Source organism: Mesoplodon bidens, assembly GCF_964165515.1.
Source record: "Mesoplodon bidens genome assembly, chromosome: 20".
Taxonomy (NCBI): domain Eukaryota; kingdom Metazoa; phylum Chordata; class Mammalia; order Artiodactyla; family Ziphiidae; genus Mesoplodon; species Mesoplodon bidens.
Window position 1 is genome coordinate 6,109,886 of NC_138181.1, and position 69,408 is coordinate 6,179,293.

Genomic DNA, 69,408 nt, shown 5'->3' on the forward strand with positions numbered 1-69,408 from the left:
GTAACATTAGAGTTCAGGTGAGCGTATGGAAACGAGTTAGGTCAGGGTTGGTTTTAGCGTACAGGTTAGTGTTAGTTTAAGGATTAGGATTAGGTTACATGTTAGGGTTAGGTGTAGAGTTGTGGTTGGCTTATGGTTAGGTTTAGACCTAGGGTTAGGGTTAGTGAATGATAAGTTTTAGGGTTTAGGTGTGGGTATGGAAAAGTGTTACGGTGAGGGTAAGTGTTAAGGCATGGATAAGTGTTAGTGTATGGGTTAGGATTAGGGTACGGGGTAGGCCAATGGGTAGGGTTGGCATTATGTGTAGTGTTAGGGTTAGGTTTAGGGTTAGCGAATGAGTAAGGTTTAGGTTACAGGTGAGTGTATGGAAATATTTTAGTGTCAAAGTAAGTGTGGGGGAATGGGTTAGTGTTAGTGTACGCATTAAGAATAGTGTACATGTTAGAGTAAGGTGTAGGGTTGTAGTTAGATTTAGCTTCAGGGCTAGGGTTAGGGTTAGTGAATGGTAATATTTAGCGTACAGGAGAGAGTATGGTAGAGAGTTAGGAGTAGGGTACGTGTCAGGGAATGGATTAGTGTTTGTGTATGTGTTAGGATTAGGGTACGGGTTAGGGAAATGGGTAGGGTTGGTGTTATGTTTAGGGTTAGGGCTAAGGTTAGAGTTAGCAAACAGGTATGGTTTACGGTACACGGCAGGGTACGGAAACGTGTTAGTGTCAAAGTACATGTGAGGGCATGGGTTAATTTTTTTGTACGGGTTAAGTTTAGTGTAGTGGTTAGGGAATGCTGTAGGGTTGGTGTTAACGTTATGTTCAGGGCTAGGGTTAGGGTTAGCGAACGGTAAGATTTAGGGTACAGGAGAGGATACGGGAAAGTGTTAGGGTCAGGGTACATGTTAGGGCATGCGTTACTGTTAGTGTATGGGTTCGGATTAGGGTACGGGTAAGGGTAAGGGGTAGGGTTGGGGTTAGGGTTAGCTTTATGGCTAGGATTAGGGTTAGCGAAATGTCAGGTTTAGGGTACAGGTGATGATACAGAAAAGTGTTAGTGTTAGTGTATGTGCTAGGACACGTGTCAGTCTTCGTGTATGTCTTAGGATTAGCATACTGGTTAGGGTAAGGTGTACGGTTGGGGTTTGGTCTAGGTTTAGGGCTAGGGTTAGGGTTAGCAAACGGTAAGGTTTAGGGTACATGTGAGGTTACGGAAAAGTGTTAGGGTCAGGTTCGTGTTAGGGCAGAGCTTAGTGTGGGTTTACAGGTTAGGATTAGGGTACGGGTTAGGGTAATTGGTAGGGTTGGCGTTATGTTTAGTGTTAGGGGTAGGGTTAAGTTTAGTGAACGGGTAAGGTTTAGGTTACAGCTGAGCGTACGGAAATGTTTTACTGTCAAAGTACGTGTGCGGTATTGGGTTAGTGTTACTGTACGGGTTAAGATTAGTGTACGTGTTATGGTAAGTAGTAGGGTTGTAATTAGATTTAGGTTTGCGGCTAGGGTTATGGTTAACAAAAGGTAAAGTTTAGTGATAGTGTTAGTGTTAGGGTTCGGGTTAGACGGAGGGTTAGGGTAGGTGATAGGGAACGAGTTAGTGTTAGTGTTTGGGTTATGATTAGGGTATGGGTTAGGGTAAGGTGTAGGTTTGGGGTTAGGTTTAGGTTTAGGGCTAGTGTTAGGGTAAGCGAATAGGTAACATTAGAGTTCAGGTGAGCGTATGGAAACGAGTTAGGTCAGGGTTGGTTTTAGAGCACAGGTTATTGTTAGTTTAAGGATTAGGATTAGGGTACATGTTAGGGTTAGGTGTAGGGTTGGGGTTGGGTTTAGGGTTAGGTTTAGACCTAGGGTTAGGGTTAGTGAATGATAAGTTTTAGGGTTTAGGTGTGGGTATGGAAAAGTGTTACGGTGAGGGTAAGTGTTAAGGCATGGATTAGTGTTAGTGTATGGGTTAGGATTAGGGTACGGGGTCGGCCAATGGGTATGGTTGGCATTATATGTAGTGTTAGGGTTAGGTTTAGGGTTAGCGAATGAGTAAGGTTTAGGTTACAGGTGAGTGTATGGAAATATTTTAGTGTCAAAGTAAGTGTGGGGGAATGGGTTAGTGTTAGTGTACACATTAAGTATAGTGTACATGTTAGAGTAAGGTGTAGGGTTGTAGTTAGATTTAGCTTCAGGGCTAGGGTTAGGGTTAGCGAATGGTAACATTTAGCGTACAGGAGAGAGTATGGTAGAGAGTTAGGAGTAGGGTACGTGTCACGGCATGGATTAGTGTTTGTGTATGTGTTAGGATTAGGGTACGGGTTAGGGAAATGTGTAGGGTTGGTGTTATGGTTAGGGTTAGGGCTAAGGTTAGAGTTAGAAAACAGGTATGGTTTACGGTACACGGCAGGGTACGGAAACGTGTTAGTGTCAAAGTACATGTGAGGGCATCGGTTAATTTTTTTGTAAGGGTTAAGTTTATTGTAGGGGTTAGGGTATGCTGTAGGGTTGGTGTTAGCGTTATGTTCAGGGCTAGGGTTAGGGTTAGCGAACGGTAAGATTTAGGGTACAGGAGAGGATTCGGAAAAGTGTTAGGGTCAGGGTACGTGTTAGGGCATGGGTTAGTGTTAGTGTATGGGTTGGGATTAGGGTACGGCTTAGGGTAAGGTGTAGGGTTGGGGTTAGGGTTAGCTTTATGGCTAGGGTTAGGTTTAGAGAAATGTCAGGTTTAGGGTACAGAGGATGATTAAGAAAAGTGTTAGTGTTAGTGTATGTGCTAGGACACGTGTCAGTGTTAGTGTATGGCTTAGGATTAGCATAGTGTTTAGAGTAAGGTGTACGGTTGGGGTTAGGTCTAGGTTTAGGTCTAGGGTTAGGGTTAGCGAACGGTAAGATTTAGGGTACAGGAGAGGATACGGGAAAGTGTTAGGGTCAGGGTACATGTTAGGGCATGCGTTAGTGTTAGTGTATGGGTTGGGATTAGGGTACGGGTTAGGGTAAGGTGTAGGGTTGGGGTTAGAGTTAGCTTTATGGCTAGGGTTAGGGTTAGCGAAATGTCAGGTTTAGGGTACAGGTGATGATACAGAAAATTGTTAGTGTTAGTGTATGTGCTAGGACACGTGTCAGTCTTCGTGTATGTCTTAGGATTAGCATACTGGTTAGGGTAAGGTGTACGGTTGGGGTTTGTTCTAGGTTTAGGGCTAGGGTTAGGGTTAGCAAACGGTAAGGTTTAGGGTACATGTGAGGTTACGGAAAAGTGTTTGGGTCAGGGTCGTGTTAGGGCAGGGCTTAGTGTGGGTTTACAGGTTAGGATTAGGGTACGGGTTAGGGTAAGTGGTAGGGTTGGCATTATGTTTAGTGTTAGGGGTAGGGTTAAGTTTAGTGAACGGGTAATGTATAGGTTACAGCTGAGCGTACGGAAATGTTTTATTGTCAAAGTACGTGTGCGGTATTGGGTTAGTGTTACTGTACGGGTTAAGATTAGTGTACGTGTTATGGTAAGGAGTAGGGTTGTAATTAGGTTTAGGTTTGGGGCTAGGGTTATGTTTAACAAAAGGTAAAGTTTAGTGATAGTGTTAGTGTTAGGGTTCGAGTTAGAAGGAGGGTTAGGGTAGGTGTTAGGGCAAAAGTTAGTGTTAGTATTTGGGTTATGATTAGTGTATGGGTTAGGGTAAGGTGTAGGTTTGGGGTTTGGTTTAGGTTTAGGGCTAGTGTTAGGGTAAGCGAATAGGTAACATTAGAGTTCAGGTGAGCGTATGGAAACGAGTTAGGTCAGGGTGGGTTTTAGGGCACAGGTTAGTGTTAGTTTAAGGAATAGGTTTAGGGTACATGTTAGGGTTAGGTGTAGGGTTGGGGTTGGGTTTAGGGTTAGGTTTAGACCTAGGGTTAGGGTTAGTGAATGATAAGTTTTAGAGTTTAGGTGTGGGTATGGAAAAGTGTTACGGTGAGGGTAAGTGTTAAGGCATGGATTAGTGTTAGTGTATGGGTTAGGATTAGGGTACGGGGTAGGCCAATGGGTAGGGTTGGCATTATGTGTAGTGTTAGGGTTAGGTTTAGGGTTAGCGAATGAGTAAGGTTTAGGTTACAGGTGAGTGTATGGAAATATTTTAGTGTCAAAGTAAGTGTGGGGGAATGCGTTAGTGTTAGTGTACACATTAAGAATAGTGTACATTTTAGAGTAAGGTGTAGGGTTGTAGTTAGATTTAGCTTCAGGGCTAGGGTTAGGGTTAGCGAATGGTAACATTTAGCGTACAGGAGAGAGTATGGTAGAGAGTTAGGAGTAGGGTACATGTCACGGTATTGATTAGTGTTTGTGTATGTGTTAGGATTAGGGTACGGTTTAGGGAAATGTGTAGGGTTGGTCTTATGGTTAGGGTTAGGACTAAGGTTAGAGTTAGCAAACAGGTTTGGTTTACGGTACACGGCAGGGTACGGAAACGTGTTAGTGTCAAAGTACATGTGAGGGCATGGGTTAATTTTTTTGTAAGGGTTAAGTTTAGTGTAGGGTTTAGGGTATGCTGTAGGGTTGGTGTTAGCGTTATGTTCAGGGCTAGGTTTAGGGTTAGCGAACGGTAAGATTTAGGGTACAGGAGAGGATTCGGAAAAGTGTTAGTGTCAGGGTACGTGTTAGGGCATGGGTTAGTGTTAGTGTGTGGGTTGGGATTATGGTACGTGTTAGGGTAAGGGGTAGGGTTGTGGTTAGGGTTAGCTTTATGGCTAGGGTTAGGGTTAGCGAAATGTCAGGTTTAGGGTACAGGTGATGATTTAGAAAAGTGTTAGTGTTAGTGTATGTGCTAGGACACGTGTCAGTGTTAGTGTATGGCTTAGGATTAGCATAGTGTTTAGAGTAAGGTGTACGGTTGGGGTTAGGTCTAGGTGTAGGGCTAGGGTTAGTGTTAGCGAACGGTAAAGTTTAGGGTACATGTGAGGTTACAGAAAAGTGTTATGGTCAGGGTAGGTGTTAGGGCACGAGTTAGTGTTAGTGTTTGGGTTATGATTAGGGTATAGGTTAGGGTAAGGTGTAGGTTTGGGGTTAGGTTTAGGTTTATGTCTAGCGTTAAGGTAAGTAACTAGGTAACATTAGAGTACAGGTGAGCGTATGGAAACGAGTTAGGGTCAGGGTTCCTGTTAGGGCGTAAGTTAGTGTTAGTTTAAGGATTAGGATTAAGGTACATGTTAGGGTTAGGTGTAGGGTTGGGGTTGGGTTTAGGTTTAGGTTTAGACCTATGGTTAGGGTTAGTGAATGGTAAGGTTTAGGGTTCATTTGTGGGTATAGAAAAGTGTTAGGGTCAGAGTTAGTGTTAAGGCATGGATTAGTGTGAGTGTATGGGTTAGGATTAGGGTACAGGGTAGGCCAATGGGTAGGGTTGGCATTATGTGTAGTGTAAGGGTTAGGTTAAGGGTTAGCGAATGAGTAAGGTTTAGGTTACAGGTGAGTGTATGGAAATATTTTAGTGTGAAAGTAAGTGTGGGGGAATGGGATAGTGTTAGTGTACGCATTAAGAATAGTGTACATGTTAGAGTAAGGTGTAGGGTTGTAGTTAGATTTAGCTTCAGGGCTAGGGTTAGGGTTAGTGAATGGTAATATTTAGCGTACAGGAGAGAGTATGGTAGAGAGTTAGGAGTAGGGTACGTGTCAGGGCATGGATTAGTGTTTGTGTATGTGTTAGGATTAGGGTACGGGTTAGGGAAATGGGTAGGGTTGGTGTTATGGTTAGGGTTAGGGTTAGGGTTAGAGTTACCGAACGGGTATGGTTTACGGTACACGGCAGGGTACGGAAACGTGTTAGTGTCAAAGTACATGTGAGTGCATGGGTTAATTTTTTTTTAAGGGTTAAGTTTAGTGTAGGGGTTAGGGTATGCTGTAGGGTGGGTGTTAGCGTTATGTTCAGGGCTAGGGTTAGGGTTAGCGAACGGTAAGATTTAGGGTACAGGAGAGGATTCGGAAAAGTGTTAGGGTCAGGGTACGTGTTAGGGCATGGGTTAGTGTTAGTGTATGGGTTGGGATTAGCATAGTGTTTAGCGTAAGGTGTACGGTTGGGGTTAGGTCTAGGTTTAGGTCTAGGGTTAGGGTTAGCGAACGGTAAGATTTAGGGTACAGGAGAGGATACGGGAAAGTGTTAGGGTCAGGTTACGTGTTAGGGCATGGGTTAGTGTTAGTGTATGGGTTGGGATTATGGTATGGGTTAGGGTAAGGGGTAGGGTTGTGGTTAGGGTTAGCTTTATGGCTACGGTTAGGGTTAGCGAAATGTCAGGTTTACGGTACAGGTGATGAGTAAGAAAAGTGTTAGTGTTAGTGTATGTGCTAGGACACGTGTCAGTCATCGTGTATGTCTTAGGATTAGCCTACTGGTTAGGGTAAGGTGTACAATAGGCGTTTGGTCTAGGTTTAGGGCTAGGGTTAGGGTTAGCGAACGGTAAGGTTTAGGGTACATGTGAGGTTACGGAAAAGTGTTAGGGTCAGGGTCGTGTTAGGGCAGGGCTTAGTGTGGGTTTACAGGGTAGGATTAGGGTACGGGTTAGGGTAATTGGTAGGGTTGGCGTTATGTTTAGTGTTAGGGGTAGGGTTAAGTTTAGTGAACGGGTAAGGTTTAGGTTACAGCTGAGCGTACGAAAATGTTTTATTGTCAAAGTACGTGTGCGGTATTCAGTTAGTGTTACTCTACGGGTTAAGATTAGTGTACGTGTTAGGGTAAGGAGTAGGGTTGTAATTAGCTTTAGGTTTGGGGCTAGGGTTATGGTTAACAAAAGGTAAAGTTTAGTGATAGTGTTAGTGTTAGGGTTCGGGTTAGACGGAGGGTTAGGGTAGGTGTTAGGGCACGAGTTAGTGTTAGTGTTTGGGTTATGATTAGGGTATGGGTTAGGGTAAGGTGTAGGTTTGGGGTTAGGTTTAGGTTTAGGGCTAGTGTTAGGGTAAGCGAATAGGTAACATTAGAGTTCAGGTGAGCGTATGGAAACGAGTTAGGTCAGGGTTGGTTTTAGGGCACAAGTTAGTGTTAGTTTAAGGATTAGGATTAGGGTACATGTTAGGGTTAGGTGTAGGGATGGGGTTGGGTTTAGGGTTAGGTTTAGACCTAGGGTTAGGGTTAGTGAATGATAAGTTTTAGGGTTTAGGTGTGGGTATGGAAAAGTGTTACGGTGAGGGTAAGTGTTAAGGCATGGATTAGTGTTAGTGTATGGGTTAGGATTAGGGTACGGGGTAGGCCAATGGGTAGGGTTGGCATTATGTGTAGTGTTAGGGTTAGGTTTAGGGTTAGCGAATGAGTAAGGTTTAGGTTACAGGTGAGTGTATGGAAATATTTTAGTGTCAAAGTAAGTGTGGGGGAATGGGTTAGTGTTAGTGTACGCATTAAGAATAGTGTACATGTTAGAGTAAGGTGTAGGGTTGTACTTAGATTTAGCTTCAGGGCTAGGGTTAGGCTTAGCGAATGGTAACATTTAGCGTACAGGAGAGAGTATGGTAGAGAGTTAGGAGTAGGGTACGTGTCAGGGCATGGATTAGTGTTTGTGTATGTGTTAGGATTAGGGTACGGGTTAGGGAAATGGGTAGGGTTGGTGTTATGGTTAGGGTTAGGGCTAAGGTTAGAGTTAGCAAACAGGTATGGTTTATGGTACACGGCAGGGTACGGAAACGTGTTAGTGTCAAAGTACATGTGAGGGCATGGGTTAATTTTTTTGTAAGGGTTAAGTTTAGTGTAGGGGTTAGGGTATGCTGTAGGGTTGATATTAGCGTTATGTTCAGGGCTAGGGTTAGGGTTAGCGAACGGTAAGATTTAGGGTACAGGAGAGGATTCGGAAAGGTGTTAGGGTCAGGGTACGTGTTAGGGCATGGGTTAGTGTTAGTGTATGGGTTGGGATTAGGGTACGGGTTAGGGTAAGGGGTAGGGTTGGGGTTAGGGTTAGCTTTATGGCTAGGGTTAGAGTTAGCGAAATGTCAGGTTTAGGGTACAGGTGATGATACAGAAAAGTGTTAGTGTTAGTGTATGTGCTAGGACACGTGTCAGTCTTCGTGTATGTCTTAGGATTAGCATAGTGTTTAGCGTAAGGTGTACGGTTGGGGTTAGGTCTAGGTTTAGGGCTAGGGTTAGGGTTAGCGAATGGTAAAGTTTAGGGTACATGTGAGGTTACGGAAAAGTGTTAGGGTCAGGGTACGTGTTAGGGCAGGGGTTAGTGTGGGTTTACAGGTTAGGATTAGGGTACGGGTTAGGGTAATTGGTAGGGTTGGCGTTATGATTAGTGTTTGGGGTAGGGTAGGGTTTAGTGAATGGGTAAGGTTTAGGTTACAGCTGAGCGTGCGGAAATGTTTTATTGTCAGAGTATGTGTGTGGTATTGGGTTAGTGTTAGTGTACAGGTTAAGATTAGGTTACGTGTTAGGGTAAGGAGTAGAGATGTAGTTAGGTTTAGGTTCGGTGTTAGGGTTATGGTTAACAAATTGTAAAGTTTAGGGTTAGTGTAAGTGTTAGGGTTAGGGTTAGGGGTAGGATTAGGATAGGTGTTACGGCACGAGTTTGTGTTAGTGTATGGGTTATGATTAGGTTATGTGTTAGGGTAAGGTGTAGGGTTGGGGTTAGGTTTAGGTTTACGGCTAGTGTTAGGGTAAGCGAATAGGTAACATTAGAGTACAGGTGAGCGTATGGAAACGAGTTAGGGTCAGGGTCCGTGTTAGGGCACAGGTTAGTGTTAGTTTAAGGATTAGGATTAAGGTAAATGTTAGGGTTAGGTGTAGGGTTGGGGTTGGGTTTAGGGTTAGGTTTAGACCTAGGGTTAGGGTTAGTGAATGATAAGGTTTAGGGTTTAGGTGTGGGTATGGAAAAGCGTTAGGGTCAGGGTAAGTGTTAACACACGGATTAGTGTTAGTGTACGGGTTAGGATTAGGGTACGACGTAGCCCAATGTGTAGGGTTGGAATTATGTGCAGTGTTATGGCTAGGTTTAGGGTTAGCGAATGAATAAGGTTTAGGTTACAGGTCAGTGTACGGAAATGTTTTAGTGTCAAAGTAAGTGTGCGGGAATGGGTTAGTGTTAGTGTAGGCATTAAGATTAGTTTACATGTTAGGGTAAGGTGTAGGGTTGTAGTTAGATTTAGCTTTAAGGGTAGTGTTAGGGTTAGCGAAAGGTAAGATTTTGGGTACAGGACAGAGTAGGGTAAAGAGTTAGGGACAGGGTACATGTCATGGCATGGATTAGTGTTTGTGTATGGGTAAGGAGTAGGGTACGGGTTAGGGAAATGGGTAGCGATGGTGTTATGGTTAGGGTTAGGGCTACGGTTAGAGTTAGCGAACGGGTATGGTTTACGGTACACGGCAGGGTACGGAAACGTGTTAGTGTCAAAGTACATGTGAGGGCATGGGTTAATTTTTTTGTAAGGGTTAAGTTTAGTGTATGGGTTAGGGTATGCTGTAGGGTTGGTGTTAGCGTTATGTGCAGGGCTAGGGTTAGGGTTAGCGAACGGTAAGATTTAGGGTACAGGAGAGGATTCGGAAAAGTGTTAGGGTCAGGGTACGTATTAGGGCATGGGTTAGTGTTAGTGAATAGGTTGGGATTAGCATAGTGTTTAGCGTAATGTGTACGGGTGGGGTTAGATCTAGGTTTAGGTCTAGGGTTAGGGTTAGCGAACGGTAAGGTTTAGGGTAAATGTGAGGTTACGGAAAAGTGTTAGGGTCAGGGTACGTGTTAGGGCATGGTTTAGTGTGGGTTTACATGTTAGGATTAGGGTACGGGTTAGGGTAATTGGTAGGGTTGGCGTTATGCTTAGTGTTAGGGGTAGGGTATGGTTTAGTGAATGGGTAATGTTTAGGTTACAGCTCAGCGTGTGGAAATGTTTTATTGTCAGACTATGTGTGTGGTATTGGGTAAGTGTTAGTGTACAGGTTAAGATTCGGATACGTGTTTCGGTAAATGGTAGAGATGTAGTTAGGTTTAGGTTCGGTGTTAGGGTTATGTTTAACAAATGGTAAAGTTTAGGGTTAGTGTAAGTGTTAGGGTTAGGGTTAGGGGTAGGGTTAGGGTAGGTGTTAGGGCACGAGTTTGTGTTAGTGTATGGGTTATGATTAGGTTATGTGTTAGGGTAAGGTGTAGGGTTGGGGTTAGGTTTAAGTTTAGGGCTAGTGTTAGGGTAAGCGAATAGGTAACATTAGTGTACAGGTGAGCGTATGGAAACGAGTTAGTGTCAGGGTTCGTGTTAGGGCACAGGTTAGTGTTAGTTTAAGGATTAGGATTAGGGTACATGTTAGGGTTAGGTGTAGGGTTGGGTTTGGGTTTAGGGTTAGGTTTAGACCTAGGGTTAGGGTTAGTGAATGATAAGGTTTAGGGTTTAGGTGTGGGTATGGGAAAGCGTTAGGGTCAGGGTAAGTGTTAACGCACGGATTAGTGTTAGTGTACGGGTTAGGATTAGGGTACGACGTAGCCCAATGGGTAGGGTTGGCATTATGTGCAGTGTTATGGCTAGGTTTAGGGTTAGCGAATGAATAAGGTTTAGGTTACAGGTGAGTGTACAGAAATGTTTTAGTGTCAAAGTAAGTGTGCGGGAAAGGGTTAGTGTTAGGGTACGCATTAAGATTAGTTTACATGTTAGGGTAAGGTGTAGGGTTGTATTTAGATTTAGCTTTAAGGGTAGGGTTAGGGTTAGCGAAAGGTAAGATTTTGGGTACAGGAGAGAGTAGGGTAAAGAGTTAGGGACAGGGTACGTGTCATGGCATGGATTAGTGTTTGTGTATGGGTAAGGAGTAGGGTACGGGTTAGGGAAATGGGTAGCGATGGTGTTATGGTTAGGGTTAGGGCTAGGGTTAGAGTTAGCGAACGGGTATGGTTTACGGTACACGGCAGGGTACGGAAACGTGGTAGTGTCAAAGTACATGTGAGGGCATGGGTTAATTTTTTTCTACGGGTTAAGTTTAGTGTAGTGGTTAGTGTATGCTGTAGGGTTGGTGTTAACGTTATGTTCAGGGCTAGGGTTAGGGTTAGCGAACGGTAAGATTTAGGGTACAGGAGAGGATACGGGAAAGTGTTAGGGTCAGGGTACATGTTAGGGCATGCGTTAGTGTTAGTGTATGGGTTGGGATTAGGGTACGGGTTAGGGTAAGGGGTAGGGTTGGGGTTAGGGTTAGCTTTATGGCTAGGATTAGGGTTAGCGAAATGTCAGGTTTAGGGTACAGGTGATGATCCAGAAAAGTGTTAGTGTTAGTGTATGTGCTAGGACACGTGTCAGTCTTCGTGTATGTCTTAGGATTAGCATACTGGTTAGGGTAAGGTGTACAGTTGGGGTTTGGTCTAGGTTTAGGGCTAGGGTTAGGGTTAGCAAACAGTAAGGTTTAGGGTACATGTGAGGTTACGGAAAAGTGTTAGGGTCAGGGTCGTGTTAGGGCAGGGCTTAGTGTGGGTTTACAGGTTAGGATTAGGGTACGGGTTAGGGTAATTGGTAGGGTTGGCGTTATGTTTAGTGTTAGGGGTAGGGTTAAGTTTAGTGAACGGGTAAGGTTTAGGTTACAGCTGAGCGTACGGAAATGTTTTACTGTCAAAGTACGTGTGCGGTATTGGGTTAGTGTTACTGTACGGGTTAAGATTAGTGTACGTGTTATGGTAAGGAGTAGGGTTGTAATTAGGTTTAGGTTTGGGGCTAGGGTTATGGTTAACAAAAGGTAAAGTTTAGTGATAGTGTTAGTGTTAGGGTTCGGGTTAGAAAGAGGTTTAGGGTAGGTGTTAGGGAACGAGTTAGTTTTAGTGTTTGGGTTATGATTAGGGTATGGGTTAGGGTAAGGTGTAGGTTTGGGGTTAGGTTTAGGTTTAGGGCTAGTGTTAGGGTAAGCGAATAGGTAACATTAGAGTTCAGGTGAGCGTATGGAAACGAGTTAGGTCAGGGTGGGTTTTAGGGCACAGGTTAGTGTTAGTTTAAGGATTAGGATTAGGGTACATGTTAGGGTTAGGTGTAGGGTTGGGGTTTGGTTTAGGGTTAGGTTTAGACCTAGGGTTAGGGTTAGTGAATGATAAGATTTAGGGTTTAGGTGTGGGTATGGAAAAGTGTTACGGTGAGGGTAAGTGTTAAGGCATGGATTAGTGTTAGTGTATGGGTTAGGATTAGGGTACGGGGTAGGCCAATGGGTAGGGTTGGCATTATGTGTAGTGTTAGGGTTAGGTTTAGGGTTAGCGAATGAGTAAGGTTTAGGTTAGAGGTGAGTGTATGGAAATATTTTAGTGTCAAAGTAAGTGTGGGAGAATGGGTTAGTGTTAGTGTACACATTAAGAATAGTGTACATGTTAGAGTAAGGTGTAGGGTTGTAGTTAGATTTAGCTTCAGGGCTAGGGTTAGGGTTAACGAATGGTAACATTTAGCGTACAGGAGAGAGTATGGTAGAGAGTTAGGAGTAGGGTACGTGTCAGGGCATGGATTAGTGTTTGTGTATGTGTTAGGATTAGGGTACGGGTTAGGGAAATGGGTAGGGTTGGTGTTATGTTTAGGGTTAGGGCTAGGGTTAGAGTTAGCGAACGGGTATGGTTTACGGTACACGGCAGGGTATGGAAACGTGTTAGTGTCAAAGTACATGTGAGGGCATGGGTTAATTTTTTTGTAAGGGTTAAGTTTAGTGTAGGGGTTAGGGTATGCTGTAGGGTTGGTGTTAGCGTTATGTTCAGGTCTAGGGTTAGGGTTAGCGAACGGTAAGATTTAGGGTACAGGAGAGGATTCGGAAAAGTGTTAGGGTCAGGATACGTGTTAGGGCATGGGTTAGTGTTAGTGTATGGGTTGGGATTAGGGTACGGGTTAGGATAAAGTGTAGGGTTGTGGTTAGGGTTAGCTTTATGGCTAGGGTTAGGGTTAGCTAAATGTCAGGTTTAGGGTACAGTTGATGATTAAAAAAGTGTTAGTGTTAGTGTATGTGCTAGGACACGTTTCAGTGTTAGTGTATGGCTTAGGATTAGCATAGTGTTTAGAGTAAGGTGTACGGTTGGGGTTAGGTCTAGGTTTAGGGCTAGGGTTAGGGTTAGCGAACGGTAAGGTTTAGGGTTCATGTGAGGTTACGGAAAAGTGTTAGGTTCAGGGTACGTGTTAGGGCAGGGGTTAGTGTGGGTTTACAGGTTAGGATTAGGGTACGGGTTAGGGTAATTGGTAGGGTTGGCGTTATGGTTAGTTTTAGGGGTAGTGTAAGGTTTAGTGAATGGGTAAGGTTTAGGTTACAGCTGAGCGTGCGGAAATGCTTTATTGTCAGAGTACGTGTGTGGTATTGGGTTAGTGTTAGTGTACAGGTTAACATTAGGGCACGTGTTAGGGTAAGGAGTAGAGATGTAGTTAGGTTTAGGTTCGGTGTTAGGGTTATGGTTAACAAATGGTAAAGTTTAGGGTTAGTGTAAGTGTTAGGGTTAGGGTTAGGGGTAGGGTTAGGGTAGGTGTTAGGGCACGAGTTTGTGTTAGTGTATGGGTTATGATTAGGTTATGTGTTAGGGTAAGGTGTAGGGTTGGGTTAGGTTTAGGTTTACGGCTAGTGTTAGGGTAAGCGAATAGGTAACATTAGAGTACAGGTGAGCGTATGTAAACGAGTTAGGGTCAGGGTTCGTGTTAGGGCACAGGTTAGTGTTAGTTTAAGGATTAGGATTAAGGTAAATGTTAGGGTTAGGTGTAGGGTTGGGGTTGGGTTTAGGGTTAGGTTTAGACCTAGGGTTAGGGTTAGTGAATGATAAGGTTTAGGGTTTAGGTGTGGGTATGGAAAAGCGTTAGGGTCAGGGTAAGTGTTAACACACGGATTAGTGTTAGTGTACGGGTTAGGATTAGGGTACGACGTAGCCCAATGGGTAGGGTTGACATTATGTGCAGTGTTATGGCTAGGTTTAGGGTTAGCGAATGAATAAGGTTTAGGTTACAGGTGAGTGTACGGAAATGTCTTAGTGTCAAAGTAAGTGTGCGGGAATGGGTTAGTGTTAGTGTAGGCATTAAGATTAGTTTACATGTTAGGGTAAGGTGTAGGGTTGTAGTTAGATTTAGCTTTAAGGGTAGGGTTAGGGTTAGCGAAAGATAAGATTTTGGGTACAGGACAGAGTAGGGTAAAGAGTTAGGGACAGGGTACGTGTCATGGCATGGATTAGTGTTTGTGTATGGGTAAGGAGTAGGGTACGGGTTAGGGAAATGGGTAGCGATGGTGTTATGGTTAGGGTTAGGGCTACGGTTAGAGTTAGCGAACGGGTATGGTTTACGGTACACGGCAGGGTACGGAAACGTGTTAGTGTCAAAGTACATGTGAGGGCATGGGTTAATTTTTTTGTAAGGGTTAAGTTTAGTGTATGGGTTAGGGTATGCTGTAGGGTTGGTGTTAGCGTTATGTGCAGGGCTAGGGTTAGGGTGAGCGAACGGTAAGATTTAGGGTACAGGATAGGATTCGGAAAAGAGTTAGGGTCAGGGTACGTATTAGGGCATGGGTTAGTGTTAGTGAATTGGTTGGGATTAGCATAGTGTTTAGCGTAATGTGTACAGGTGGGGTTAGATCTAGGTTTAGGTCTAGGGTTAGGGTTAGCGAACGGTAAGGTTTAGGGTACATGTGAGGTTACGGAATAGTTTTAGGGTCAGGGTACGTGTTAGGGCAGGGGTTAGTGTGGGTTTACAGGTTAGGCTTAGGGTACGGGTTAGGGTAATTGGTAGGGTTGGCGTTATGGTTAGTGTTAGGGGTAGGGTATGGTTTAGTGAATGGGTAAGGTTTAGGTTACAGCTGAGCGTGCGGAAATGTTTTATTGTCAGAGTATGTGTGTGGTATTGGGTTAGTGTTATTGTACATGTTAAGATAAGGGTACGTGTTTCGGTAAATGGTAGAGATGTAGTTAGGTTTAGGTTCGGTGTTAGGGTTATGTTTAACAAATGGTAAAGTTTAGGGTTAGTGTAAGTGTTAGGGTTAGGGTTAGGGGTAGGGTTAGGGTAGGTGTTAGGGCACGAGTTTGTGTTAGTGTATGGGTTATGATTAGGTTATGTGTTAGGGTAAGGTGTAGGGTTGGGGTTAGGTTTAGTGTTAGGGGTAGGGTTAAGTTTAGTGAACGGGTAAGGTTTAGGTTACAGCTGAGCGTACGGAAATGTTTTACTGTCAAAGTACGTGTGCGGTATTGGGTTAGTGTTACTGTACGGGTTAAGATTAGTGTACGTGTTATGGTAAGGAGTAGGGTTGTAATTAGATTTAGGTTTGGGGCTAGGGTTATGGTTAACAAAAGGTAAAGTTTAGTGATAGTGTTAGTGTTAGGGTTCGGTTTAGACGGAGGGTTAGGGTAGGTGTTAGGGAACGAGTTAGTGTTAGTGTTTGGGTTATGATTAGGGTATGGGTTAGGGTAAGGTGTAGGTTTGGGGTTAGGTTTAGGTTTAGGGCTAGTGTTAGGGTAAGCGAATAGGTACCATTAGAGTTCAGGTGAGCGTATGGAAACGAGTTAGGTCAGGGTTGGTTTTAGGGCACAGGTTAGTGTTAGTTTAAGGATTAGGATTAGGGTACATGTTAGGGTTAGGTGTAGGGTTGGGGTTTGGTTTAGGGTTAGGTTTAGACCTAGGGTTAGGGTTAGTGAATGATAAGTTTTAGGGTTTACGTGTGGGTATAGAAAAGTGTTACGGTGAGGGTAAGTGTTAAGGCATGGATTAGTGTTAGTGTATGGGTTACGATTAGGGTACGGGGTAGGCAAATGGGTAGGGTTGGCATTATATGTAGTGTTAGGGTTAGGTTTAGGGTTAGCGAATGAGTAAGGTTTAGGTTACAGGTGAGTCTATGGAAATATTTTAGTGTCAAAGTAAGTGTGGGGGAATGGGTTAGTGTTAGTGTACACATTAAGAATAGTGTGCATGTTAGAGTAAGGTGTAGGGTTGTAGTTAGATTTAGCTTCAGGGCTAGGGTTAGGGTTAGCGAATGGTAACATTTAGCGTACAGGAGAGAGTATGGTAGAGAGTTAGTTGTAGGGTACGTGTCACGGCATGGATTAGTGTTTGTGTATGTGTTAGGATTAGGGTACGGTTTAGGGAAATGTGTAGGGTTGGTGTTATGGTTAGGGTTAGGGCTAAGGTTAGAGTTAGAAAACAGGTATGGTTTACGGTACACGGCAGGGTACGGAAACGTGTTAGTGTCAAAGTTCATGTGAGGGCATGGGTTAATTTTTTTGTAAGGGTTAAGTTTAGTGTAGGGGTTAGGGTATGCTCTAGGGTTGGTGTTACCGTTATGTTCAGGTCTAGGGTTAGGGTTAGCGAACGGTAAGATTTAGGGTACAGGAGAGGATTCGGAAAAGTGTTAGGGTCAGTGTACGTGTTAGGGCATGGGTTAGTGTTAGTGTATGGGTTGGGATTTGGGTACGGCTTAGGGTAAAGTGTAGGGTTGGGGTTAGGGTTAGCTTTATGGCTAGGGTTAGGGTTAGCGAAATGTCAGGTTTAGGGTACAGGTGATGATTTAGAAAAGTGTTAGTGTTAGTGTATGTGCTAGGACACGTGTCAGTGTTAGTGTATGGCTTAGGATTAGCATAGTGTTTAGAGTAAGGTGTACGGTTGGGGTTAGGTCTAGGTTTAGGGCTAGGGTTAGGGTTAGCGAACGGTAAGGTTTAGGGTACATGTGAGGTTACGGAAAAGTGTTAGGGTCAAGGTACGTGTTAGGGCAGGGGTTAGTGTGGGTTCACAGGTTAGGATTAGGGTACGGGTTAGGGTAATTGGTAGGGTTGGCGTTATGGTTAGTGTTAGGGGTAGGGTAAGGTTTAGTGAATGGGTAAGGTTTAGGTTACAGCTGAGCGTGCGGAAATGTTTTATTGTCAGAGTACGTGTGTGGTATTGGGTTAGTGTTAGTGTACACGTTAAGATTAGGGTACGTGTTAGGGTAAGGAGTAGTGATGAAGTTAGGTTTTTGTTTGGTGTTAGGTTTATGGTTAACAAATGGTAAAGTTTAGGGTTAGTGTGTTAGGGTTAGGGTTAGGGGTAGGGTTAGGGTAGGTGTTAGGGCACCAGTTTGTGTTAGTGTATGGGTTATGATTAGGTTATATGTTAGGGTAAGGTGTAGGGTTGGGTTAGGTTTAGGTTTACAGCTAGTGTTAGGGTAAGCGAATAGGTAACATTAGAGTACAGGTGAGCGTAAGGAAACGAGTTAGGGTCAGGGTTCGTGTTAGGGCACAGGTTAGTGTTAGTTTAAGGATTAGGATTAGGGTACATGTTAGGGTTAGGTGTAGGGTTGGGGTTGGGTTTAGGGTTAGGTTTAGACCTAGGGTTAGGGTTAGTGAATGATAAGGTTTAGGGTTTAGGTGTGGGTATGGAAAAGCGTTAGGGTCAGGGTAAGTGTTAACGCACGGATTAGTGTTAGTGTACGGGTTAGGATTAGGGTACGAAGTAGCCCAATGGGTAGGGTTGGCATTATGTGCAGTGTTATGGCTAGGTTTAGGGTTAGCGAATGAATAAGGTTTAGGTTACAGGTGAGTGTACGGAAATTTTTTAGTGTCAAAGTAAGTGTGCGGGAATGGGTTAGTGTTAGTGTACGCATTAAGATTAGTTTACATGTTAGGGTAAGGTGTAGGGTTGTAGTTAGATTTAGCTTTAAGGGTAGGGTTAGGGTTAGCGAAAGGTAAGATTTTGGGTACAGGAGAGAGTAGGGTAAAGAGTTAGGGACAGGGTACGTGTCATGGCATGGATTAGTGTTTGTGTATGGGTAAGGATTAGGGTACGGGTTAGGGAAATGGGTAGGGTTGGTGTTATGGTTACGGTTAGGGCTAGGGTTAGAGTTAGCGAACGGGTATGGTTTACGGTACACGGCAGGGTACGGAAACGTGTTAGTGTCAAAGTACATTTGAGGGCATGGGTTAATTTTTTTGTACTGGTTAAGTTTAGTGTAGGGGTTAGGGTACGCTGTAGGGTTGGTGTTAGCGTTATGTTCAGGGCTAGGGTTCGGGTTAGCGAACGGTAAGGTTTAGGGAACATGTGAGGTTACGGAAAAGTGTTAGGGTCAGGGTACATGTTAGGGCATGGGTTAGTGTTAGTGTATGGGTTGGGATTAGGGTACGGGTTAGGGTAAGGTGTAGGGTTGGGGTTAGGGTTAGCTTTATGGCTAGGGTTAGGGTTAGCGAAATGTCAGGTTTAGGGTACAGGTGATGATACAGAAAAGTGTTAGTGTTAGTGTAGGTGCTAGGACACGTGTCAGTCTTCGTGTATGTCTTAGGATTAGCATACTGGTTAGGGTAAGGTGTACGGTTGGGTTTTGGTCTAGGTTTAGGGCTAGGGTTAGGGTTAGCGAACGGTAAGGTTTAGGGTACATGTGAGGTTACGGAAAAGTGTTAGGGTCAGGGTCGTGTTAGGGCAGGGGTTAGTGTGGGTTTACAGGTTAGGATTAGGGTACGGGTTAGGGTAATTGGTAGGGTTGGCGTTATGTTTAGTGTTAGGGGTAGGGTAGAGTTTAGTGAACGGGTAAGGTTTAGGTTACAGCTGAGCGTACGGAAATGTTTTATTGTCAAAGTACGTGGGCGGTATTGGGTTAGTGTTACTGTACGGGTTAAGATTAGTGTACCTGTTAGGGTAAGGAGTAGGGTTGTAATTAGGTTTAGGTATGGGGCTAGGGTTATGGTTAACAAAAGGTAAAGTTTAGTGATAGTGTTATTGTTAGGTTTCGGGTTAGATGGAGGGTTAGGGTAGGTGTTAGGGCACGAGTTAGTGTTAGTGTTTGGGTTATGATTAGGGTATGGGTTAGGGTAAGGTGTAGGTTTGGGGTTAGGTTTAGGTTTAGGGCTACTGTTAGGGTAAGCGAATAGGTAACATTAGAGTTCAGGTGAGCGTATGGAAACGAGTTAGGTCAGGGTTGATTTTAGGGCACAGGTTAGTGTTAGTTTAAGGATTAGGATTAGGGTACATGTTAGGGTTAGGTGTAGGGTTGGGGTTGGGTTTAGGGTTAGGTTTAGACCTAGGGTTAGGGTTAGTGAATGATAAGTTTTAGGGTTTAGGTGTGGGTATGGAAAAGTGTTACGGTGAGGGTAAGTGTTAAGGCATGGATTAGTGTTAGTGTATGGGTTAGGATTAGGGTACGGGGTAGGCCAATGGGTAGGGTTGGCATTATGTGTAGTGTTAGGGTTAGGTTTAGGGTTATCGAATGAGTAAGGTTTAGGTTACAGGTGAGTCTATGGAAATATTTTAGTGTCAAAGTAAGTGTGGGGGAATGGGTTAGTGTTAGTGTACGCATTAAGAATAGTGTACATGTTAGAGTAAGGTGTAGGGTTGTAGTTAGATTTAGCTTCTGGGCTAGGGTTAGGGTTAGCGAATGGTAACATTTAGTGTACAGGAGAGAGTATGGTAGAGAGTTAGGAGTAGGGTACGTGTCAGGGCATGGATTAGTGTTTGTGTATGTGTTAGGATTAGGGTACGGGTTAGGGAAATTGGTAGGGTTGGTGTTATGGTTAGGGTTAGGGCTAGGGTTAGAGTTAGCGAACGGGTATGGTTTACGGTACACGGCAGGGTACGGAAACGTGTTAGTGTCAAAGTACATGTGAGGGCATGGGTTAATTTTTTTGTACGGGTTAAGTTTAGTGTAGGGGTTAGGGTATGCTGTAGGGTTGGTGTTAGCGTTATGTTCAGGGCTAGGGTTAGGGTTAGCGAACGGTAAGATTTAGGGTACAGGAGAGGATTCGGAAAAGTGTTAGGGTCAGGGTACGTGTTAGGGCATGGGTTAGTGTTAGTGTATGTGTTGGGATTAGGGTACGTGTTAGGGTAAGGGGTAGGGTTGGGGTTAGGGTTAGCTTTATGGCTAGGGTTAGCGTTAGCGAAATGTCAGGTTTAGGGTACAGGTGATGATTTAGAAAAGTGTTAGTGTTAGTGTATGTGCTAGGACACGTGTCAGTGTTTGTGAATGGCTTAGGATTAGCATAGTGTTTAGAGTAAGGTGTACGGTTGGGGTTAGGTCTAGGTTTAGGGCTAGGGTTAGGGTTAGCGAACGGTAATGTTTAGGGTACATGTGAGGTTACAGAAAAGTGTTATGGTCAGGGTACGTGTTAGGGCAGGGGTTAGTGTGGGTTTACAGGTTACTATTAGGGTACTGGTTAGGGTAATTGGTAGGGTTGGCGTTATGGTTAGTGTTAGGGTTAGGTTTAAGTTTAGTGAATGGGCAAGGTTTAGGTTACAGTTGAGCGTACGGAAATGTTTTATTGTCAAAGTACGTGTGCGGTATTGGGTTAGTGTTAACGTACGGGTTAAGATTAGTGTACGTGTTAGCGTAAGGAGTAGTGTTGTAATTAGGTTTAGGTTTGGGGCTAGGTTTATGGTTAACAAATGGCAAAATTTAGGGTTAGTGTTAGTGTTAGGGTTCGTGTTAGAGGTAGGGTTAGGGTAGGTGTTAGGGCACGAGTTAGTGTTAGTGTTTGGGTTATGATTAGGGTATGGGTTAGGGTAAGGTGTAGGTTTGGGGTTAGGTTTAGGTTTAGGTCTAGCGTTAAGGTAAGCAACTAGGGAACATTAGAGTACAGGTGAGCGTATGGAAACGAGTTAGGGTCAGGGTTCCTGTTAGGGCATAAGTTAGTGTTAGTTTAAGGATTAGGATTAAGGTACATGTTAGGGTTAGGTGTAGGGTTGGGGTTGGGTTTAGGGTTAGGTTTAGACCTAGGGTTAGGGTTAGTGAATGGTAAGGTTTAGGGTTCATGTGTGGGTATAGAAAAGTGTTAGGGTCAGGGTTAGTGTTAAGGCATGGATTAGTGTTAGTGTATGGGTTAGGATTAGGGTACGGGGTAGGCCAATGTGTAGGGTTGGCATTATGTGTAGTGTAAGGGTTAGGTTTAGGGTTAGCGAATGAGTAAGGTTTAGGTTACAGGTGAGTGTATGGAAATATTTTAGTGTGAAAGTAAATGTGGGGGAATGGGTTAGTGTTAGTGTACGCATTAAGCATAGTGTACATGTTACAGTAAGGTGTAGGGTTGTAGTTAGATTTAGCTTCAGGGCTAGGGTTAGGGTTAGTGAATGGTAATATTTAGCGTACAGTAGAGAGTATGGTAGAGAGTTAGGAGTAGGGTACGTGTCAGGGCATGGATTAGTGTTTGTGTATGTGTTAGGATTAGGGTACGGGTTAGGGAAATGGGTAGGGTTGGTGTTATGGTTAGGGTTAGGGCTAGGGATAGAATTAGCGAACGGGTATGGTTTACGGTACACGGCAGGGTACGGAAACGTGTTAGTGTTAAAGTACATGTGAGGGCATGGGTTAATTTTTTTGTAAGGGTTAAGTTTAGTGTAGGGGTTAGGGTATGCTGTAGGGTTGGTGTTAGCGTTATGTTCAGGGCTAGGGTTAGGGTTAGCGAACGGTAAGATTTAGGGTACAGGAGAGGATTCGGAAAAGTGTTAGGGTCAGGGTACGTGTTAGGGCATGGGTTAGTGTTAGTGTATGGGTTGGGATTAGCATAGTGTTTAGCGTAAGGTGTACGGTTGGGGTTAGGTCTAGGTTTAGGTCTAGGGTTAGGGTTAGCGAACGGTAAGATTTAGGGTACAGGAGAGGATACGGGAAAGTGTTAGGGTCAGGTTACGTGTTAGGGCATGGGTTAGTGTTAGTGTATGGGTTGGGATTAGGGTATGGGTTAGGGTAAGGTGTAGGGTTGTGGTTAGGGTTAGCTTTATGGCTAGGGTTAGGGTTAGCGAAATGTCAGGTTTAGGGTACAGGTGATGATTAAGAAAAGTGTTAGTGTTAGTGTATGTGCTAGGTCACGTGTCAGTCATCGTGTATGTCTTAGGATTAGCATACTGGTTAGGGTAAGGTGTACGGTTGGGGTTTGGTCTAGGTTTAGGGCTAGGGTTAGTGTTAGCGAACGGTAAGGTTTATGGTACATGTGAGGTTACGGAAAAGTGTTAGGTTCAGGGTCGTGTTAGGGCAGGGCTTAGTGTGTGTTTACAGGTTAGGATTAGGGTACGGGTTAGGGTAATTGGTAGGGTTGGCGTTATGTTTAGTGTTAGGGGTAGGGTTAAGTTTAGTGAACGGGTAAGGTTCAGGTTACAGCTGATCGTACGGAAATGTTTTATTGTCAAAGTACGTGGGCGGTATTGGGTTAGTGTTACTGTACGGGTTAAGATTAGTGTACCTGTTAGGGTAAGGAGTAGGGTTGTAATTAGGTTTAGGAATGGGGCTAGGGTTATGGTTAACAAAAGGTAAAGTTTAGTGATAGTGTTATTGTTAGGTTTCGGGTTAGATGGAGGGTTAGGTTAGGTGTTAGGGCACGAGTTAGTGTTAGTGTTTGGGTTATGATTAGGGTATGGGTTAGGGTAAGGTGTAGGTTTGGGGTTAGGTTTAGGTTTAGGGCTAGTGTTAGGGTAAGCGAATAGGTAACATTAGAGTTCAGGTGAGCGTATGGAAACGAGTTAGGTCAGGGTTGGTTTTAGGGCACAGGTTAGTGTTAGTTTAAGGATTAGGATTAGGGTACATGTTAGGGTTAGGTGTAGGGTTGGGGTTGGGTTTAGGGTTAGGTTTAGACCTAGGGTTAGGGTTAGTGAATGATAAGTTTTAGGGTTTAGGTGTGGGTATGGAAAAGTGTTACGGTGAGGGTAAGTGTTAAGGCATGGATTAGTGTTAGTGTATGGGTTAGGATTAGGGTACGGGGTAGGCCAATGGGTAGGGTTGGCATTATGTGTAGTGTTAGGGTTAGGTTTAGGGTTATCGAATGAGTAAGGTTTAGGTTACAGGTGAGTCTATGGAAATATTTTAGTGTCAAAGTAAGTGTGGGGGAATGGGTTAGTGTTAGTGTACGCATTAAGAATAGTGTACATGTTAGAGTAAGGTGTAGGGTTGTAGTTAGATTTAGCTTCAGGGCTAGGGTTAGGGTTAGCGAATGGTAACATTTAGTGTACAGGAGAGAGTATGGTAGAGAGTTAGGAGTAGGGTACGTGTCAGGGCATGGATTAGTGTTTGTGTATGTGTTAGGATTAGGGTACGGGTTAGGGAAATTGGTAGGGTTGGTGTTATGGTTAGGGTTAGGGCTAGGGTTAGAGTTAGCGAACGGGTATGGTTTACGGTACACGGCAGGGTACGGAAACGTGTTAGTGTCAAAGTACATGTGAGGGCATGGGTTAATTTTTTTGTAAGGGTTAAGTTTAGTGTAGGGCTTAGGGTATGCTGTAGGGTTGGTGTTAGCGTTATGTTCACGTCTAGGTTTAGGGATAGCGAACGGTAAGATTTAGGGTACAGGAGAGGATTCGGAAAAGTGTTAGGGTCAGGGTACGTGTTAGGGCATGGGTTAGTGTTAGTGTATGGGTTGGGATTAGGGTACGGGTTAGGATAAGGTGTAGGGTTGTGGTTAGGGTTAGCTTTATGGCTAGGGTTAGGGTTAGCGAAATGTCAGGTTTAGGGTACAGTTGATGATTAAAAAAGTGTTAGTGTTAGTGTATGTGCTAGGACACGTGTCAGTGTTAGTGTATGGCTTAGGATTAGCATAGTGTTTAGAGTAAGGTGTACGGTTGGGGTTAGGTCTAGGTTTAGGGCTAGGGTTAGGATTAGCGAACGGTAAGGTTTAGGGTACATGTGAGGTTACTGAAAAGTGTTAGGTTCAAGGTACGTGTTAGGGCAGGGGTTAGTGTGGGTTTACAGGTTAGGATTAGGGTACGGGTTAGGGTAATTGGTAGGGTTGGCGTTATGGTTAGTGTTAGTGGTAGGGTAAGGTTTAGTGAATGGGTAAGGTTTAGGTTACAGCTGAGCGTGCGGTAATGCTTTATTGTCAGAGTGCGTGTGTGGTATTGGGTTAGTGTTAGTGTACAGGTTAAGATTAGGACACGTGTTAGGGTAAGGAGTAGAGATGTAGTTAGGTTTAGGTTCGGTGTTAGGGTTATGGTTAACAAATGGTAAAGTTTAGGGTTAGTGTAAGTGTTACGGTTAGGGTTAGGGGTAGGGTTAGGGTAGGTGTTAGGGCACGAGTTTGTGTTAGTGTATGGATTATGATTAGGTTATGTGTTAGGGTAAGGTGTAGGGTTGGGTTAGGATTAGGTTTACAGCTAGTGTTAGGGTAAGAGAATAGGTAACATTAGAGTACAGGTGAGCGTATGGAAACGAGTTAGTGTCAGGGTTCGTGTTTGGGCACAGCTTAGTGTTAGTTTAAGGATTAGGATTAGGGTACATGTTAGGGCTAGGTGTAGGGTTGGGGTTGGGTTTAGGGTTAGGTTTAGACCTAGGGTTAGGGTTAGTGAATGATAAGTTTTAGGGTTTAGGTGTGGGTATGGAAAAGTGTTACGGTGAGTGTAAGTGTTAAGGAATGGATTAGTGTTAGTGTATGGGTTAGGATTAGGGTACGGGGTATGCCAATGGGTAGGGTTGACATTATGTGTAGTGTTAGGGTTAGGTTTAGGGTTAGCCAATGAGTAAGATTTAGGTTACAGGTGAGTGTATGGAAATATTTTAGTGTCAAAGTAAGTGTGGGGGAATGGGTTAGTGTTAGTGTACGCATTACGAATAGTGTACATGTTAGAGTAAGGTGTAGGGTTGTAATTAGATTTAGCTTCAGGGCTAGGGTTAGGATTAGCGAATAGTAACATTTAGCGTACAGGAGAGAGTATGGTAGAGATTTAGGAGAAGGGTACGTGTCAGGGCATAGTTTAGTGTTTGTGTATGTGTTAGGATTAGGGTACGGGTTAGGGAAAAGGGTAGGATTGGTGTTATGGTTAGGGTTAGGGCTAAGGTTAGAGTTAGCAAACAGGTATGGTTTACGGTACACGGCAGGGTACGGAAACGTGTTAGTGTCAAAGTACATGTGAGGGCATGGGTTAATTTTTTTGTAAGGGTTAAGTTTAGTGTAGGGGTTAGGGTATGCTGTAGGGTTGGTGTTAGCGTTATGTTCAGGGCTAGGGTTAGGGTTAGCGAACGGTAAGATTTAGGGTACAGGAGAGGATTCGGAAAAGTGTTAGGGTCAGGATACGTGTTAGGGCATGGGTTAGTGTTAGTGTATGGGTTGGGATTAGCATAGTGTTTAGCGTAAGGTGTATGGTTGGGGTTAGGTCTAGGTTTAGGGCTAGGGTTAGGGTTAGCGAACGGTTAAGTTTAGGGTACATGTGAGGTAATGGAAAAGTGTTAGGGTCAGGGTACGTGTTAGGGCATGGGTTAGTGTTAGTGTATGGGTTGGGATTAGGGTACGGGTTAGGGTAAGGGGTAGGGTTATGGTTAGGGTTAGCTTTATGGCTAGGGTTAGGGTTAGCGAAATGTCAGGTTTAGGGTACAGGTGATGATGAAGAAAAGTTTTAGTGTTAGTGTATGTGCTAGGACACGTGTCAGTGTTAGTGTATGGCTTAGGATTAGCATAGTGTTTAGCGTAAGGTGTACGGTTGGGGCTAGGTCTAGGTTTAGGTCGAGGGTTAGGGTTAGCGAACGGTAAGGTTTAGGGTACATGTGAGGTTACGGAAAAGTGTTAGGGTCAGGGTACGTGTTAGGGCAGGGGTTAGTGTGGGTTTACAGGTTAGGATTAGGGTACGGGTTAGGGTATTTTGTAGGGTTGGCGTTATGGTTAGTGCTAGGGGTAGGGTAAGGTTTAGTGAATGGGTAAGGTTTAGGTTACAGCTGAGCGTGCGGAAATGTTTTCTTGTCAGAGTACGTGTGTGGTATTGGGTTAGTGTTAGTGTACACGTTAAGATTAGGGTACGTGTTAGGGTAAGGAGTAGAGATGTAGTTAGGTTTAGGTTCGATGTTAGGGTTATGGTTAACAAATGGTAAAGTTTAGGGTTAGTGTAAGTGTTAATGTTAGGGTTAGGGTTAGGGTTAGGGTAGGTGTTAGGGCACGAGTTTGTGTTAGTGTATGGGTTATGATTAGGTTATGTGTTAGGGTAAGGTGTAGGGTTGGCGTTAGGTTTAGGTTTACGGCTAGTGTTAGGGGAAGCGAATAGGTAACATTAGAGTACAGGTGAGCGTATGGAAACGAGTTAGGGTCAGGGTTCGTGTTAGGGCACAGGTTAGTGTTAATTTAAGGATTAGGATTAGGGTACATGTTAGGGTTAGGTGTAGTGTTGGGTTTGGTTTTAGGGTTAGGTTTAGACCTAGGGTTAGGGTTAGTGAATGATAAGGTTTAGGGTTTAGGTGTGGGTATGGAAAAGCGTTAGGGTCAGGGTAAGTGTTAACGCAGGGATTAGTGTTAGTGTACGGGTTAGGATTAGGGTACGAGGTAGCCCAATGGGTAGGGTTGGCTTTATGTGCAGTGTTATGGCTAGGTTTAGGGTTAGCAAATGAATAAGGTTTAGGTTACAGGTGAGTGTACGGAAATGTTTTAGAGTCAAAGTAAGTGTGCGGGAATGGGTTAGTGTTAGTGTACGCATTAAGATTAGTTTACATGTTAGGGTAAGGTGTAGGGTTGTAGTTAGATTTAGCTTTAAGGGTATGGTTAGGGTTAGCGAAAAGTAAGATTTTGGGTACAGGAGAGAGTAGGGTAAAGAGTTAGGGACAGGGTACGTGTCATGGCATGGATTAGTGTTTGTGTATGGGTAAGGATTAGGGTACGGGTTAGGGAAATGGGTAGGGTTGGTGTTATGGTTAGGGTTAGGACTAGGGTTAGAGTTAGCGAACGGGTATGGTTTACGGTACACGGCAGGTTATGGAAACGTGTTAGTGTCAAAGTACATTTGAGGGCATGGGTTAATTTTTTTGTACGGGTTTAGTGTAGGTGTTAGGGTGTGCTGTAGGGTTGGTGTTAGCGTTATGTTCAGGGCTAGGGTTAGGGTTAGCGAACGGTAAGATTTAGGGTACCGGAGAGGATAAGGAAAAGTGTTAGGGTCAGGGTACATGTTAGGGCATGGGTTATTGTTAGTGTACGGGTTGGGCTTAGGGTACGGGTTAGTGTAAGGTGTAGGGTTGGGGTTAGGTTTAGCTTTATAACTAGGGTTAGGGTTAGCGAAATGTCAGGTTTAGGGTACAGGTGATGATACAGAAAAGTGTTAGTGTTAGTGTATGTGCTAGGACAATTACCAGTCTTCGTGCTTGTCTTAGGATTAGCATACTGGTTAGGGTAAGGTGTACGGTTGGGGTTTGGTCTGAGTTTAGGGCTAGGGTTAGGGTTAGCGAACGGTAAGGTTTAGGGTACATGTGAGGTTACGGAAAAGTGTTAGGGTCAGGGTCGTGTTAGGGCAGGGGTTAGTGTGGGTTTACAGGTTAGGATTACGGTACGGGTTAGGGTAATTGGTAGGGTTGGCGTTATGTTTAGTGTTAGGGGTAGGGTTAAGTTTAGTGAACGGGTAAGGTTTAGGTTACAGCTGAGCGTACGGAAATGTTTTATTGTCAAAGTACGTGTGCGGTATTGGGTTAGTGTTACTGTATGGGTTAAGATTAGTGTACGTGTTAGGGTAAGGAGTAGGGTTGTAATTAGGTTTAGGTTTGGGGCTAGGGTTATGGTTAACAAAAGGTAAAGTTTAGTGATAGTGTTAGTGTTAGGGTTCGGGTTAGACGGAGGGTTAGGGTAGGTGTTAGGGCACGAGTTAGTGTTAGTGTTTGGGTTATGATTAGGGTATGGGTTAGGGTAAGGTGTAGGTTTGCGGTTAGGTTTAGGTTTAGGGCTTGTGTTAGGGTAAGCGAATAGGTAACATTAGAGTTCAGGTGAGCGCATGGAAACGAGTTAGGTCAGGGTTGGTTTTAGCGTACAGGTTAGTGTTAGTTTAAGGATTAGGATTAGGTTACATGTTAGGGTTAGGTGTAGAGTTGGGGTTGGCTTATGGTTAGGTTTAGACCTAGGGTTAGGGTTAGTGAATGATAAGTTTTAGGGTTTAGGTGTGGGTATGGAAAAGTGTTACGGTGAGGGTAAGTGTTAAGGCATGGGTAAGTGTTAGTGTATGGGTTAGGATTAGGGTACGGGGTAGGCCAATGGGTAGGGTTGGCATTATGTGTAGTGTTAGGGTTAGGTTTAGGGTTAGCGAATGAGTAAGGTTTAGGTTACAGGTGAGTGTATGGAAATATTTTAGTGTCAAAGTAAGTGTGGGGGAATGGGTTAGTGTTAGTGTACGCATTAAGAATAGTGTACATGTTAGAGTAAGGTGTAGGGTTGTAGTTAGATTTAGCTTCAGGGCTAGGGTTAGGGTTAGCGAATGGTAACATTTAGCGTACAGGAGAGAGTATGGTAGAGAGTTAGGAGTAGGGTACGTGTCAGGGAATGGATTAGTGTTTGTGTATATTTTAGGATTAGGGTACGGGTTAGGGAAATGGGTAGGGTTGGTGTTATGGTTAGGGTTAGGGCTAAGGTTAGAGTTAGCAAACAGGTATGGTTTACGGTACACGGCAGGGTACGGAAACGTGTTAGTGTCAAAGTACATGTGAGGGCATGGGTTAATTTTTTTGTAAGGGTTATGTTTAGTGTAGGGGTTAGGGTATGCTGTAGGGTTGATATTAGCGTTATGTTCAGGGCTAGGGTTAGGGTTAGCGAACGGTAAGATTTAGGGTACAGGAGAGGATTCGGAAAAGTGTTAGGGCATGGGTTAGTGTTAGTGTATGGGTTGGGATTAGCATAGTGTTTAGCGTAAGGTGTACGGTTGGGGTTAGGTCTAGGTTTAGGGCTAGGGTTAGGGTTAGCGAACGGTAAAGTTTAGGGTACATGTGAGGTTACGGAAAAGTGTTAGGGTCAGGGTACGTGTTAGGGCATGGGTTATTGTTAGTGTATGGGTTGGGATTAGGGTACGGGTTAGGGAAAGGGGTAGGGTTGTGGTTAGGGTTAGCTTTATGACTAGGGTTAGGGTTAGCGAAATGTCAGGTTTAGGGTACAGGTGATGATGAAGAAAAGTGTTAGTGTTAGTGTATGTGCTAGGACACGTGTCAGTGTTAGTGTATGGCTTAGGATTAGCATAGTGTTTAGCGTAAGGTGTACGGTTGGGGTTAGGTCTAGGTTTAGGGCTAGGGTTAGGGTTAGCGAATGGTAAGGTTTAGGGTACATGTGAGGTTACGGAAAAGTGTTAGGGTCAGGGTACGTGTTAGGGCATGGGTTAGTGTTAGTATATGGGATGGGATTAGGGTACGGGTTAGGGTAAGGGGTAGAGTTGTGGTTAGGGTTAGCTTTATGGCTAGGGTGAGGGTTAGCGAAATGTCAGGTTTAGGGTACAGGTGATGATGAAGAAAAGTGTTAGTGTTAGTGTATGTGCTAGGACACGTGTCAGTGTTAGTGTATGGCTTAGGATTAGCATAGTGTTTAGGGTAAGGTGTACGTTTGGGGTTAGGTCTAGGTTTAGGGCTAGGGTTAGGGTTAGCGAATGGTAAGGTTTAGGGTACATGTGAGTTTACGGAAAAGTGTTAGGGTCTGGGTACGTGTTAGGGCAGGGGTTAGTGTGGGTTTCAGGTTAGGATTATGGTACGGGTTAGGGTAATTGGTAGGGTTGGCGTTATGGTTAGTGTTAGGGGTAGGGTAAGGTTTAGTGAATGGGTAAGGTTTAGGTTACAGCTGAGCGTGCGGAAATGTTTTATTGTCAGAGTACGTGTGTGGTATTGGGTTAGTGTTAGTGTACAGGTTAAGATTAGGGTACGTGTTAGGGTAAGGAGTAGAGATGTAGTTAGGTTTAGGTTCCGTGTTAGGGTTATGGTCAACAAATTGTAAAGTTTAGGGTTAGTGTAAGTGTTAGGGTTAGGGGTAGGGGTAGGGTTAGGGTAAGTGTTAGGGCACGAGTTTGTGTTAGTGTATGGGTTATGATTAGGTTATGTGTTAGGGTAAGGTGTAGGGTTGGGGTTAGGTTTAGTTTTATGGCTAGTGTTAGGATAAGCGAATAGGTAACATTAGAGTACAGGTGAGCGTATGGAAACGAGTTAGGGTCAGGGTTCGTGTTAGGGCACAGGTTAGTGTTAGTTTAAGGATTAGGATTAGGGTACATGTTAGGGTTAGGTGTAGGTTTGGGGTTGGGTTTAGGGTTAGGATTAGACCTAGGGTTAGGGTTAGTGAATGATAAGGTTTAGGGTTTAGGTGTGGGTATGGAAAAGCGTTAGGGTCAGGGTAAGTGTTAAGGCACGGATTAGTGTTAGGTACGGGTTTGGTTTAGGGTACGAGGTAGCCCAATGGGTAGGGTTGGAATTATGTGCATTGTTATGGCTAGGTTTAGGGTTAGCGAATGAATAAGGTTTAGGTTACAGGTGAGTGTACGGAAATGTATTAGTGTCAAAGTAAGTGTGCGGGAATGGGTTAGTGTTAGTGTACGCATTAAGATTAGTTTACATGTTAGGGTAAGTTGTAGGGTTGTAGTTAGCTTTAGATTTAAGGGTAGGGTTAGGGTTAGCGAAAGGTAAGATTTTGGGTACAGGAGAGAGTAGGGTAAAGAGTTAGGGACAGGGTACGTGTCATGGCATGGATTAGTGTTTGTGTATGGGTAAGGATTAGGGTACGGGTTAGGGAAATGGATAGGGTTGGTGTTATGGTTAGGGTTAGGGCTAGGGTTAGAGTTAGCCAACGGGTATGGTTTACGGTACACGGCAGGGTACGGAAACGTGTTACTGTCAAAGTACATGTGAGGGCATGGGTTAATTTTTTTGTACGGGTTAATTTTAGTGTAGGGGTTAGGGTATGCTGAAGGGTTGGTGTTAGCGTTATGTTCAGGGCTAGGGTTAGGGTTAGCGAACGGTAAGATTTAGGGTACAGGAGAGGATACGGAAAAGTGTTAGGGTCAGGGTACATGTTAGGGCATGGGTTAGTGTTAGTGTATGGGTTGGGATTAGGGTACGGGTTAGGGTAAGGGGTAGGGTTGGGGTTAGGGTTAGCTTTATGGCTAGGGTTAGGGTTAGCGAAATGTCAGGTTTAGGGTACAGGTGATGATACAGAAAAGTGTTAGTGTTAGTGTATGTGCTAGGACACGTGTCAGTCTTCGTGTATGTCTTAGGATTAGCATACTGGTTAGGGTAAGGTGTACGGTTGGGGTTTGGTCTAGGTTTAGGGCTAGGCTTAGGGTTAGCGAACGGTAAGGTTTAGGGTACATGTGAGGTTACGGAAAAGTGTTAGGGTCAGGGTCGTGTTATGGCAGGGCTTAGTGTGGGTTTACAGGTTAGGATTAGGGTACGGGGTAGGGTAATTGGTAGGGTTGGCGTTATGTTTAGTGTTAGGGGTAGGGTTAAGTTTAGTGAACGGGTAAGGTTTAGGTTACAGCTGAGCGAACGGAAATGTTTTATTGTCAAAGTTCGTTTGCGGTATTGGGTTAGTGTTACTGTACGGGTTAAGATTAGTGTACGTGTTAGGGTAAGGAGTAGGGTTGTAATTAGGTTTCGGTTTGTGGCTAGGGTAATGTTTAACAAAAGGTAAAGTTTAGTGAGAGTGTTAGTGTTAGGGTTCGGGTTAGACGGAGGGTTAGGGTAGGTGTTAGGGCACGAGTTAGTGTTAGTGTTTGGGTTATGATTAGGGTATGGGTTAGGGTAAGGTGTAGGTTTGGGGTTAGGTTTAGGTTTAGGGCTGGTATTAGTGTAAGCGAATAGGTAACATTAGAGTTCAGGTGAGCGTATGGAAATGAGTTAGGTCAGGGTTGCTTTTAGGGCACAGGTTAGTGTTAGTTTAAGGATTAGGATTACGGTACAGGTTAGGGTTAGGTGTAGGGTTTGGGTTGGGTTTAGGGTTAGGTTTAGACCTAGGGTTAGGGTTAGTGAATGATAAGTTTTAGGGTATACGTGTGGGTATGGTAAAGTGTTACGGTTAGGGTAAGTGTTAAGGCATGGATTAGTGTTAGTGTATGGGTTAGGATTAGGGTACGGGGTAGGCCAATGGGTAGGGTTGGCATTATGTGTAGTGTTAGGGTTAGGTTTAGGGTTAGCGAATGAGTAAGGTTTAGGTTACAGGTGAGTGTATGGAAATATTTTAGTGTCAAAGTAAGTGTGGGGCAATGGGTTAGTGTTAGTGTACGCATTAAGAATAGTGTACATGTTAGAATAAGGTGTAGGGTTGTAGTTAGATTTAGCTTCAGGGCTAGGGTTAGGGTTAGCGAATGGTAACATTTAGCGTACAGGAGAGAGTATGGTAGAGAGTGAGGAGTAGGGTACGTGTCAGGGCATGGATTAGTGTTTGTGTATGTGTTAGGATTAGGGTACGGGTTAGGGAAATGGGTAGGGTTGGTGTTATGGTTAGGGTTAGGGCTAAGGTTAGAGTTAGCAAACAGGTATTGTTTACGGTACTCGGCAGGGTACGGAAACGTGTTAGTGTCAAAGTACATGTGAGGGCATGGGTTAATTTTTTTGTAAGGGTTAAGTTTAGTGTAGGGGTTAGTGTATGCTGTAGGGTTGGTGTTAGCGTTATGTTCAGGGCTAGGGTTAGGGTTAGCGAACGGTAAGATTTAGGGTACAGGAGAGGATTCGGAAAAGTGTTAGGGTCAGGGTACGTGTTAGGGCATGGGTTAGTGTTAGTGTATGGGTTGGGATTAGCATAGTGTTTAGCGTAAGGTGTACGGTTGCGGGTAGGTCTAGGTTTAGGGCTAGGCTTAGGGTTAGCGAACGGTAAGGTTTAGGGTACATGTGAGTTTACGGAAAAGTGTTAGAGTCAGGGTACATGTTAGGGCATGGGTTAGTGTTAGTGTATGGGTTGGGATTAGGGTACGGGTTAGGGTCAGGTGTAGGGTTGTGGTTAGGGTTAGCTTTATGGCTAGGGTTAGGGTTAGCGAAATGTCAGCTTTAGGGTACAGGTGATGATTTAGAAAAGTGTTAGTGTTAGTGTATGTGCTATGACACGTGTCAGTGTTAGTGTATGGCTTAGAATTAGCATAGTGTTTAGAGTAAGGTGTACGGTTGGTGTTACGTCTAGGTTTAGGGCTAGCGTTAGCGTTAGCGAACGGTAACGTTTAGGGTACATGTGAGGTTACAGAAAAGTGTTATGGTCAGGGTACGTGTTAGGGCAGGGGTTAGTGTGGGTTTACAGGTTAGGATTAGGGTACTGGTTAGGATAATTGGTAGGGTTGGCGTTATGGTTAGTGTTAGGGTTAGGTTTATGTTTAGTGAATGGGCAAGGTTTAGGTTAAAGTTGAGCGTACGGAAATGTTTTATTGTCAAAGTACGTGTGCGGTATTGGGTTAGTGTTAACGTACGGGTTAACATTAGTGTACGTGTTAGGGTAAGGAGTAGTGTTGTAATTAGGTTTAGGTTTGGGGCTAGGTTTATGGTTAACAAATGGTAAAGTTTAGGGTTAGTCTTAGTGTTCGGGTTCGTGTTAGAGGTAGGGTTAGGGTAGGTGTTAGGGCACGAGTTAGTGTTACTGTTTGGGTTATGATTAGGGAATGGGTTAGGGTAAGGTGTAGGTTTGGGGTTAGGTTTAGGTTTAGGTCTAGCGTTAAGGTAAGCAACTAGGTAACATTAGAGTACAGGTGAGCGTATGGAAACGAGTTAGGGTCAGGGTTCCTGTTAGGGCAAAAGTTAGTGTTAGTTTAAGGATTAGGATTAGGGTACATGTTAGGGTTAGGTGTAGGGTTCGGGTTGGGTTTAGGGTTAGGTTTAGACCTAGGGTTAGGGTTAGTGAATGGTAAGGTTTAGGGTTCATGTGTGGGTATAGAAAAGTGTTAGGGTCAGGGTTAGTGTTAAGGCATGGATTAGTGTTAGTGTATGGGTTAGGATAAGGGTACGGGGTAGGCCAATGGGTAGGGTTGGCATTATGTGTAGTGTAAGGGTTAGGTTTAGGGTTAGCGAATGAGTAAGGTTTAGGTTACAGTTGAGTGTATGGAAATATTTTAGTGTGAAAGTAAGTGTGGGGGAATGGGTTAGTGTTAGTCTACGCATTAAGCATAGTGTACATGTTACAGTAAGGTGTAGGGTTGTAGTTAGATTTAGCTTCAGGGCTAGGGTTAGGGTTAGTGAATGGTAATATTTAGCGTACAGGAGAGAGTATGGTAGAGAGTTAGGAGTAGGGTACGTGTCAGGGCATGGATTAGTGTTTGTGTATGTGTTAGGATTAGGGTACGGGTTAGGGAAATGGGTAGGGTTGGTGTTATGGTTATGGTTAGGGCTAGGGTTAGGGTTAGCGAAATGTCAGGTTTAGGGTACAGTTCATGATACAGAAAAGTGTTAGTGTTAGTGTATGTGCTAGGACACGTGTCAGTCTTCGTGTATGTCTTAGGATTAGCATACTGGTTAGGGTAAGGTGTACGGTTGGGGCTAGGTCTTGGTTTAGGGCTAGGGTTAGGGTTAGCGAACGGTAAGGTTTAGGGTACATGTGAGGTTACGGAAAAGTGTTAGGGTCAGGGTCGTGTTATGGCAGGGCTTAGTGTGGGTTTACAGGTTAGGATTAGGGTACGGGTTAGGGTAATTGGTAGGGTTGGCGTTATATTTAGTGTTAGGGTTAGGGTTAAGTTTAGTGAACGGGTAAGGTTTAGGTTACAGCTGAGCGTACGGAAATGTTTTATTGTCAGAGTACAGGTGTGGTATTGGGTTAGTGTTAGTGTACGGGTTAAGATAAGGGTACGTGTTAGGGTAAGGAGTAGAGATGTAGTTAGGTTTAGGTTCGATGTTAGGGTTATGGTTAACAAATGGTAAAGTTTAGGGTTAGTGTAAGTGTTAGGGTTAGGTGTAGTGGTATGGTTAGGGTAGGTGTTAGGGCACGAGTTTGTGTTAGTGTATGGGTTATGATTAGGTTATGCGTTAGGGTAATGTGTAGCGTTGGGGTTAGGTTTAGGTTTAGGGCTAGTGTTAGGGTAAGCGAATAGGTAACATTAGAGTACAGGTGAGCGTATGGAAACGAGTTAGGGTCAGGGTTCGTGTTAGGGCACAGGTTAGTGTTAGTTTAAGGATTAGTATTAGGGTTCATGTTAGGGTTAGGTGTAGGGTTGGGGTTGCGTTTAGGGTTAGGTTTAGACCTAGGGTTAGGGTTAGTGAATGATAAGGTTTAGGGTTTAGGTGTGGGTATGGAAAAGCGTTAGGGTCAGGGTAAGTGTTAACGCACGGATTAGTGTTAGTGTACGGGTTAGGATTAGGGTACGAGGTAGCCCAATGGGTAGGGTTGGCATTATGTGCAGTGTTATGGCTAGGTTTAGGGTTAGCAAATGAATAAGGTTTAGGTTACAGGTGAGTGTACGGAAATGTTTTAGTGTCAAAGTAAGTGTGCGGGAATGGGTTAGTGTTAGTGTACGCATTAAGATTAGTTTACATGTTAGGGTAAGGTGTAGGGTTGTAGTTAGATTTAGCTTTAAGGGTAGGGTTAGGGTTAGCGAAAGGTAAGATTTTGGGTACAGGAGAGAGTAGGGTAAAGAGTTAGGGTCAGGGTACGTGTCATGGCATGGATTAGTGTTTGTGTATGGGTAAGGATTAGGGTACGGGTTAGGGAAATGGGTAGGTTTGGTGTTATGGTTAGGGTTACGACTAGGGTTAGAGTTAGCGAACGGGTATGGTTTACGGTACACGGCAGGTTATGGAAACGTGTTAGTGTCAAAGTACATATGAGGGCATGGGTTAATTTTTTTGTACGAGTTTAGTGTAGGTGTTAGGGTATGCTGTAGGGTTGGTGTTAGCGTTATGTTCAGGGCTAGGGTTAGGGTTAGCGAATGGTAAGATTTAGGGTACAGGAGAGGATAAGGAAGAGTGTTAGGGTCAGGGTACATGTTAGGGCATGGGTTATTGTTAGTGTACGGGTTGTGATTAGGGTACGAGTTAGGGTAAGGTGTAGGAATGGGGTTAGGTTTAGCTTTATAACTAGGGTTAGGGTTAGCGAAATGTCAGGTTTAGGGTACAGGTGATGATACAGAAAAGTGTTAGTGTTAGTGTATGTGCTAGGACAATTGTCAGTCTTCGTGCTTGTCTTAGGATTAGCATACTGGTTAGGGTAAGGTGTACGGTTGGGGTTTGGTCTAGGTTTAGGGCTAGGGTTAGGGTTAGCGAACGGTAAGGTTTAGGGTACATGTGAGGTTACGGAAAAGTGTTAGGGCCACGGTCGTGTTAGGGCAGGGCTTAATGTGGGTTTACAGGTTAGGATTAGGTTTCGGGTTAGGGTAATTGGTAGGGTTGGCGTTATGTTTAGTGTTAGGGGTAGGGTTAAGTTTAGTGAACGGGTAAGGTTTAGGTTACAGCTGAGCGTACGGAAATGTTTTATTGTCAAAGTACGTGTGCGGTATTGTGTTAGTGTTACTGTACGGGTTAAGATTAGTGTACGTGTTAGGGTAAGGAGTAGGGTTGTAATTAGGTTTAGGTTTGGGGCTAGGGTTATGGTTAACAAAAGGTAAAGTTTAGTGATAGTGTTAGTGTTAGGGTTCGGGTTAGACGGAGGGTTAGGCTAGGTGTTAGGGCACGAGTTAGTGTAAGTGTTTGGGTTATGATTAGGGTATGGGTTAGGGTAAGGTGTAGGTTTGGGGTTAGGTTTAGGTTTAGGGCTAGTGTTAGGGTAAGCGAATAGGTAACATTAGAGTTCAGGTGAGCGTATGGAAACGAGTTAGGTCAGGGTTTGTTTTAGGGCACAGTTTAGTGTTAGTTTAAGGATTAGGATTAGGCTACATGTTAGGGTTAGGTGTAGGGTTGGGGTTGGGTTTAGGGTTAGGTTTAGACCTAGGGTTAGGGTTAGTGAATGATAAGTTTTAGGGTTTAGGTGTGGGTATGGAAAAGTGTTACGGTGAGGGTAAGTGTTAAGGCATGGATTAGTGTTAGTGTATGGGTTAGGATTAGGGTACGGGTTAGGCCAATGGGTAGGGTTGGCATTATGTGTAGTGTTAGGGTTAGGTTTAGGGTTAGCGAATGAGTAAGGTTTAGGTTACAGGTGTGTGTATGGAAATATTTTAGTGTCAAAGTAAGTGTGGGGGAATGAGTTAGTGTTAGTGTACGCATTAAGAATATTGTACATGTTAGAGTAAGGTGTAGGGTTGTAGTTAGATTTAGCTTCAGGGCTAGGGTTAGGGTTAGCGAATGGTAACATTTAGCGTACAGGAGAGAGTATGGTAGAGAGTTAGGAGTAGGGTACGTGTCAGCGCATGGATTAGTGTTTGTGTATGTGTTAGGATTAGGGTACGGGTTAGGGAAATGGGTAGGGTTGGTGTTATGGTTAGGGTTAGGGCTAAGGTTAGAGTTAGCAAAGAGGTATGGTTTACGGTACACGGCAGGGTACGGAAACGTGTTAGTGTCAAAGTACATGTGAGGGCATGGGTTAATTTTTTTGTAAGGGTTAAGTTTAGTGTAGGGGTTAGGGTATGCTCTTGGGTTGATATTAGCGTTATGTTCAGGGCTAGGATTAGGGTTAGCGAACGGTAAGATTTAGGGTACAGGAGAGGATTCGGAAAAGTGTTAGGGTCAGGGTACGTGTTAGGGCATGGGTTAGTGTTAGTGTATGGGTTGGGATGAGCATAGTGTTTAGCGTAAGGTGTACGGTTGGGGTTAGGTCTAGGTTTAGGGCTAGGGTTAGGGTTAGCGAACGGTAAGGTTTAGGGTACATGTGAGGTTACGGAAAAGTGTTAGGGTCAGGGTACGTGTTAGGGCATGGGTTAGTGTTAGTATATGGGTTGGGATTAGGGTACGGGTTAGGGTAAGGGGTAGGGTTGTGGTTAGGGTTAGCTTTATGGCTAGGGTTAGGGTTAGCGAAATGTCAGGTTTAGGGTACAGGTGATGATGAAGAAAAGTGTTAGTGTTAGTGTATGTGCTAGGACACGTGTCAGTGTTAGTGTATGGCTTAGGATTAGCATAGTGTTTAGCGTAAGGTGTACGGTTGGGGTTAGGTCTAGGTTTAGCGCTAGGGTTAGGGTTAGCGAACGGTAAGATTTAGGGTACAGGAGAGGATTCGGAAAAGTGTTAGGGTCAGGGTACGTGTTAGGGCATGGGTTAGTGTTAGTGTATGGGTTGGGATGAGCATAGTGTTTAGCGTAAGGTGTACGGTTGGGGGTAGGTCTAGGTTTAGGGCTAGGGTTAGGGTTAGCGAACGGTAAGGTTTAGGGTACATGTGAGATTACGGAAAAGTGTTAGGGTCAGGGTACGTGTTAGGGCATGGGTTAGTGTTAGTGTATGGGTTGGGATTAGGGTACGGGTTAGGGTAAGGGGTAGGGTTGTTGTTAGGGTTAGCTTTATGGCTAGGGTTAGGGTTATCGTAATGTCAGGTTTAGGGTACAGGTGATGATGAAGAAAAGTGTTAGTGTTTGTGTATGTGCTAGGACACGTGTCAGTGTTAGTGTATGGCTTAGGATTAGCATAGTGTTTAGCGTAAGGTGTACGGTTGGGGTTAGGTCTAGGTTTAGGGCTAGGGTTAGGGTTAGCGAATGGTAAGGTTTAGGGTACATGTGAGGTTACGGAAAAGTGTTAGGGTCAGGGTACGTGTTAGGGCAGGGGTTAGTGTGGGTTTACAGGTTAGGATTAGGGTACGGATTAGGGTAATTGGTAGGGTTGGCGTTATGGTTAGTGTTAGGGGTAGGGTAAGGTTTAGTGAATGGGTAAGGTTTAGGTTACAGCTGAGCGTGCGGAAATGCTTTATTGTCAGAGTACGTGTGTGATATTGGGTTAGTGTTAGTGTACAGGTTAAGATTAGTGTACGTGTTAGGGTAAGGAGTAGAGATGTAGTTAGGTTTAGGTTCGGTGTTAGGGTTATGGTTAACAAATTGTAAAGTTTAGGGTTAGTGTAAGTGTTAGGGTTAGGGGTAGGGGTAGGGTTAGGGTAGGTGTTACGGCACGAGTTTGTGTTAGTGTATGGGTTATGACTAGGTTATATGTTAGGGTAAGGTGTAGGGTTGGGGTTAGGTTTAGGTTTACGGCTAGTGTTAGGGTAAGCGAATAGGTAACATTAGAGTACAGGTGAGCGTATGGAAACGAGTTAGGGTCAGGGTTCCTGTTAGGGCACAAGTTAGTGTTAGTTTAAGGATTTGGATTAGGGTACATGTTAGGATTAGGTGGAGGGTTGGGGTTGGGTTTAGGGTTACGTTTAGACCTAGGGTTAGGGTTAGTGAATGGTAAGGTTTATGGTTCAGGTGTGGGTATGGAAAAGCGTTAGGGTCAGGGTAAGTGTTAACGCACGGATTAGTGTTAGTGTACGGGTTAGGATTAGGGTACGAGGTAGCCCAATGGGTAGGGTTGGCATTATGTGCAGTGTTATGGCTAGGTTTAGGGTTAGCCAATGAATAAGGTTTAGGTTACAGGTGAGTGTACAGAAATGTTTTAGTGTCAAAGTAAGTGTGCGGGAATAGGTTAGTGTTAGTGTACGCATTAAGATTAGTTTACATGTTAGGGTAAGGTGTAGGGTTGTAGTTAGATTTAGCTTTAAGGGTAGGGTTAGGGTGAGCGAAATGTAAGATTTTGGGTACAGGAGAGAGTAGGGTAAAGAGTTAGGGACAGGGTACGTGTCATGGCATGGATTAGTGTTTGTGTATGGGTAAGGATTAGGGTACGGTTTAGGGAAATGGGTAGGGTTGGTGTTATGGTTAGGGTTAGGGCTAGGTTTAGAGTTAGCGAACGGGTATGGTTTACGGTACACGGCAGGGCACGGAAACGTATTAATGTCAAAGTACATGTGAGGGCATGGGTTAATTTTTTTGTACGGGTTAAGTTTAGTGTAGGGGTTAGGGTATGCTGTAGGGTTGGTGTTAGCGTTATGTTCAGGGCTAGGGTTAGGGTTAGTGAACGGTAAGATTTAGGGTACAGGAGAGGATACGGAAAAGTGCTAGGGTCACGGTACATTTTAGGGCATGGGTTATTGTTATTGTATGGGTTGGGATTAGGGTACGGGTTAGGGTAAGGGGTAGGGTTGGGGTTAGGGTTAGCTTTATGGCTAGGGTTAGTGTTAGCGAAATGTCAGGTTTAGGGTACAGGTGATGATACAGAAAAGTGTTAGTGTTGGTGTATGTGCTAGGACACGTGTCAGTCTTCGTGTATGTCTTAGGATTAGCATACTGGTTAGGGTAAGGTGTACTGTTGGGTTATGGTCTAGGTTTAGGGCTAGGGTTAGGTTTAGCAAACGGTAAGGTTTAGGGTACATGTGAGGTTACAGAAAAGTGTTAGGGTCAGGGTCGTGTTAGGGCAGGGCGTAGTGTGGGTTTACAGGTTAGGATTAGGGTACGGGTTAGGGTAATTGGTAGGGTTGGCGTTATGTTTAGTGTTAGGGGTAGGGTTAAGTTTAGTGAACGGATAAGGTTTAGGTTACAGCTGAGCGTACGGAAATATTTTATTGTCAAAGTACGTGTGGGGTATTGGGTTATTGTTACTGTACGGGTTAAGATTAGTGTACGTGTTAGGGTAAGGAGTAGGGTTGTAATTAGGTTTAGGTTTGGGGCTAGGGTTATGGTTAACAAAAGGTAAAGTTGAGTGATAGTTTTAGTGTTAGGGTTCGGGTTAGACGGAGTGTTAGGGTAGGTGTTAGGGCAGGAGTTAGTGTTAGTGTTTGTGTTATGATTAGGGTACGGGTTAGGGTTAGGTTTAGGGTAAGGGGTAGGGTTGGGGTTAGGGTCAGCTTTATGGCTAGGGTTAGGTTTAGCGAAATGTCAGGTTTAGGGTACAGGTGATGATACAGAAAAGTGTTAGTGTTAGTGTATGTGCTAGGACACGTGTCAGTCTTTGTGTATGTCTTAGGATTAGCATACTGGTTAGGTTAAGGTGTACGGTTGGGGTTAGGTCTAGGTTTAGGGATAGGGTTAGGGTTAGCGAACGGTAAAGTTTAGGGTACATGTGAGGTTACGGAAAAGTGTTAGGGTTATGGTACGTGTTAGGGCAGAGGTTAGTGTGGGTTTACAGGTTAGGATTAGGGTACGGGTTAGGGTAATTGGTAGGGTTGGCGTTATGTTTAGTGTTAGGGGTAGGGTTAAGTTTAGTGAACGGGTAAGGTTTAGGTTACAGCTGAGCGTACGGAAATGTTTTATTGTCAAAGTACGTGTGCGGTATTGGGTTAGTGTTACTGTACGGGTTAAGATTAGTGTACGTGTTAGGGTAAGGAGTAGGGTTGTAATTAGGTTTAGGTTTGGGGCAAGGGTTATGGTTAACAAAAGGTAAAGTTTAGTGATAGTGTTAGTGTTAGGCTTCGGGTTAGACGGAGGGTTAGGGTAGGTGTTAGGGCACGAGTTAGTGTTAGTGTTTGGGTTATGATTAGGGTATGGGTTAGGGTAAGGTGTAGGTTTGGGGTTAGGTTTAGGTTTAGGGCTAGTGTTAGGGTAAGCGAATAGGTAACATTAGAGTTCAGGTGAGCGTATGGAAACGAGTAAGGTTAGGGTTGGTTTTAGGGCAAAGTTTAGTGTTAGTTTAAGGATTAGGATTAGGCTACATGTTAGGGATAGGTGTAGGGTTGGGGTTGGGTTTAGGGTTAGGTTTAGACCTAGGGTTAGGGTTAGTGAATGATAAGTTTTAGGGTTTAGGTGTGGGTATGGAAAAGTGTTACGGTGAGGGTAAGTGTTAAGGCATGGATTAGTGTTAGTGTATGGGTTAGGATTAGGGTACGGGGTAGGCCAATGGGTAGGGTTGGCATTATGTGTAGTGTTAGGGTTAGGTTTAGGGTTAGCGAATGAGTAAGGTTTAGGTTACAGGTGAGTGTATGGAAATATTTTAGTGTCAAAGTAAGTGTGGGGGAATGGGTTAGTGTTAGTGTACGCATTAAGAATAGTGTACATGTTAGAGTAAGGTGTAGGGTTGTAGTTAGATTTAGCTTCAGGCCTAGGGTTAGGGTTAGCGAATGGTAACATTTAGCGTACAGGAGAGAGTATGGTAGAGAGTTAGGAGTAGGGTACGTGTCAGGGCATGGATTAGTGTTTGTGTATGTGTTAGGATTAGGGTACGGGTTAGGGAAATGGGTAGGGTTGGTGTTATGGTTAGGTTTAGGGCTAAGGTTAGAGTTAGCAAACAGGTATGGTTTACGGTACACGGCAGGGTACGGAAACGTGTTAGTGTCAAAGTACATGTGAGGGCATGGATTAATTATTTTGGAAGGGTTAAGTTTAGTGTAGGGTTTAGGGTATGCTGTAGGGTTGGTGTTAGCGTTATGTTCAGAGCTAGGGTTAGGGTTAGCGAACGGTAAGATTTATGGTACAGGAGAGGATTCGGAAAAGTGTTAGGGTCAGGGTACGTGTTAGGGCATGGGTTAGTGTTAGTGTATGGGTTGGGATTAGCATAGTGTTTAGCGTAAGGTGTACGGTTGGGGGTAGGTCTAGGTTTAGGGCTAGGGTTAGGGTTAGCGAACGGTAAGGTTTAGGGTACATGTGAGGTTACGGAAAAGTGTTAGGGTCAGGGTCGTGTTAGGGCAGGGGTTAGTGTGGGTTTACAGGTTAGCATAAGGGTACGGGTTAGGGTAATTGGTAGGGTTGGCGTTATGTTTAGAGTTAGGGGTAGGGTTAAGTATAGTGAACGGGTAAGGTTTAGGTTACAGCTGAGCGTACGGAAATGTTTTATTGTCAAAGTACGTGTGCGGTATTGGGTTAGTGTTACTGTACAGGTTAAGATTAGTGTACGTGTTAGGGTAAGGAGTAGGGTTGTAATTAGGTTTAGGTTTGGGGCTAAGGTTATGGTTAACAAAAGGTAAAGTTTAGTGATAGTGTTAGTGTTAGGGTTCGGGTTAGACGGAGGGTTAGGGTAGGTGTTAGGGCACGAGTTAGTGTTAGTGTTTGGGTTATGATTAGGGTATGGGTAAGGGTAAGGTGTAGGTTTGGGGTTAGGTTTAGGTTTAGGGCTAGTGTTAGGGTAAGCGAATAGGTAACATTAGAGTTCAGGTGAGCGTATGGAAACGAGTTAGGTCAGGGTTGGTTTTAGGGCACAGGTTAGTGTTAGTTTAAGGATTAGGATTAGGGTACATATTAGAGTTAGGTGTAGCGTTGGGGTTGGGTTTAGGGTTAGGTTTAGACCTAGGGTTAGGGTTAGTGAATGATAAGTTTTAGGGTTTAGGTGTGGGTATGGAAAAGTGTTACGGTGAGGGTAAGTGTTAAGGCATGGATTAGTGTTAGTGTATGGGTTAGGATTAGGGTACGGGGTAGGCCAATGGGTAGGGTTGGCATTATGTGTAGTGTTAGGGTTAGGTTTAGGGTTAGCGAATGAGTAAGGTTTAGGTTACAGGTGAGTGTATGGAAATATTTTAGTGTCAAAGTAAGTGTGGGGGAATGGGTTAGTGTTAGTGTACGCATTAAGAATAGTGTACATGTTAGAGTAAGGTGTAGGCTTGTAGTTAGATTTAGCTTCAGGGCTAGGGTTAGGGTTAGCGAATGGTAACATTTAGCGTACAGGAGAGAGTATGGTAGAGAGTTAGGAGTAGGGTACGTGTCAGGGCATGGAGTAGTGTTTGTGTATGTGTTAGGATTAGGGTACGGGTTAGGGAAATGGGTAGGGTTGGTGTTATGGTTACGGTTATGGCTAAGGTTAGAGTTAGCAAACAGGTATGCTTTACAGTACACGGCAGAGTACGGAAACGTGTTAGTGTCAAAGTACATGTGAGGGCATGGGTTAATTTTTTTGTACGGGTTAAGTTTAGTGTAGGGGTTAGTGTATGCTGTAGGGTTGGTGTTAGCGTTATGTTCAGGGCTAGGGTTAGAGTTAGCGAACGGTAAGATTTAGGGTACAGGAGAGGATTCGGAAAAGTGTTAGGGTCAAGGTACGTGTTAGGGCATGGGTTAGTGTTAGTGTATGGGTTGGGATTTGGTTACGGGTTAGGGTAAGGGGTAGGGATGTGGTTAGGGTTAGCTTTATGGCTAGGGTTAGGGTTAGCGAAATGTCAGGTTTAGGGTACAGGTGATGATTTAGAAAAGTGTTAGTGTTAGTGTATGTGCTAGCCCACGTGTCAGTGTTAGTGTATGGCTTAGGATTAGCATAGTGTTTAGAGTTAGGTGTACAGATGGGGTTAGGTCTAGGTTCAGGGCTAGGTTTAGGGTTACCGAACGGTAACGTTTAGGGTACATGTGAGGTTACAGAAAACTGTTATGATCAGGGTACGTGTTAGGGCAGGGGTTAGTGTGGGTTTACAGGTTAGGATTAGGGTACGGGTTAGGGTAATTGGTAGGGTTGTCGTTATGTTTAGTGTTAGGGTTAGGGTTAAGTTTAGTGAATGGGCAAGTTATAGGTTACAGCTGAGCGGACGGAAAAGTTTTATTGTCAAAGTACGTGTGCGGTATTGGGTTAGTGTTAACGTACGGGTTAAGATTAGTGTACGTGTTAGGGTAAGGAGTAGTGTTGTAATTAGGCTTAGGTTTGGCGCTACGTTTCTTGTTAACAAATGGTAAAGTTTAGGGTTAGTCTTAGTGTTAGGGTTCGGTTTAGAGGTAGGGTTAGGGTAGGTGTTAGGGCACGAGTTAGTGTTAGTGTTTGGGTTATGATTAGGGTATGGGTAAGGGTAAGGTGTAGGTTTGGGGTTAGGTTTAGGTTTAGGTCTAGCGTTAAGCTAAGCATCTTGGTAAATTAGAGTACAGGTGAGCGTATGGAAACGAGTTAGGGTCAGGGTACCTGTTAGGGCACAAGTTAGTGTTAGTTTAAGGATTAGGATTAGGGTACATGTTAGGGTTAGGTGTAGGGTTGGGGTTGGGTTTAGGGTTAGCGAATGAGTAAGGTTTAGGTTACAGGTGAGTGTATGGAAATATTTTAGTGTCAAAGTAAGTGTGGGGGATAGGGTTAGTTTTAGTGTACGCATCAAGAATAGTGTACATGTTAGTGTAAGCTGTAGGGTTGTAGTTAGATTTAGCTTCAGGGCTAGGGTTAGGGTTAGCGAATGGTAACATTTAGCGTACAGGAGAGAGTATGGTAGAGAGTTAGGAGTAGGGTACGTGTCAGGGCATGGATTAGTGTTTGTGTATGTGTTAGGATTAGGGTACGGGTTAGGGAAATGGGTAGGGTTGGTGTTATGGTTAGGGTTAGGGCTAAGGTTAGAGTTAGCAAAAAGGTATGGTTTACGGTACACGGCAGGGTACGGAAACGTGTTAATGTCAAAGTACATGTGAGGGCATGGGTTAATTTTTTTATAAGGGTTAAGTTTAGTGTAAGGGTTAGGGTATGCTGTAGGGTTGGTGTTAGCGTTATGTTCAGGGCTAGGGTTAGGGTTAGCGAACGGTAAGATTTAGGGTACAGGAGAGGATTCGGAAAATTGTTAGGGTCAGGGTACGTGTTAGGGCATGGGTTAGTGTTAGTGTATGGGTTGGGATTAGCATAGTGTGTAGCGTAAAGGGTACGGTTGGGGTTAGGTCTAGGTTTAGGGCTAGGGTTAGGGTTAGCGAACGGTAAGGTTTAGGGTACAAATGAGTTTACGGAAAAGTGTTTGCTTCAGGGTACGTGTTAGGGCATGGGTTAGTGTTAGTGTATGGGTTGGGATTAGGGTACGGGTTAGGGTAATGGGTAGGGATTTTGTTAGGGTTAGCTTTATGGCTAGGGTTAGGGTTAGCGAAATGTCAGATTTAGGGTACAGGTGATGATTAAGAAAAGTGTTAGTGTTAGTGTATGTGCTAGGACACGTGTCAGTGTTAGTGTATGGCTTAGGATTAGCATAGTGTTTAGCGTAAGGTGTACGGTTGGGGTTAGGTCTAGGTTAAGGACTAGGGTTAGGGTTAGCGAACGGTAAGGTTTAGGGTACATGTGAGTTTACGGAATAGTGTTAGTGTCAGGGTACGTGTTAGGGCAGGGATTAGTGTGGGTTTACAGGTTAGGATTAGGGTACGGGTTAGGGTAATTGGTAGGGTTGGCGTTATGGTTAGTGTTAGGGGTAGGGTAAGGATTAGTGAATGGGTAAGGTTTAGGTTACAGCTGAGCGTGCGGAAATATTTTATTGTCAGAGTATGTGTGTGGTATTGGGTTAGTGTTAGTGTACACGTTAAGATTAGGGTACGTGTTAGGGTAAGGAGTAGAGATGTAGTTAGGTTTATGTTCGGTGTTTGGGTTATGGTTAACAAATGGTAAAGTTTAGGGTTAGTGTAAGTGTTAGTGTTAGGGTTAGGGGTAGGGTTAGGGTAGGTGTTAGGGTACGAGTTTGTGTTAGTGTATGGGTTATGATTAGGTTATGTGTTAGGGTAAGGTGTAGGGTTGGCGTTAGGTTTAGGTTTACAGCTAGTGTTAGGGTAAGCGAATAGGTAACATGAGAGTACAGGTGAGCGTATGGAAACGAGTTAGGGTCAGGGTTCGTATTAGGGCACAGGTTAGTGTTAGTTTAAGGATTAGGATTAGGGTACATGTTAGGGTTAGGTGTAGGGTTGGGTTTGGGTTTAGGGTTAGGTTTAGACCTAGGGTTAGGGTTAGTGAATGATAAGGTTTAGGGTTAAGGTGTGGGTATGGAAAAGCGTTAGGGTCAGGGTAAGTATTAAGGCACGGATTTGTGTTAGTGTACGGGTTAGGATTAGGGTACGAGGTAGCCCAATGGGTAGGGTTGGCTTTATGTGCATTGTTATGGCTAGGTTTAAGGTTAGCGAATGAATAAGGTTTAGGTTACAGGTAAGTGTACGGAAATGTTTTAGTGTCAAAGTAAGTGTGCGGGAATGGGTTAGTGTTAGGGTACGCATTAAGATTAGTTTACATGTTAGGGTAAGGTGTAGGGTTGTAGTTAGATTTAGCTTTAAGGGTAGGGTTAGGGTTAGCGAAAGGTAAGATTTTGGGTACAGGAGAGAGTAGGGTAAAGAGTTAGGTACAGGGTACGTGTCATGGCATGGATTAGTGTTTGTGTATGGGTAAGGATTAGGGTACGGGTTAGGGAAATGGGTAGGGTTGGTGTTATGGTTAGGGTTAGGGCTAGGGTTAGAGTTAGTGAACGGGTATGGTTTACGGTACACGGCAGGGTACGGAAACGTGTTAGTGTCAAAGTACATTTGAGCCATGGGTTAATTTTTTGTACGGGTTAAGTTTAGCGTAGTGGTTAGGGTATGCTGTAGGGTTGGTGTTAGCGTTATGTTCAGGGCTAGGGTTAGGGTTAGCGAACGGTAAGATTTAGGGTACAGGAGAGGATACGGAAAAGTTTTAGGGTCAGGGCACATGTTAGGGCATGCGTTAGTGTTAGTGTATGGGTTGGGATTAGGGTACGGTTTAGGGTAAGGTGTACGGTTGTGGTTACGGTTACCTTTATGGCTAGGGTTAGGGTTAGCGAAATGTCAGGTTTAGGGTACAGGTGATGATACAGAAAAGTGTTAGTGTTAGTGTATGTGCTAGGACAAGTGTCAGTCTTCGTGTATGTCTTAGGATTAGCATACTGGTTAGGGTAAGGTGTACGGTTGGGTTTTGGTCTAGGTTTAGGGCTAGGGTTAGGGTTAGCGAACGGTAAGGTTTAGGGTACATGTGAGGTTATGGAAAAGTTTTAGGGTCAGGGTCGTGTTAGGGCCGTGGTTAGTGTGGGTTTACAGGTTAGGATTAGGGTTCGGGTTAGGGTAATTGGTAGGGTTGGCGTTATGTTTAGTGTTAGGGGTAGGGTTAAATTAAGTGAACGGGTAAGGTTTAGGTTACAGCTGAGCGTACGGAAATGTTTTATTGTCAAAGTACGTGTGCGGTATTGGGTTACTGTTACTGTACGTGTTAAGATTAGTGTATGTGTTTGGGTAAGTAGTAGGGTTGTAATTAGGTTTAGGTTTGGGGCTAGGGTTATGGTTAACAAAAGGTAAAGTTTAGTGATAGTGTTAGTGTTAGGGTTCGGGTTAGACGGAGGGTTAGGGTAGGTGTTAGGGCACGAGTTAGTGTTAGTGTTTGGGTTATGATTAGGGTATGGGTTACGGTAAGGTGTAGGTTTGGGGTTAGGTTTAGGTTTAGGTCTAGCGTTAAGGTAAGCAACTAGGTAACATTAGAGTACAGGTGAGCGTATGGAAACGAGTTAGGGTCAGGGTTCCTGTTAGGGCAAAAGTTAGTGTTAGTTTATGGATTAGGATTAGGGTACATGTTAGGGTTAGGTGTAGGGTTCGGGTTGGGTTTAGTGTTAGGTTTAGACGTAGGGTTACGGTTAGTGAATGGTAAGGTTTAGGGTTCATGTGTGGGTATAGAAAAGTGTTAGGGTCAGGGTTAGTGTTAAGGCATGGATTAGTGTTAGTGTATGGGTTAGGATAAGGGTACGGGGTAGGCCAATATGTAGGGTTGGCATTATGTGTAGTGTAAGTGTTAGGTTTATTGTTAGCGAATGAGTAAGGTTTAGGTTACAGGTGAGTGTATGGAAATATTTTAGTGTGAAAGTAAGTGTGGGGGAATGGGTTAGTGTTAGTGTACGCATTAAGCATAGTGTACATGTTACAGTAAGGTGTAGGGTTGTAGTTAGATTTAGCTTCAGGGCTAGGGTTAGGGTTAGTGAATGGTAATATTTAGCGTACAGGAGAGAGTATGGTAGAGAGTTAGGAGTAGGGTACGTGTCAGGGCATGGATTAGTGTTTGTGTATGTGTGAGGATTAGGGTACGGGTTAGGGAAATGGGTAGGGTTGGTGTTATGGTTATGGTTAGGGCTAGGGTTAGGGTTAGCGAAATGTCAGGTTTAGGGTACAGTTCATGATACAGAAAAGTGTTAGTGTTAGTGTATGTGCTAGGACACGTGTCAGTCTTCGTGTATGTCTTAGGATTAGCATACTGGTTAGGGTAAGGTGTACGGTTGGGATTTGTTCTAGGTTTAGCGCTAGGGTTAGGGTTAGCGAACGGTAAGGTTGAGGGTACATGTGAGGTTATGGAAAAGTGTTAGGGTCAGGGTCGTGTTAGGGCAGGGCTTAGTGTGGGTTTACAGGTTAGGATTAGGGTACGGGTTAGGGTAATTGGTAGGGTTGGCGTTATGTTTAGTGTTAGGGGTAGGGTTAAGTTTAGTGAACGGGTAAGGTTTAGGTTACAGCTGAGCGTACGGAAATGTTTTATTGTCAAAGTACGTGTGCGGTATTGGGTTAGTGTTACTGTACGGGTTAAGATTAGTGTACGTGTTAGGGTAAGGAGTAGGGTTGTAATTAGGTTTAGGTTTGGGGCTAGGGTTATGGTTAACAAAAGGTAAAGTTTAGTGATAGTGTTAGTGTTAGGGTTCGGGTTAGACGGAGGGTTAGGGTAGGTGTTAGGGCACGAGTTAGTGTTAGTGTTTGGGTTATGATTAGGGTATGGGTTAGGGTAAGGTGTAGGTTTGGGGTTAGGTTTAGGTTTAGGGCTAGTGTTAGGGTAAGCGAATAGGTAACATTAGAGTTCAGGTGAGCGTATGGAAACGAGTTAGGTCAGGGTTGGTTTTAGGGCACAGGTTAGTGTTAGTTTAAGGATTAGGATTAGGGTACATGTTAGGGTTAGGTGTAGGGTTGGGGTTGGGTTTAGGGTTAGGTTTAGAGCTAGGGTTAGGGTTAGTGAATGATAAGTTTTAGGGTTTAGGTGTGGGTATGGAAAAGTGTTACGGTGAGGGTAAGTGTTAAGGCATGGATTAGTGTTAGTGTATGGGTTAGGATTAGGGTACGGGGTAGGCCAATGGGTAGGGTTGGCATTATGTGTAGTGTTAGGGTTAGGTTTAGGGTTAGCGAATGAGTAAGGTTTAGGTTACAGGTGAGTGTATGGAAATATTTTAGTGTCAAAGTAAGTGTGGGGGAATGGGTTAGTGTTAGTGTACTCATTATGAATAGTGTACATGTTAGAGTAAGGTGTAGGGTTGTAGTTAGATTTAGCTTCAGGGCTAGGGTTAGGGTTAGCGAATGGTAACATTTAGCGTACAGGAGACAGTATGGTAGAGAGTTAGGAGTAGGGTACGTGTCAGGGCATGGATTAGTGTTTGTGTATGTGTTAGGATTAGGGTACGGGTTAGGGAAATGGGTAGGGTTGGTGTTATGGTTAGGGTTAGGGCTAAGGTTAGAGTTAGCAAACAGGTATGGTTTACGGTACACGGCAGGGTACGGAAACGTGTTAGTGTCAAAGTACATGTTAGGGCATGGATTAATTTTTTTGTAATGGTTAAGTTTAGTGTAGGTGTTAGGATATGCTGTAGGGTTGATATTAGCGTTATGTTCAGGGCTAGGGTTAGGGTTAGCGAACGGTAAGATTTAGGGTACAGGAGAGGATTCGGAAAAGTGTTAGGGTCAGGGTACGTGTTAGGGCATGGGTTAGTGTTAGTGTATGGGTTGGGATGAGCATAGTGTTTAGCGTAAGGTGTACGGTTGGGGTTAGGTCTAGGTTTAGGGCTAGGGTTAGGGTTAGCGAACGGTAAGGTTTAGGGTACATGTGAGGTTACGGAAAAGTGTTAGGGTCAGGGTACGTGTTAGGGCATGGGTTAGTGTTAGTATATGGGTTGGGATTAGGGTACGGGTTAGGGTAAGGGGTAGGGTTGTGGTTAGGGTTAGCTTTATGGCTAGGGTTAGGGTTAGCGAAATGTCAGGTTTAGGGTACAGGTGATGATGAAGAAAAGTGTTAGTGTTAGTGTATGTGCTAGGACACGTGTCAGTGTTAGTGTATGGCTTAGGATTAGCATAGTGTTTAGCGTAAGGTGTACGGTTGGGGTTAGGTCTAGGTTTAGCGCTAGGGTTAGGGTTAGCGAACGGTAAGATTTAGGGTACAGGAGAGGATTCGGAAAAGTGTTAGGGTCAGGGTACGTGTTAGGGCATGGGTTAGTGTTAGTGTATGGGTTGGGATGAGCATAGTGTTTAGCGTAAGGTGTACGGTTGGGGGTAGGTCTAGGTTTAGGGCTAGGGTTAGGGTTAGCGAACGGTAAGGTTTAGGGTACATGTGAGATTACGGAAAAGTGTTAGGGTCAGGGTACGTGTTAGGGCATGGGTTAGTGTTAGTGTATGGGTTGGGATTAGGGTACGGGTTAGGGTAAGGGGTAGGGTTGTTGTTAGGGTTAGCTTTATGGCTAGGGTTAGGGTTATCGTAATGTCAGGTTTAGGGTACAGGTGATGATGAAGAAAAGTGTTAGTGTTTGTGTATGTGCTAGGACACGTGTCAGTGTTAGTGTATGGCTTAGGATTAGCATAGTGTTTAGCGTAAGGTGTACGGTTGGGGTTAGGTCTAGGTTTAGGGCTAGGGTTAGGGTTAGCGAATGGTAAGGTTTAGGGTACATGTGAGGTTACGGAAAAGTGTTAGGGTCAGGGTACGTGTTAGGGCAGGGGTTAGTGTGGGTTTACAGGTTAGGATTAGGGTACGGATTAGGGTAATTGGTAGGGTTGGCGTTATGGTTAGTGTTAGGGGTAGGGTAAGGTTTAGTGAATGGGTAAGGTTTAGGTTACAGCTGAGCGTGCGGAAATGCTTTATTGTCAGAGTACGTGTGTGATATTGGGTTAGTGTTAGTGTACAGGTTAAGATTAGTGTACGTGTTAGGGTAAGGAGTAGAGATGTAGTTAGGTTTAGGTTCGGTGTTAGGGTTATGGTTAACAAATTGTAAAGTTTAGGGTTAGTGTAAGTGTTAGGGTTAGGGGTAGGGGTAGGGTTAGGGTAGGTGTTACGGCACGAGTTTGTGTTAGTGTATGGGTTATGACTAGGTTATATGTTAGGGTAAGGTGTAGGGTTGGGGTTAGGTTTAGGTTTACGGCTAGTGTTAGGGTAAGCGAATAGGTAACATTAGAGTACAGGTGAGCGTATGGAAACGAGTTAGGGTCAGGGTTCCTGTTAGGGCACAAGTTAGTGTTAGTTTAAGGATTTGGATTAGGGTACATGTTAGGATTAGGTGGAGGGTTGGGGTTGGGTTTAGGGTTACGTTTAGACCTAGGGTTAGGGTTAGTGAATGGTAAGGTTTATGGTTCAGGTGTGGGTATGGAAAAGCGTTAGGGTCAGGGTAAGTGTTAACGCACGGATTAGTGTTAGTGTACGGGTTAGGATTAGGGTACGAGGTAGCCCAATGGGTAGGGTTGGCATTATGTGCAGTGTTATGGCTAGGTTTAGGGTTAGCCAATGAATAAGGTTTAGGTTACAGGTGAGTGTACAGAAATGTTTTAGTGTCAAAGTAAGTGTGCGGGAATAGGTTAGTGTTAGTGTACGCATTAAGATTAGTTTACATGTTAGGGTAAGGTGTAGGGTTGTAGTTAGATTTAGCTTTAAGGGTAGGGTTAGGGTGAGCGAAATGTAAGATTTTGGGTACAGGAGAGAGTAGGGTAAAGAGTTAGGGACAGGGTACGTGTCATGGCATGGATTAGTGTTTGTGTATGGGTAAGGATTAGGGTACGGTTTAGGGAAATGGGTAGGGTTGGTGTTATGGTTAGGGTTAGGGCTAGGTTTAGAGTTAGCGAACGGGTATGGTTTACGGTACACGGCAGGGCACGGAAACGTATTAATGTCAAAGTACATGTGAGGGCATGGGTTAATTTTTTTGTACGGGTTAAGTTTAGTGTAGGGGTTAGGGTATGCTGTAGGGTTGGTGTTAGCGTTATGTTCAGGGCTAGGGTTAGGGTTAGTGAACGGTAAGATTTAGGGTACAGGAGAGGATACGGAAAAGTGCTAGGGTCACGGTACATTTTAGGGCATGGGTTATTGTTATTGTATGGGTTGGGATTAGGGTACGGGTTAGGGTAAGGGGTAGGGTTGGGGTTAGGGTTAGCTTTATGGCTAGGGTTAGTGTTAGCGAAATGTCAGGTTTAGGGTACAGGTGATGATACAGAAAAGTGTTAGTGTTGGTGTATGTGCTAGGACACGTGTCAGTCTTCGTGTATGTCTTAGGATTAGCATACTGGTTAGGGTAAGGTGTACTGTTGGGTTATGGTCTAGGTTTAGGGCTAGGGTTAGGTTTAGCAAACGGTAAGGTTTAGGGTACATGTGAGGTTACAGAAAAGTGTTAGGGTCAGGGTCGTGTTAGGGCAGGGCGTAGTGTGGGTTTACAGGTTAGGATTAGGGTACGGGTTAGGGTAATTGGTAGGGTTGGCGTTATGTTTAGTGTTAGGGGTAGGGTTAAGTTTAGTGAACGGATAAGGTTTAGGTTACAGCTGAGCGTACGGAAATATTTTATTGTCAAAGTACGTGTGGGGTATTGGGTTATTGTTACTGTACGGGTTAAGATTAGTGTACGTGTTAGGGTAAGGAGTAGGGTTGTAATTAGGTTTAGGTTTGGGGCTAGGGTTATGGTTAACAAAAGGTAAAGTTGAGTGATAGTTTTAGTGTTAGGGTTCGGGTTAGACGGAGTGTTAGGGTAGGTGTTAGGGCAGGAGTTAGTGTTAGTGTTTGTGTTATGATTAGGGTACGGGTTAGGGTTAGGTTTAGGGTAAGGGGTAGGGTTGGGGTTAGGGTCAGCTTTATGGCTAGGGTTAGGTTTAGCGAAATGTCAGGTTTAGGGTACAGGTGATGATACAGAAAAGTGTTAGTGTTAGTGTATGTGCTAGGACACGTGTCAGTCTTTGTGTATGTCTTAGGATTAGCATACTGGTTAGGTTAAGGTGTACGGTTGGGGTTAGGTCTAGGTTTAGGGATAGGGTTAGGGTTAGCGAACGGTAAAGTTTAGGGTACATGTGAGGTTACGGAAAAGTGTTAGGGTTATGGTACGTGTTAGGGCAGAGGTTAGTGTGGGTTTACAGGTTAGGATTAGGGTACGGGTTAGGGTAATTGGTAGGGTTGGCGTTATGTTTAGTGTTAGGGGTAGGGTTAAGTTTAGTGAACGGGTAAGGTTTAGGTTACAGCTGAGCGTACGGAAATGTTTTATTGTCAAAGTACGTGTGCGGTATTGGGTTAGTGTTACTGTACGGGTTAAGATTAGTGTACGTGTTAGGGTAAGGAGTAGGGTTGTAATTAGGTTTAGGTTTGGGGCAAGGGTTATGGTTAACAAAAGGTAAAGTTTAGTGATAGTGTTAGTGTTAGGCTTCGGGTTAGACGGAGGGTTAGGGTAGGTGTTAGGGCACGAGTTAGTGTTAGTGTTTGGGTTATGAATAGGGTATGGGTTAGGGTAAGGTGTAGGTTTGGGGTTAGGTTTAGGTTTAGGGCTAGTGTTAGGGTAAGCGAATAGGTAACATTAGAGTTCAGGTGAGCGTATGGAAACGAGTAAGGTTAGGGTTGGTTTTAGGGCAAAGTTTAGTGTTAGTTTAAGGATTAGGATTAGGCTACATGTTAGGGATAGGTGTAGGGTTGGGGTTGGGTTTAGGGTTAGGTTTAGACCTAGGGTTAGGGTTAGTGAATGATAAGTTTTAGGGTTTAGGTGTGGGTATGGAAAAGTGTTACGGTGAGGGTAAGTGTTAAGGCATGGATTAGTGTTAGTGTATGGGTTAGGATTAGGGTACGGGGTAGGCCAATGGGTAGGGTTGGCATTATGTGTAGTGTTAGGGTTAGGTTTAGGGTTAGCGAATGAGTAAGGTTTAGGTTACAGGTGAGTGTATGGAAATATTTTAGTGTCAAAGTAAGTGTGGGGGAATGGGTTAGTGTTAGTGTACGCATTAAGAATAGTGTACATGTTAGAGTAAGGTGTAGGGTTGTAGTTAGATTTAGCTTCAGGCCTAGGGTTAGGGTTAGCGAATGGTAACATTTAGCGTACAGGAGAGAGTATGGTAGAGAGTTAGGAGTAGGGTACGTGTCAGGGCATGGATTAGTGTTTGTGTATGTGTTAGGATTAGGGTACGGGTTAGGGAAATGGGTAGGGTTGGTGTTATGGTTAGGTTTAGGGCTAAGGTTAGAGTTAGCAAACAGGTATGGTTTACGGTACACGGCAGGGTACGGAAACGTGTTAGTGTCAAAGTACATGTGAGGGCATGGATTAATTATTTTGGAAGGGTTAAGTTTAGTGTAGGGTTTAGGGTATGCTGTAGGGTTGGTGTTAGCGTTATGTTCAGAGCTAGGGTTAGGGTTAGCGAACGGTAAGATTTATGGTACAGGAGAGGATTCGGAAAAGTGTTAGGGTCAGGGTACGTGTTAGGGCATGGGTTAGTGTTAGTGTATGGGTTGGGATTAGCATAGTGTTTAGCGTAAGGTGTACGGTTGGGGGTAGGTCTAGGTTTAGGGCTAGGGTTAGGGTTAGCGAACGGTAAGGTTTAGGGTACATGTGAGGTTACGGAAAAGTGTTAGGGTCAGGGTCGTGTTAGGGCAGGGGTTAGTGTGGGTTTACAGGTTAGCATAAGGGTACGGGTTAGGGTAATTGGTATGGTTGGCGTTATGTTTAGAGTTAGGGGTAGGGTTAAGTATAGTGAACGGGTAAGGTTTAGGTTACAGCTGAGCGTACGGAAATGTTTTATTGTCAAAGTACGTGTGCGGTATTGGGTTAGTGTTACTGTACAGGTTAAGATTAGTGTACGTGTTAGGGTAAGGAGTAGGGTTGTAATTAGGTTTAGGTTTGGGGCTAAGGTTATGGTTAACAAAAGGTAAAGTTTAGTGATAGTGTTAGTGTTAGGGTTCGGGTTAGACGGAGGGTTAGGGTAGGTGTTAGGGCACGAGTTAGTGTTAGTGTTTGGGTTATGATTAGGGTATGGGTAAGGGTAAGGTGTAGGTTTGGGGTTAGGTTTAGGTTTAGGGCTAGTGTTAGGGTAAGCGAATAGGTAACATTAGAGTTCAGGTGAGCGTATGGAAACGAGTTAGGTCAGGGTTGGTTTTAGGGCACAGGTTAGTGTTAGTTTAAGGATTAGGATTAGGGTACATATTAGAGTTAGGTGTAGCGTTGGGGTTGGGTTTAGGGTTAGGTTTAGACCTAGGGTTAGGGTTAGTGAATGATAAGTTTTAGGGTTTAGGTGTGGGTATGGAAAAGTGTTACGGTGAGGGTAAGTGTTAAGGCATGGATTAGTGTTAGTGTATGGGTTAGGATTAGGGTACGGGGTAGGCCAATGGGTAGGGTTGGCATTATGTGTAGTGTTAGGGTTAGGTTTAGGGTTAGCGAATGAGTAAGGTTTAGGTTACAGGTGAGTGTATGGAAATATTTTAGTGTCAAAGTAAGTGTGGGGGAATGGGTTAGTGTTAGTGTACGCATTAAGAATAGTGTACATGTTAGAGTAAGGTGTAGGCTTGTAGTTAGATTTAGCTTCAGGGCTAGGGTTAGGGTTAGCGAATGGTAACATTTAGCGTACAGGAGAGAGTATGGTAGAGAGTTAGGAGTAGGGTACGTGTCAGGGCATGGAGTAGTGTTTGTGTATGTGTTAGGATTAGGGTACGGGTTAGGGAAATGGGTAGGGTTGGTGTTATGGTTACGGTTATGGCTAAGGTTAGAGTTAGCAAACAGGTATGCTTTACAGTACACGGCAGAGTACGGAAACGTGTTAGTGTCAAAGTACATGTGAGGGCATGGGTTAATTTTTTTGTACGGGTTAAGTTTAGTGTAGGGGTTAGTGTATGCTGTAGGGTTGGTGTTAGCGTTATGTTCAGGGCTAGGGTTAGAGTTAGCGAACGGTAAGATTTAGGGTACAGGAGAGGATTCGGAAAAGTGTTAGGGTCAAGGTACGTGTTAGGGCATGGGTTAGTGTTAGTGTATGGGTTGGGATTTGGTTACGGGTTAGGGTAAGGGGTAGGGATGTGGTTAGGGTTAGCTTTATGGCTAGGGTTAGGGTTAGCGAAATGTCAGGTTTAGGGTACAGGTGATGATTTAGAAAAGTGTTAGTGTTAGTGTATGTGCTAGCCCACGTGTCAGTGTTAGTGTATGGCTTAGGATTAGCATAGTGTTTAGAGTTAGGTGTACAGATGGGGTTAGGTCTAGGTTCAGGGCTAGGTTTAGGGTTACCGAACGGTAACGTTTAGGGTACATGTGAGGTTACAGAAAACTGTTATGATCAGGGTACGTGTTAGGGCAGGGGTTAGTGTGGGTTTACAGGTTAGGATTAGGGTACGGGTTAGGGTAATTGGTAGGGTTGTCGTTATGTTTAGTGTTAGGGTTAGGGTTAAGTTTAGTGAATGGGCAAGTTATAGGTTACAGCTGAGCGGACGGAAAAGTTTTATTGTCAAAGTACGTGTGCGGTATTGGGTTAGTGTTAACGTACGGGTTAAGATTAGTGTACGTGTTAGGGTAAGGAGTAGTGTTGTAATTAGGCTTAGGTTTGGCGCTACGTTTCTTGTTAACAAATGGTAAAGTTTAGGGTTAGTCTTAGTGTTAGGGTTCGGTTTAGAGGTAGGGTTAGGGTAGGTGTTAGGGCACGAGTTAGTGTTAGTGTTTGGGTTATGATTAGGGTATGGGTAAGGGTAAGGTGTAGGTTTGGGGTTAGGTTTAGGTTTAGGTCTAGCGTTAAGCTAAGCATCTTGGTAAATTAGAGTACAGGTGAGCGTATGGAAACGAGTTAGGGTCAGGGTACCTGTTAGGGCACAAGTTAGTGTTAGTTTAAGGATTAGGATTAGGGTACATGTTAGGGTTAGGTGTAGGGTTGGGGTTGGGTTTAGGGTTAGCGAATGAGTAAGGTTTAGGTTACAGGTGAGTGTATGGAAATATTTTAGTGTCAAAGTAAGTGTGGGGGATAGGGTTAGTTTTAGTGTACGCATCAAGAATAGTGTACATGTTAGTGTAAGCTGTAGGGTTGTAGTTAGATTTAGCTTCAGGGCTAGGGTTAGGGTTAGCGAATGGTAACATTTAGCGTACAGGAGAGAGTATGGTAGAGAGTTAGGAGTAGGGTACGTGTCAGGGCATGGATTAGTGTTTGTGTATGTGTTAGGATTAGGGTACGGGTTAGGGAAATGGGTAGGGTTGGTGTTATGGTTAGGGTTAGGGCTAAGGTTAGAGTTAGCAAAAAGGTATGGTTTACGGTACACGGCAGGGTACGGAAACGTGTTAATGTCAAAGTACATGTGAGGGCATGGGTTAATTTTTTTATAAGGGTTAAGTTTAGTGTAAGGGTTAGGGTATGCTGTAGGGTTGGTGTTAGCGTTATGTTCAGGGCTAGGGTTAGGGTTAGCGAACGGTAAGATTTAGGGTACAGGAGAGGATTCGGAAAATTGTTAGGGTCAGGGTACGTGTTAGGGCATGGGTTAGTGTTAGTGTATGGGTTGGGATTAGCATAGTGTGTAGCGTAAAGGGTACGGTTGGGGTTAGGTCTAGGTTTAGGGCTAGGGTTAGGGTTAGCGAACGGTAAGGTTTAGGGTACAAATGAGTTTACGGAAAAGTGTTTGCTTCAGGGTACGTGTTAGGGCATGGGTTAGTGTTAGTGTATGGGTTGGGATTAGGGTACGGGTTAGGGTAATGGGTAGGGATTTTGTTAGGGTTAGCTTTATGGCTAGGGTTAGGGTTAGCGAAATGTCAGATTTAGGGTACAGGTGATGATTAAGAAAAGTGTTAGTGTTAGTGTATGTGCTAGGACACGTGTCAGTGTTAGTGTATGGCTTAGGATTAGCATAGTGTTTAGCGTAAGGTGTACGGTTGGGGTTAGGTCTAGGTTAAGGACTAGGGTTAGGGTTAGCGAACGGTAAGGTTTAGGGTACATGTGAGTTTACGGAATAGTGTTAGTGTCAGGGTACGTGTTAGGGCAGGGATTAGTGTGGGTTTACAGGTTAGGATTAGGGTACGGGTTAGGGTAATTGGTAGGGTTGGCGTTATGGTTAGTGTTAGGGGTAGGGTAAGGATTAGTGAATGGGTAAGGTTTAGGTTACAGCTGAGCGTGCGGAAATATTTTATTGTCAGAGTATGTGTGTGGTATTGGGTTAGTGTTAGTGTACACGTTAAGATTAGGGTACGTGTTAGGGTAAGGAGTAGAGATGTAGTTAGGTTTATGTTCGGTGTTTGGGTTATGGTTAACAAATGGTAAAGTTTAGGGTTAGTGTAAGTGTTAGTGTTAGGGTTAGGGGTAGGGTTAGGGTAGGTGTTAGGGTACGAGTTTGTGTTAGTGTATGGGTTATGATTAGGTTATGTGTTAGGGTAAGGTGTAGGGTTGGCGTTAGGTTTAGGTTTACAGCTAGTGTTAGGGTAAGCGAATAGGTAACATGAGAGTACAGGTGAGCGTATGGAAACGAGTTAGGGTCAGGGTTCGTATTAGGGCACAGGTTAGTGTTAGTTTAAGGATTAGGATTAGGGTACATGTTAGGGTTAGGTGTAGGGTTGGGTTTGGGTTTAGGGTTAGGTTTAGACCTAGGGTTAGGGTTAGTGAATGATAAGGTTTAGGGTTAAGGTGTGGGTATGGAAAAGCGTTAGGGTCAGGGTAAGTATTAAGGCACGGATTTGTGTTAGTGTACGGGTTAGGATTAGGGTACGAGGTAGCCCAATGGGTAGGGTTGGCTTTATGTGCATTGTTATGGCTAGGTTTAAGGTTAGCGAATGAATAAGGTTTAGGTTACAGGTAAGTGTACGGAAATGTTTTAGTGTCAAAGTAAGTGTGCGGGAATGGGTTAGTGTTAGGGTACGCATTAAGATTAGTTTACATGTTAGGGTAAGGTGTAGGGTTGTAGTTAGATTTAGCTTTAAGGGTAGGGTTAGGGTTAGCGAAAGGTAAGATTTTGGGTACAGGAGAGAGTAGGGTAAAGAGTTAGGTACAGGGTACGTGTCATGGCATGGATTAGTGTTTGTGTATGGGTAAGGATTAGGGTACGGGTTAGGGAAATGGGTAGGGTTGGTGTTATGGTTAGGGTTAGGGCTAGGGTTAGAGTTAGTGAACGGGTATGGTTTACGGTACACGGCAGGGTACGGAAACGTGTTAGTGTCAAAGTACATTTGAGCCATGGGTTAATTTTTTGTACGGGTTAAGTTTAGCGTAGTGGTTAGGGTATGCTGTAGGGTTGGTGTTAGCGTTATGTTCAGGGCTAGGGTTAGGGTTAGCGAACGGTAAGATTTAGGGTACAGGAGAGGATACGGAAAAGTTTTAGGGTCAGGGCACATGTTAGGGCATGCGTTAGTGTTAGTGTATGGGTTGGGATTAGGGTACGGTTTAGGGTAAGGTGTACGGTTGTGGTTACGGTTACCTTTATGGCTAGGGTTAGGGTTAGCGAAATGTCAGGTTTAGGGTACAGGTGATGATACAGAAAAGTGTTAGTGTTAGTGTATGTGCTAGGACAAGTGTCAGTCTTCGTGTATGTCTTAGGATTAGCATACTGGTTAGGGTAAGGTGTACGGTTGGGTTTTGGTCTAGGTTTAGGGCTAGGGTTAGGGTTAGCGAACGGTAAGGTTTAGGGTACATGTGAGGTTATGGAAAAGTTTTAGGGTCAGGGTCGTGTTAGGGCCGTGGTTAGTGTGGGTTTACAGGTTAGGATTAGGGTTCGGGTTAGGGTAATTGGTAGGGTTGGCGTTATGTTTAGTGTTAGGGGTAGGGTTAAATTAAGTGAACGGGTAAGGTTTAGGTTACAGCTGAGCGTACGGAAATGTTTTATTGTCAAAGTACGTGTGCGGTATTGGGTTACTGTTACTGTACGTGTTAAGATTAGTGTATGTGTTTGGGTAAGTAGTAGGGTTGTAATTAGGTTTAGGTTTGGGGCTAGGGTTATGGTTAACAAAAGGTAAAGTTTAGTGATAGTGTTAGTGTTAGGGTTCGGGTTAGACGGAGGGTTAGGGTAGGTGTTAGGGCACGAGTTAGTGTTAGTGTTTGGGTTATGATTAGGGTATGGGTTACGGTAAGGTGTAGGTTTGGGGTTAGGTTTAGGTTTAGGTCTAGCGTTAAGGTAAGCAACTAGGTAACATTAGAGTACAGGTGAGCGTATGGAAACGAGTTAGGGTCAGGGTTCCTGTTAGGGCAAAAGTTAGTGTTAGTTTATGGATTAGGATTAGGGTACATGTTAGGGTTAGGTGTAGGGTTCGGGTTGGGTTTAGTGTTAGGTTTAGACGTAGGGTTACGGTTAGTGAATGGTAAGGTTTAGGGTTCATGTGTGGGTATAGAAAAGTGTTAGGGTCAGGGTTAGTGTTAAGGCATGGATTAGTGTTAGTGTATGGGTTAGGATAAGGGTACGGGGTAGGCCAATATGTAGGGTTGGCATTATGTGTAGTGTAAGTGTTAGGTTTATTGTTAGCGAATGAGTAAGGTTTAGGTTACAGGTGAGTGTATGGAAATATTTTAGTGTGAAAGTAAGTGTGGGGGAATGGGTTAGTGTTAGTGTACGCATTAAGCATAGTGTACATGTTACAGTAAGGTGTAGGGTTGTAGTTAGATTTAGCTTCAGGGCTAGGGTTAGGGTTAGTGAATGGTAATATTTAGCGTACAGGAGAGAGTATGGTAGAGAGTTAGGAGTAGGGTACGTGTCAGGGCATGGATTAGTGTTTGTGTATGTGTGAGGATTAGGGTACGGTTTAGGGAAATGGGTAGGGTTGGTGTTATGGTTATGGTTAGGGCTAGGGTTAGGGTTAGCGAAATGTCAGGTTTAGGGTACAGTTCATGATACAGAAAAGTGTTAGTGTTAGTGTATGTGCTAGGACACGTGTCAGTCTTCGTGTATGTCTTAGGATTAGCATACTGGTTAGGGTAAGGTGTACGGTTGGGATTTGTTCTAGGTTTAGCGCTAGGGTTAGGGTTAGCGAACGGTAAGGTTGAGGGTACATGTGAGGTTATGGAAAAGTGTTAGGGTCAGGGTCGTGTTAGGGCAGGGCTTAGTGTGGGTTTACAGGTTAGGATTAGGGTACGGGTTAGGGTAATTGGTAGGGTTGGCGTTATGTTTAGTGTTAGGGGTAGGGTTAAGTTTAGTGAACGGGTAAGGTTTAGGTTACAGCTGAGCGTACGGAAATGTTTTATTGTCAAAGTACGTGTGCGGTATTGGGTTAGTGTTACTGTACGGGTTAAGATTAGTGTACGTGTTAGGGTAAGGAGTAGGGTTGTAATTAGGTTTAGGTTTGGGGCTAGGGTTATGGTTAACAAAAGGTAAAGTTTAGTGATAGTGTTAGTGTTAGGGTTCGGGTTAGACGGAGGGTTAGGGTAGGTGTTAGGGCACGAGTTAGTGTTAGTGTTTGGGTTATGATTAGGGTATGGGTTAGGGTAAGGTGTAGGTTTGGGGTTAGGTTTAGGTTTAGGGCTAGTGTTAGGGTAAGCGAATAGGTAACATTAGAGTTCAGGTGAGCGTATGGAAACGAGTTAGGTCAGGGTTGGTTTTAGGGCACAGGTTAGTGTTAGTTTAAGGATTAGGATTAGGGTACATGTTAGGGTTAGGTGTAGGGTTGGGGTTGGGTTTAGGGTTAGGTTTAGACCTAGGGTTAGGGTTAGTGAATGATAAGTTTTAGGGTTTAGGTGTGGGTATGGAAAAGTGTTACGGTGAGGGTAAGTGTTAAGGCATGGATTAGTGTTAGTGTATGGGTTAGGATTAGGGTACGGGGTAGGCCAATGGGTAGGGTTGGCATTATGTGTAGTGTTAGGGTTAGGTTTAGGGTTAGCGAATGAGTAAGGTTTAGGTTACAGGTGAGTGTATGGAAATATTTTAGTGTCAAAGTAAGTGTGGGGGAATGGGTTAGTGTTAGTGTACTCATTATGAATAGTGTACATGTTAGAGTAAGGTGTAGGGTTGTAGTTAGATTTAGCTTCAGGGCTAGGGTTAGGGTTAGCGAATGGTAACATTTAGCGTACAGGAGACAGTATGGTAGAGAGTTAGGAGTAGGGTACGTGTCAGGGCATGGATTAGTGTTTGTGTATGTGTTAGGATTAGGGTACGGGTTAGGGAAATGGGTAGGGTTGGTGTTATGGTTAGGGTTAGGGCTAAGGTTAGAGTTAGCAAACAGGTATGGTTTACGGTACACGGCAGGGTACGGAAACGTGTTAGTGTCAAAGTACATGTTAGGGCATGGATTAATTTTTTTGTAATGGTTAAGTTTAGTGTAGGTGTTAGGATATGCTGTAGGGTTGATATTAGCGTTATGTTCAGGGCTAGGGTTAGGGTTAGCGAACGGTAAGATTTAGGGTACAGGAGAGGATTCGGAAAAGTGTTAGGGTCAGGGTACGTGTTAGGGCATGGGTTAGTGTTAGTGTATGGGTTGGGATTAGCATAGTGTTTAGCGTAAGGTGTACGGTTGGGGTTTGGTCTAGGTTTAGGGCTAGGGTTAGGGTTAGTGAACGGTAAGGTTTAGGGTACATGTGAGGTTACGGAAAAGTGTTAGGGTCAGGGTACGTGTTAGGGCATGGGTTAGTGTTAGTGTATGGGTTTGGATTATGGTACGGGTTAGGGTAAGGGGTAGGGATGTGGTTAGGGTTAGCTTTATGGCTAGGGTTAGGGTTAGCGAAATGTCAGGTTTAGGGTACAGGTGATGATGAAAAAAAGTGTTAGTGTTAGTGTATGTGCTAGGACACGTGTCAGTGTTAGTGTATGGCTTAGGATTAGCATAGTGTTTAGCGTAAGGTGTACGGTTGGTGTTAGGTCTACGTTTAGGGCTAGGGTTAGGTTTAGCGAACGGTAAGGTTTAGGGTACATGTGAGGTTACGGAAAAATATTAGGGTCAGGGTCCGTGTTAGGGCAGGGGTTAGTGTGGGTTTACAGGTTAGGATTAGGGTACGGGTTAGGGTAATTGGTAGAGTTGGCGTTATGGTTAGTGTTAGGGGTAGGGTATGGTTTAGTGAATGGGTAAGGTTTAGGTTACAGCAGAGCGTGCGGAAATGTTTTATTGTCACAGTACGTGTGTGGTATTGGGTTAGTGTTAGTGTACAGGTTAAGATTAGTGTACGTGTTAGGGTAAGGTGTAGAGATGTAGTTAGGTTTAGGTTCGGTGTTAGGGTTATGGTTAACAAATGGTAAATTTTAGGGTTAGTGTAAGTGTTAGGGTTAGGGTTAGGGGTAGGCTTAGGGTAGGTGTTAGGGCACGAGTTTGTGTTAGTGTATGGGTTATGATTAGGTTATGTGTTAGGGTAAGGCGTAGGGTAGGGTTTAGGTTTAGGTTTAGGGCTAGTGTTAGGGTAAGCGAATAGGTAACATTAGAGTTCAGGTGAGCGTATGGAAACGAGTTAGTTCAGGGTTGGTTTTAGGGCACAGGTTAGTGTTAGTTTAAGGTTTAGGATTAAGGTACATGTTAGGGTTAGGTGTAGGGTTGGGGTTGGGTTTAGGGTTAGGTTTAGACCTAGGGTTAGGGTTAGTGAATGATAAGTTTTAGGGTTTAGGTGTGGGTATGGAAAAGTGTTACAGTGAGGGTAAGTGTTAAGGCATGGATTAGTGTTAGTGTATGGGTTAGGATTAGGGTACGGTGTAGGCCAATGGGTAGGGTTGGCATTATGTTTAGTGTTAGGGTCAGGTTTAGGGTTAGCGAATGAGTAAGGTTTAGGTTACAGGTGAGTGTATGGAAATATTTTAGTGTCAAAGTAAGTGTGGGGGAATGGGTTAGTGTTAGTGTACGCATTAAGAATAGTGTACATGTTAGAGTAAGGTGTAGGGTTGTAGTTAGGTTTAGCTTCAGGGCTAGGATTAGGGTTAGTGAATGGTAATATTTAGCGTACAGGAGAGAGTATGGTAGAGAGTTAGGAGTAGGGTACGTGTCAGGGCATGGATTAGTGTTTGTGTATGTGTTAGGATTAGGGTACGGGTTAGGGAAATGGGTAGGGTTGGTGTTATGGTTAGGGTTAGGGCTAGGGTTAGAGTTAGCCATCGGGTATGGTTTACGGTACACGGCAGTGTACGGAAACGTGTTTGTGTCAAAGTACATGTGAGGGCATGGGTTAATATTTTTGTAAGTGTTAAGTTTAGTATAGGGGTTAGGGTATGCTTTAGGGTTGGTGTTAGCGTTATGTTCAGGGCTAGGGTTAGGGTTAGCGAACGGTAAGATTTAGGGTACAGGAGAGGATTCGGAAAAGTTTTTGGGTCAGGGTACGTGTTAGGGCATGGGTTAGTGTTAGTGTATGCGTTGGGATTAGGGTACGGGTTAGAGTAAGGGGTAGGTTTGTGGTTAGGGTTAGCTTTATGGCTAGGGTTAGGGTTAGCGAAATGTCAGGTTTAGGGTACAGGTGATGTTTAAGAAAAGTGTTAGTGTTAGTGTATGTGCTAGGACACGTGTCAGTGTTAGTGTATGGCTTAGGATTCGCATACTGTTTAGCGTAAGGTGTACGGTTGCGGTTAGGTCTAGGTTTAGGGCTAGGGTTAGGGTTAGCGAACGGTAAGGTTTAGGGTACATGAGAGGTTACGGAAAAGTGTTGGGGTCAGGGTACGTGTTAGGGCAGGGGTTTGTGTGGGTTTACAGGTTAGGATTAGGGTACGGGTTAGGGTAATTGGTAGGGTTGGCGTTATGTTTAGTGTTAGGGGTAGGGTTAAGTTTAGTGAACGGGTAAGGTTTAGGTTAGAGCTGAGCGTACGGAAATGTTTATTGTCAAAGTACGTGTGCGGTTTTGTGTTAGTGTTAACGTACGGGTTAAGATTAGTGTACGTGTTAGCGTAAGGAGTAGGGTTGTAGTTAGGTTTAGGTTTGGGGCTAGGTTTATGGTTAACAAATGGTAAAGTTTAGGGTTAGTCTTAGTGTTAGTGTTCGGGTTAGAGGTAGGGTTAGGGTAGGTGTTAGGGCACGATTTAGTCTTAGTGTTTGGGTTATGATTAGGGTATGGGTTAGGGTATGGTGTAGGTTTGGGGTTAAGTTTAGGTTTAGGTCTAGCGTTAAGGTAAGCAAATAGGTAACATTAGAGTATAGGTGAGCTTATGGAAACGAGTTAGGGTCAGGATTAGTGTTAAGGCATGGATTAGTGTTAGTGTACGGGTTAGGATTAGGGTACGGGTTAGGCTAATGGGTAGGGTTGGCGTTATGTTTAGTGTTAGGGCTAGGGTTAAGTTTAGCGAACCAGTAAGTTTTAGGGTACAGGTGAGTGTACGGAAAACTTTTAGGGCCAGGGTATGTGTTAGGACACCTGTTAGTGTTAGTGTACGTGTCAGGATTAGCATACAGTTTAGGGTAAGGTGTGGGGTTGAGGTTAGGGTTAGGTTTGGGGCTAGGCTTAGGGCTAGTTAACGGGTAAGTTTTAGGGTACATGTGAGGGTACGGAAAAGCGTTTGGGTCAGGTTATGAGTTAGGAAATGTTTTAGTGTTAATGTATGGTTAGGATTAGGGTATGGGTTAGGGTACTGGTTAGGGTTGGCGTTAGGGTTAGGGGTAGGCTTAGCGAATGGTTAAGGCTTATGGTACATGTGAGTGTATGGGGACGTGTTAGTGTCAAAGTACGTGTGATGGCATGGGTTAGTGTTAGGCTAGGGGTTAAAAATAGGGTACGGGTTAGAATAAGGTGTAGTGTTGGATTTACGGTTAGGTTTAGTCTACAGTTAGGGTAAGCTAACGATTAGGTTTAGCGTACAGGTGAGGGTATGGAAAAGTGTTAGGGTCAGGGTACGTTTCAGGGCTCTGGTTAGTGTTAGTGTACGGTTTAGGATTAGGGTATGGGTTAGGGTAAGATGTAGTATTGGCGTTAGGGTTAGGTTTAGAGCTAGGGTTATGTTTAGAGACCGGGTAAGGTTTAGGTTACAGGGGAGGATTCGGAAAGGTTTTAGGGTCAAAATACATTTGCGGGAATGGGTTAGTTTTAGTGTACGGGTTAAGATTAGTGTACGGGTTAGGGTAAGGGGTAGGGTTGTGTTTAGGGTTAGCTTTATGGCTAGGGTTAGGGTTAGCGAAATGTCAGGTTTAGGGTACAGGTGATGTTTAAGAAAAGTGTTAGTGTTAGTGTATGTGCTAGGACAGGTGTCAGTGTTAGTGTATGGCTTAGGATTAACATAGTGTTTAGCGTAAGGTGTACGGTTGGGGTTAGGTCTAGGTTTAGGGCTAGGGTTAGGGTTAGCGAACGGTAAGGTTTAGGGTACATGTGAGGTTACGGAAAAGTGTTAGGGTCAGGTTACGTGTTAGGGCCGGGGTTAGTGTGGGTTTACAGGTTAGGATTAGGGTACGGGTTAGGGTAATTGGTAGGGTTGGCGTTATGGTTAGTGTTAGGGGTACGGTTAAGTTTAGTGAATGGGTAAGGTTTAGGTTACAGCTGAGCGTACGGAAATATTTTATTGTCAAAGTACGTGTGCGGTATTGGGTTAGTGTTAACGTACGGGTTAAGATTAGTGTACGTGTTAGGGTAAGGAGTAGTGTTGTAATTAGGTTTAGGTTTGGGGCTAGGTTTATGGTTAACAAATGGTAAAGTTTAGGGTTAGTCTTAGTGTTAGGGTTAGGGTTAGAGGTAGGGTTAGGGTAGGTGTTAGGGCACGAGTTAGTGTTAGTATTTGGGTTATAATTAGGGTATGGGTTAGGGTAAGGTGTAGGTTTCGGGTTAGGTTTAGTTTTAGGTCTAGCGTTAGGGTAAGCAAATAGGTAACATTAGAGTACAGGTGAGCGTATGGAAACGAGTTAGGGTCAGGGTTCCTGTTAGGGCACAAGTTAGTGTTAGTTTAAGCCTTAGGATTAGGGTACATGTTGGGGTTAGGTGTAGGGTTGGGGTTGGGTTTAGGGTTAGGTTTAGACCTAGGATTAGGGTTAGTGAATGGTAAGGTTTAGGGTTCAGGTGTGGGTATAGAAAAGTGTTAGGGTCTGGGTTAGTGTTAAGGCACGGATTAGTGTTAGTGTACGGGTTAGGATTAGGGTACGGGTTAGGCTATTGGGTAGGGTTGGCGTTATGTTTAGTGTTAGGGCTAGGGTTAACGTTAGCGAACCAGTAAGGTTTAGGGTACAGGTGAGGGTACGGAAAACTTTTAGGGTCAGGGTATGTGTTAGGACACCTGTTAGTGTTAGTGTACATGTCAGGATTAGCATACAGTTTAGGGTAAGGTGTGGGGTTGGGGTTAGGTTTAGGTTTGGGGCTAGGCTTAGGGCTAGTGAACGGGTAAGTTTTAGGGTACATGTGATGGTACGGAAAATCGTTTGGGTCAGGTTATGAGTTAGGAAATGTGTTAGTGTTACTGTATGGTTAGGATTAGTGTATGGGTTAGGGTAATGGTTAGGGTTGGCGTTAGGGTTAGGTGTAGGCTTAGCGAATGGTTAAGGCTTATGGTCCATGTGAGTTTATGGAGACGTGTTAGTGTCAAAGTACGTGTGATGGCATGGGTTAGTGTTAGGCTAGGGGTTAAAAATAGGGTACTGGTTAGAATAAGGTGTAGGGTTGGTGTTAGGGTTAGGTTTAAGTCTACAGTTAGGGTTAGCTAACGATTAGGTTTAGCGTACAGGTGAGGGTATGGAAAAGTGTTAGGGTCAGGGTACGTTTCAGGGCTCTGGTTAGCGTTAGTTTACGGTTTAGTATTAGGGTATGGGTTAGGGTAAGATGTAGGGTTGGCGTTAGAGTTAGGTTTACAGCTAGGGTTAGGGTTAGCGACCGGGTAAGGTTTAGGTTACAGGGGAGGGTTCGGAAATGTTTTAGGGTCAAAATACATTTGCGGGAATGGGTTAGTGTTAGTGTACGGGTTAAGATTAGTGTACGTGTTAGGGTAAGGTGTAGGGTTGGAGTTAGATTTAGCTTTAGGGCTAAAGTTAGGGTTAGCCAAATGTAAGGTTTAGGGTACATGGGAGGGTACAGAAAAGTGTTACGGTCCGTGTACGTGTCAGGGCACGGATTAGTTTTAGGGTATGGGTTAGGATTAGAGTACGGATTAGGGTAAGGTGTAGCATTTGGGTTAGGGTTAGGGTTAGGGTTAGGGTTAGCGAATAGGTAATATTTAGGGTACAGGTAAACATACGGAAACGAGTTAGGGTCAAGCTTGGTGTTAGGGCAAATGTTAGTGTTATTGTACGGAATAGGATTAGGGTACGGGTTAGGATTTTGTGTAGGGTTGTGGATGGTGTTAGGCTTAGACCTAGGGTTAGTGTGAGCGAACAGTTAAGGTTTACGGTACACAGGAGGGTACGGAAACGTGTTAGTGTCAAAGTACATGTGAGAGCATTGCTTAATTTTGGTGTAGGTGTTAAGATTTGTGTATGGGTAAGGGTAGGCTGTAAGGTTGTTGTTAGCGTTATGTTTAGGGAAAGGGCTAGGTTTAGCGAATGGTAAGATTTAGGGTACTGGAGAGGATACGGAAAAGTGTTAGGGTCAGGGTATGTGTGAGGGCACGGGTTAGTGTAGCGTACGGGTAAGGGATAGGGTACGGGTTAGGGAAATGGGTAGGGTTGGTGTTATGGTTAGGCTTAGGGCCAGGGTTAGAGTTAGTGAACGGGTAAGGTTTACGGTACACGGGAGGGTACAGAAACGTGTTAGTGTCAAAGTACATGTGAGGGCCTTGGTTACATTTTTTGTACGGGTTAAGTTTAGTGTACGGGATAGGGTATGTGTAGGGTTGGTGTTAGCGTTATGTTCAGGGCTAGGGTTAGGGTTAGCGAACGGTACGATTTAGGGTACAGTAGAGGATACGGAAAAGTGTTAGGGTCAGGGTACGTGTTAGGACAAGGGTTAGTGTTAGTGTATGGTTTGGGATTAGGCTACGGGTTAGGATAAGGTGGAGGGTTGGGGTTAGGGTTAGGGCTAGGGCTAGGGCTAGGTTTAGGGTTAGCGAATGGGTAAAGTTAAGGGTACAGGTGAGGGTACGGAAAAGTGTTAGGGTCAGGGTACGTGTCAGGGCATGGCTTAGTAGTAGTATACTGGTTAGGATTAGGATACGGTTTGGGTAAGGTTTAGGGTTTGGTTTAGGGTTAGCTTTATAACTAGGGTTAGGGTTAACGAAATGCCAGATTTAGGGTACAGGTGATGGTACAGAAAAGTGTTAGGGTTAGTGTACGTCTTAGGACACATGTCAGTGTTAGTGTATGGCTTAGGATTAGCATACTAGTTAGGATAAGGTGTACGGTTGGGGTTTGGTCTAGGTTTAGGGCTAGGGTTAGGGTGAGCAAACGGTAAGGTTTAGGGTACATGTGAGGTTACGGAAAAGTGTTAGGGACAGGGTACGTGTTAGGGCAGGGGTTAGTGTGGGTTTACAGGTTAGGATTAGGGTACGGTTTAGGGTAATTGGTAGGGTTGGCGTTATGGTTAGTGTTAGGGGTAGGGTAAAGTTTAGTGAATGGGTAAGGTTTAGGTTACAGCTGAGCGTGCGGAAATGTTTTATTGTCAGAGTACGTGTGTGGTATTGTGTTAGTGTTACTGTACGGGTTAAGATAAGGGTACGTGTTAGGGTAAGGAGTAGAGATGTAGTTAGGTTTAGGTTCGGTGTTAGGG